The sequence below is a fragment of the Pyrus communis genome, chromosome 10 (genome assembly GCF_041283825.1).
Source record: "Pyrus communis isolate YQ-2024b chromosome 10, ASM4128382v1, whole genome shotgun sequence".
In the NCBI taxonomy this organism is placed as follows: domain Eukaryota; kingdom Viridiplantae; phylum Streptophyta; class Magnoliopsida; order Rosales; family Rosaceae; genus Pyrus; species Pyrus communis.
In genome coordinates, this window is record NC_142574.1 from 25,417,352 (window position 1) to 25,489,440 (window position 72,089).

Consider the following 72,089-nt stretch of genomic DNA (forward strand, 5'->3'; position numbering starts at 1 on the left):
CTTTCTCCTCTCTCTAATTGCCGCCGGCCCTCTCTCTCTAAACCCTAAGATCGTTCAATCAAATAGACCTACAACATAATATACCTTTTTTGTGGCAAAGCGAGAGACACTAATCGTACCAATACCTTTTACAGGGTCTGGAACAAAAAATTAGGGGTGCGCAAATTAACCGATCCAACCATACGTAAGTAGTAGGTTTACTTGATGAAATTTTGATGTTCCGAAAAACTTAATTTTGATGGTAGAATTGAAATATGTGAGAAGTGTAGACGTTTTTTTATTGATGTGTTGGAAAATGATTAAGCTGGCTGAACCAAATTTTCTTTTTACCTAATCTTTTGGCATTTTATTTTTCGGTTTTGCAGGTTCTTACTTTTGAAGTTTAATTTTAGAGGGGTTTGGTTCTATGTCCACCCATCTCTTTTTCTTGCATTTTCTTTTTCAAGAAGGATAAGGTCTATATCCCCTCTTTTTCTTATATTTTATTTTTCAAGAGGGGTAAGGTGCATGTTTCTGCTCTTTTCTTACTTTATGAGGGGTAAAGATTATTTGCCCTAACTAAGTATAACTTCTCTTCTTTTTTTTTTTCATATTAATAAAGTCACTCGTATCGCCAAGATTTTCAAAAAAAAAAAAAAAAAAAAAAAAAAAAAAAAAAAAACTTAACTTTCTTTTGGGCGAATTGGAGAGGTTTTGAGTCAAATATAATTCATGACTCCAAACTCTTGGTGCGTTTTTATTTTTTTTTTTATAAGTTCAATGGACAAAGATTAGACGAGATTAGCTCTTTGGCAATGGTTGCATGCGAGGCGCCTACCCTCGCTCATAGAGGTGAGGACCATTACACCCAAAAATCCCCCATTCTTACCTTATCCACCACTTTTATTACAAAATATTAGAAATTAAAAGAAAAAAATTACAAGTGGGTGATGCGAGATTTATACGCACACAAATTAAACCCTCTTTTTGTCAATTGTAGTATAAGTATAAGTAGGGATCGTTCTAGACCGGGGATTAGGAGGGATTGTTAATCACTTGGATTTGACTCAAAAATGTAAAAACAAAGTTAAAAACGTTCACAAAGACTCAAAGGACTCAAAACAAGTTCAAAAGACTCAAAACTGCCTAAAAACACTAACTAGGCAGTTTCTGACCTTAAACCCAATGTTGGACGAATTTAAGATTATGGCTTGATTCAAACGTAAAAACACAATATAAAACACTATACTAGACTCAAAGAATGCAAAACTAAACTTTAAAACACTAAAACAAACCAAAAGACTCAAAACAACACAAACACACTCAAATCTGCCTAAAAACCATTTTCTGGGCAGATTTGAGCACAAACACAAATTTGGACGAATTTGTGTAACAAAATGAATCAAAACTCTTATAAACACAAACTAAGACACTTTCTAACTAAATTAGACAATAAAGTAAAGGGGGATTTTAATTTGACGAAAATTGAAATAACGAAACAAGTTTAATAAACTAGACAGAATGTAAATATGAATGCGATGAAAATGAATGGATGAATGCTAGCTAGAAGGTTCTTCCCCACACATGTTACACTTGCATAATAAAATGATTTCCAATTGCATTTCAATAAACCATGAAACTCAACACCCCAAGTTAACCGTGGTGCACTAATTAACCTTCAAATCTTCCTAACGTTATTGAATTGGATGGGTTAGCGCATACAACAATTCAAAACATTCCCCACAAGCCCTCAACATGAATGCATAGAAGAGGTACAAGCAAGAATCATTACGCTCTATGAAAATTATAAGTGTTGATGAGGCATTCGTTACTATGGATTGCATGAAACTTATGCCAAGAATTCGTTTAACGCGATTATTTATAAGCAACCTCCACTACTTGTGAATATAAGTTCATAACTATTAGGTGAAACTTACTTATATTCTAGCGTCATATTCATGCATGAAAATTAAGCGTGCACTCTCAATAAACATACATAAATAAGTTATCAATCAAACGGTTAAACAAATTGAATCCACAACTTATGAAACGCAATTAGAAGTAATCAAATCAAAATGCAAGCATAAACATATATTTCGAATCACCCCCTAACCAAGGGGGGTTTAGTTCCTCATAACTTTGAAATCAAAGAAACACCTAAACATTCCAACAACTCAAACTTGAATTGTATGAACATTTAGGCACTCTTCTCTTCCATTCCTCATACGTACAAAACAAAGAGTATTGAAATTAAACATAGAAATCAAAGAAACACCTAAACATTCCAACAACTCAAACTTGAATTGTATGAACGTTTAGGCACTCTTATCTTCCTCTTCGTTGTAGCACAAGGTCTAAGGATAGTTTGATGGTGTGAATGGTTTGGGGAGTGGTGAAAATGGAAGGATGGTGTTTGGATTTGTAGGGAGACTCACGGCACAAAGGGGGAAGTGTTTGTGGTATGTACAATGGAATGGAAGTGTTTGTGACTGAAATGTGTGTATGAGAATGCATGAGAATGAATGCAATGGATGCTTATTTATAGGTGAAATGGGGGGAACATGACAGCTAGGAGGGAATGTGGCTGCATGTGCAAGGGGACAATCTGAAAATGCATGTGAAAGCATGTGTTGGCTGCAATGATGAAATGGATGGGAGTGCATGTGGCTTAATTAATTAAAGGGAGTGCATGTGCAATGTTTTAAAGGATGGAATGCATGTGAATATGATGGAAATCTGATGGGAATGGGAGATGCATGTGCTAATTTATGCATGTGATTAAAGGGTGGGAGTGCATGTGCTTTGACAGAAATGAAAGGGAATGCACGGTTTTGGTTGATTTCTGGTGGTTGTGAGGTGGAAAGCTAGGTGGAAATGCATGTGGATTAAAGCTTTGTATGAATGCATGTGGCTGAAATGGTAAAGGATGAGAGTGCATGTAAGCCACGGCAATGATGGTGTTTTTCTGTGGTGAATGGTAATGTAATTTGAAATGGGAGAGCATGTGGATAAAAGGGGGAATGATGATGAATGCATGTGAATTATTTATGAAGGGAATGCATGTGCAATGAAGTGGAATGACAGCTAGGTTGAATATATTTAAAGGGAGTGCATGTGGCTTGGTTGGAATGAATGAAATGCAATCTGAAATGGGAGATGGAATGGGATGCATGGCAATGATGGTGTTTGTGTGAATGATGGCAGATTGTGTGGATGAATGATTAGGGTCTTGTAAGGGTGGAAATGCATGTGGAGTGCATGGTTGTGTTGGTTGAATTAAAGAATGGGAATGCAATCTGAAATGCATGTGAATTATGTTGGAAAGAAGGGGAAGTCACGGCTATGGGAGAATATGAATGGTTTTAAATGTCCTAAAACTAAAGGGAACAAGGTTTCAACACTTTGGTCTTCAATTAGGTCTTCAATTTCGTCCAACACTTTGGCTCCAAGCATAAGCTATCCATCCTTAGCCCAAAAGTGCTCCAAAAATCTCCAAAATGCATCTTTTTGCTCATTTAGCCCTTTGGACCTACAAACACACGAAAATAGCTTAAAGTACTAAAATAACTAAAGAAACATAACGTAAATACACGAGAACAAGCCATTTAAGTCGCATGAATATGCTCCTATCAATGGGGTGACTAAGCCAAGACCCGCCATGACCAAATGATCAACAAAACTGATAATAAGGGCAAAATGAAATGTCACGAGTATGGGTTGAGGCAACAATCCGGAATCGTAGACCACCAGCGATAAGCATAACTATCCGCCCTAAATGAAGCTAAAGAATCAGCGACATGATTACCTTCTTATTAAAATATGTGTATGTATGAACCACATTTGACGAAGTCATCAAAGACAATTATTCCAAACACCAAAAGGAACTAAGGGACCGCATTAGAGCCTTGAAAAGACAATGAATAGCAAACATAGAATCCGTTTCAATTCATATATGCTTCTTAATTTCTTTTCCTTCTAATTCCACAACTAAGTTCTAGTATATTTAACCAGCACCATTAACGTATAAGCCATGCGCATGAGGTTTTATTATATCTGAACTACTAGAGGGGATCAACATGATGCATGTGAAATTAGAAGGCGCAAAAATGAGGGTGGAGAAGATGAGAACAATTTGTGTGACACAATTTCATCGTCATAACACAAGAATATATGAATTTTTTTTAATATATATCCTTGTATTATTGGTATGGGACGCCACGTGCGATGTACTCGTGTCATGCAAGTCTTTCTCAGAGGAGACAGAAAAATATGAGAGTAAGTGGCGAAGTTAATTACTAAATTAATTATACATAAGAATTGTATTTAGACCTGTAAACGGATTGGATTTGGACCGAATCAGCCTTCTTCCAAATTCGGGTTCATATATAATAAGATTAACAGTCAATACCGACTCGGATCACCTAATCTAACTTGTCGATCCAGATCTGATTAGCATCTGGTCAGATCTTTATCAGATTAAATTTAAGACCTAGAATAGATTAAAATATCATTAGTAACCTCATACTTTTATTATATTTTTCTATATTTAATTAAAAGCTTCACGTTGAATAATAAAAAGGGGTAAATTACATTTTATCACCTTAGTTTTGGGTCACATAACAAACTCATACCTCATCTTTTGAACATTACAATGTCATACATTAACTTACAAATTCGTTGAAATATTAGACGTTTCGCTTCCTTGTCCGTAAATTTGTCTATTAACTGCTGACGTGACAGGCACGTGCCCCTTTGCCTAACTGGATTGAGAAATTCATTAAATATTAATAAATTAAAAAAATTTGGTTTGAACAGAATTAAAACTAATGAAAAAAAAGGCTCTTTCTCGCTTTCTTACACTAAACAATTCTCTCCACATTCCCTCAACTCTCGCAAACCCAACCCCCTTGTATTCAAATAGCTAGTTGCATTTGAGGAGGAACAAAAAGAGAGAAGCTTCAGGTCGATGTGGTCTACAACCTGCTCCACTTGACATTCCAGATTATTAGCTGTGGAAATTCCTCATTGCCATAAGTTTCTTCTTCCTCATCGACAATGTTTGCAACTTTTGGGGATTCTGATGAGTGATTTTGATTGGTTGTTTGCTTGGCTGGGATTGGGGTCGGCGTGAGAATGGATGAAGGATGAAGAAGGTCAACGAAAATCTAGAACGGACAGAGGAAGCGTATGTGACTGGGTAGGGTTGAAAGGTGGAATGTTGTTACGACCCGTCCCTAATTTTCCATGTATTTTTGTCTTCGTTATTGTAAATTGACCAAAATGCCTCATAAAGATATGGGTTGTCTTTTGTTGACTTGGTGTTTTGTGGCACATATGATGTATTAATTAGTATGTTCTTGTAATCCTCATCACTTCGAGCAGATGAGCGCAAACGAGACTCAAATCGGACTCACAATGAAGAGATTTCACTCATTTTAAGTTTAAGTGCAAAATTATAAGTGTGCACCCACTGGCTATAAAGTCTATTGAATGGTAATTCAGTATTATTCATACAGCAATGAGTGTATCAATGGTCTTAATAAGGTTGGATAGACCTAAAGGTGTTGCTAGATAGGTGATTTAGGTATAAAGTTAGTATGCAAAGTAGCACATTCATCCAAACAACTAACTTTCCCACATTCGTACCTAATCACGTGTTTAATTGAATCCGGTTACCTGTATAAGAAACATGATTCAATTAACTCATATTCGATGACAATATCATAACATTATCCATAAACTAAAACAAACACTAAACTTGGACCCAAGAACATAGAAAACTGTTCACAGACTAAACTGAATTTTACTAAGGGGATCCGGCCAACAAGGCCATCCATGTCAAAATTTAGCTCTTCCAAATGTGTCAAGTGGAGCAAAGTTAGTTTCATATTGAGTACGACAATGATACTCCTCAACAACATTTGTAGAGACACAGATAAGTGATAATCAATGATCTCTTCCATTAAAACAAAAGTATATTCTGCAAGGTTGAGGTTTGGGAACACTATTATTCTTGAAGTTTTAAGTCTTAAGTGACATGGATCACGCTTCCTGGCTGTGATGTCACCCCTTGGCGGACCTTGATTCTACCATATGTTGTAAAACAAACCCTAGAGTGGGTGAAAGAGAGGGACAGACTTGGATTCAAAAGGTTTCAGTCGAACCATACAAGTCTGTTTGGTACATCCATACCGAAGCAATGCATGTTGTTCGGCAGGCTCCAACCAGAACTGGGTTAAACCATCGGGTAGACTCCAACCGAATTGGGTTTATACTGATCAGTACCTCCCATTCGAATTTCTGGGGTACCTTTCTCTCACATTTATAATAGTAATCAGATCCGAGAATTTGTAAACTTCTACTTTCTAAAATGTTGCTTTAGGAGCAAGTTAGAAACAAGGAAAGATGAGAAAAATATTCTCTAGTCAAAATTCAATCGGGTTTTATAAACTTCAAAATTGTATTCATTCATGGATGTAAAAGTTTTAATCACGGTTTGCTTTAGGCAAAGATCATCTTTCATGATTAAACGGCCCGTAGAGCGAGTCAAAAAGCCATGGAATCCTCTTCAGTGCGGTATTTCCGTTTTTAAGGCTTTGTGCATAAGTCTTCGAATAAAGATCATGGCGGAGGCTTATTTAGCTCTTCCATGCCATTGTTGGCTTCATTGGATTCTCATCTCCTTCATAGCCAAGTGAATCTTCACGTCTTGTACCCATATAGAGTGGTTTCTATCATAAATGTCCAAATCAAGGAAATCGAACTCGTGACGGTTCGCTAATCCACTGAATGGAGGGAACAAGATTGTGATTGGTGCTATGGGAAATAAAGCCTTTATAAGCATCAAAGTTAGAACATTCAAGTTCTAAGACATGGTATGCATGGAGAACTTCAGGTTTCCAATGCACTAAATTCTAAACTACAAGTTCGAGTATAGTATGAACTTCCGGTTCATAAAAGGAGATACTTGTAAGAACACATAATACAATATGCAACTAAAGTGTAGTTGATTTAAGTTGCTTCAGGAACTCAAGTGTGAGCAGCTTCAGGACTATGAAAAGATGTTAACGGTTAAAAGAAAAGAAGTAAAATATTAAATCATTAATGCCAAAAAGTGGACTTCAAGCCAATAATTTTGAATTTTGTCGAATTCATAGACTACTGGTCACTGTAATTATTTCAATAGATTGTGACCATTTGAATTCAATTGTAGAAGCAAAATAATGACATTCGGATCATATTTACTTTAGATGGCTTCAAGTCAAACAATTAGAAAACATGGCCTAATTGGACTTTAGTCGTAGGCAGTGGGCATCTCAACACGGTTAGGTGCGGCTAGAACCAATAAAGCCAAAAACTAGCATTGGGCCGAGTGAACAGTGACAGCCTAGAAAGAAATTGATGGCTCCTGTGCAATTTGCAAAGCTCAACAACTGGAAGCTGCGGGTTAGGCTCGTGTGAAGCTGCTGCAAGTAGCCCAACAACTTGTAAGAGCAAGATGTGCTGCAGTCGCATATCGAGAGGAAAACAAGCCCAACAAGCTTTTTGCTAGCTTCAGGCTTCAGCAAAGGTTTGGGCCAAGGGAAGGGGGAAAACCCAGCAAACTACTGGTTATTGTAAGGCGGGTCGATGGCAGTCAGGGCCCAAAATCCAAGCTGCAGGTTTGGCAAAAGGGTCCATGATTCTAGGATGGGCTCGGGGCTCAACAAGCAGCAGGCCCAATTGAGGCCGCATAACCCAAATGTCATGCGACGTCGTTTTGCGTGCGAGAGGATAAAGTGATCAACTCGGCTCGGCTGTGGCGGCAGTGCGGCTTCAGGTCAGCGGCTCATCCACTCTTTCCCAATTTTCTTTTTCTCGGTTTTAGGGTTTTCAAAAGGGAAGTGTTATTGGCACTCCAAAAATCTCATTTTACACTCCTTACAAGTATATTTTTCTTTCCAAATATAGAAAATTTGGAGTGTAGAATTAGATTTTTAGAGTGCCAATAACAATTCTCTTTCAAAACCCTAGTTAGATTTTTAGAGTGCCAATAACAATTCTCTTTCAAAACTCTAGTTCATGATTTCATTTTCTTGTTTTTCTCTAACCCACATAGTGAATTTATAAATTGCGCATGCATGGACATAATATATATATATATACATATATATATATATATAGAGAGAGAGAGAGGAAGGTATTTAAATAGGCTTCATGTATCATAAAGAATGTTTTCATGTATCATGGTCGTTGAAAATATCAAACTTGAATTTTAGGAGAACCTGATTGCCAGAAAACAAATTGAGCCTTTGAATTTGTAAAAGATCATTCTCGGAAAGCCAGAATTTCATCTCCAAAGCTTTGTATCACGTTCAACATAGAAAAATTAAAATTGAATCAATAGAAGTATAATAATTCAATAAAATAATATATTCAATTAAATAATAAGTTAATCATAAATAGAATGATCAAAACGTAATATTCCTCTGAAAGGTGAACAAACTCTCTTTAGCGTAGCGTTAAGAGTATGATGATAACGTGTTTAGGCCTATTTGACTGATGGATTATCGAGAGATTGGGAGAGGATGCGACAAGCATAGAGAGAATTGAGGGAATTGTGAAGTGCGTTTTCTTACCCATTGTGCCTTTATTTATAGTAGTAGGGAATGTTAATTCCTTACACTAATAAGATTACAACTCTAATAGGATACTATCTAACGATAAAATATGGTAGAATCTCATAAAGATTTCCTAGGATTTATTCAATTACATTCCTAAACTATGAGGACTACAACAGTTTTTAATTTTTGTGTAACTAATTATAGGGTATATTTGTTTTTATGGAGGTGATTAGAAAGTAAATTAAAATCGCATGGGATGTTAGTGTTATTTCTCAAAACGTTCGAGGATTTTATAAAACACGATAAACTTCATGATTGTTAATGTAATTAACCCGTCATATGTACTGTTGAAAAGTTTAATTCAAAATGAATTAAATTATATCATCATGCGTTTTTAATATGAAGAGATGCAACTGTTAATTCTTAGAGAAAAAACGCAAGTACTTTTTCAAATGGTCACTTCCACTTCTATATAAAGGTCTCTTCTTATTATATCATGAGCCAATGGTCCCATTTAGGGCTGGTTTGGTATTGCTGTGCTTTGAAAAAAAGCTGCTTCTGCTGTGCTGTGAGAATAAGCAGCTGTGAAATAAAGCAGCAGAGTGTTTGGTAAACTTTTTTGTAAAAGTGCTTTTGAAAAAAAAAAAGCAGTATTATAGTGTTTGGTAAACTTTTATGTAAAACAGATGTGAAAAAAAGCCAGTTTTTCAAAGTTGGGTTTTGCAGCTTCTTGAGAGATTAAGTGAGAGATTAAGTAAGTCTTTGAGAGAGTTGTACTCAATCAACTCAATCGTAATTGAAGACGTGGTCATCGTATCGTGTGAAACAAGCGTTGATCAATTATGAACACCATGATGAAACATAAATTATCTTAAGGAGAATGAACCACATACTTAACTCGACTTTATTTTTAAAATTAACTTCATGTGCATTTTATAATTGAGTATGTATAGAATTATTGATAGCATAAATTATATATTTTATGATTTTTGGTAATATACCATTGATACCAAATACATCATTATCGTTTTTAAAAATTCTAAAGTTTACCTTACCAATTGCTTTCAATACCTAGCTAAACTTCAATTTGTTTGACCATATGAATAACACTGCAAGCTTTCCAATTTCAATTTTAAAGATAAGAGACAAAGACTTCAACACAAAGTGTAAGAAAATTCAAAGTCTTCCCAGACAAAGACTTCGACATATATATTAGAATTAAGAAAGAAACGTTAAATGGAAATTGTTTGAGTCTAAAACTGCTTATTGACTTGATCGTTAGAGAGCCTTTTGCCAACACACACCCCTCCATCCCAGTCTTAGATTTGCGCACGATTATTCTCTGTTTTACAGATATGTAACGACCTGTTCCCAATTTTACGGTTTTTATTTTTATAATTTTAATAAGTGAATTTACGAAATTTGAGGCAAATGTGTTGACTTTTGTTGACTGCTGTGTCATGTCACGTAGACTCGTTTTTATGGTGTATCCTCGTAGTACTCGTCGCTATGGACGCGTGGGCGCAAGCGGAATGTAATTTGGAGTCACAACGAAGATTCTATGAACCTTTAAACGTCGAGAGCATTTTGGTAAATTACCATTTGAAACACAGCTCGTATTTTGTCTGACCATTGGATGAGTGCCACGTGGGGCCACCCCCACTTTTCTAGAACTCTCTCTTTCTTTTTCTTCTTCTTCCGTAGCTCTTCTTTCTAACTCTCTAACTCTCTCTCGGCTCTCCCTTTCTCCCGTGAAACAAACCACCATCATCACTAAAAAAATTGGCTTGTTGAACATCAAAACCACCATTATCTGCATGTTTTCACCACCATCAACCCAGTTTTGACTATGATTTTCACTATGATTTTCATTTTTGAATCACTTGATTTCGTTGAGGATTGACAAAGTTATGGATGTTGAAAAGTTGTCCAGAAATTCTGGCGAATTTCCCTGTTATCCCGCTAACAGCCGTCTTTCAGGCCATTTTCTGGCCATATCCGGCGACCATCTGGACTCTCTAGCTTCGTTTTGGTTATTATGGGTCAAATTTGGTTAATAAACAAGTGAGATATGGAGTTCCAAAAATTGCCCAGAAAATCTGCAAAATCTGCAGAATCTGGCGAAATTTCGTTAAGGTCTGCCACTTGAACATTATAGCAATCGACGATCCGACCGTTGGATCATTACTAAACTTTAATACGTTATAGTGCATAATATTTGAGGACCATAGAAACTTATGGATCGGGAATCCGAAGTATGGATCTTCCCGAATTGGAATTGTAAGTTTATAAAATAAAACGTTAATTGCCACTTGAATTTGCAATTGGCGGAGATCCAACCGTTGGATCGTAATGAAACTTTAGTATGTTGTTCTAGAACCATAATGTGGATCTTTGAAAGTTACGGATAAGAAATCTGAGATGCGAATCTTCCGGATTGAGTTACGTAGGGTTGTGGACCCTACCGTCGATCTTTGACCGACGGTTGACTTTTGGTCAATGGGTCTTAAATCATTCTAGAACGTCCTTGGGGATGTGTTTTATGTAAATTACGTGTTCTATCAGTAAGGATTCTGAGACATGGTTTGATATTTGTTCTAGGCATTGATTGTTCATGACGCCTCGATGTTTATACAAGGGAGTTATAGCGCGGAATCTAGGTGAGTGGGCTTTTGGTTTTCTATATATACGTATATATATGTTTTCCATTTTCCCAGAAATTGTTTTAAATGGATTTATGTTTTTAAATGCCATGTCAATTACATTACATGTTAGTATATGCATTAGTATACATATGCATAATATTTGTTGATGCTGCGGAGGCCTAGGTAAGTTTCAGGTGAGTATATCACGATGATAGTGATTACGGTGAGTATGGTCATGTTTAGATGCATTTAGTGCTCATTATCCTGCACCCTAGTGTTAGTGATCCGCCCGTGACCAGGGCGTAGCCTTCACATGATCGTTTACCTACCGCACTGCACGCTCAACTTGGATCCAAGTCAAGTGTCAGCCTGTCGTATAAACCACATTAGGTGGTTTCGACTCGTAGGTGACCTGTGATTCGTCGCACAGCCTTTACGTGATCGTAGCACTTGAGCGTACTTATTTACACCCAGCCTATCGTACAAACCACATTAGGTGGTTCCATCTCGTGTGCAGGAATTAGTAGATGAGCTATAGGCTCAGCCGTACAGGTCACGTTAGGTGACTCCGGCTGACATATTAGTTACATTGATTTATATCACCTAGTTTACTTATTTTATTGCTGAGATACTTGACATGGCATATACTTGGTTTTCACTACTCTCGAGCATGATTTCTACATAGGTATGTACTACTATTTTTTGGGAAATTATATGAGTTTTACGGTTAGGGGTTATTATTTTTTTGGAAAGAGCAATGGTTTTAAAAAAGCTGTGTTTTTGCCCACTCACGTTTTCTGTTTTTCGCCCCTCCAAGCTTTAGCTGCTGAAAGTTTGTATCGACGAGGATTCTTGGCGAGTCTCAGTATAAGTGGCTACGTCTGAGGGTTCAATCCTTACCTACTTTACTGTACTTTACTTATGCTCTGACGTCACATGTGAATGGGTTCATTCTCGCTCACCAACGCACTCTGGTATTTAGGCACTCTTAGGTTTAAATTTATTCACACTTTCCACATCACTACACTTTATAGCTTCGTCACCTTCCAAGTGTCGACCAGCACAACTCGATTCGGAGCCCTAGTGGACATTCTGGGTCGGGATGTGTCAATTTGGTATCTAAGCATAAGTTGGGCAATATTGCGTCCATCACACACGTGATGAAAGTATTTTAGGTTCTTGAACCTAAATATCGAATCTTGCCACCTTGTCGAATACAAAAAGTGTGTTAGTTTTTCCTAAGTTTTGGGCAATTTTGCTGACTTGTCGACATTTTTGAAGATTATTTTGGTGAATGCTTTTAGACTTAAAGCGAAGAACTTCCCCGCCAAGGAAAGATGTAGATTTAAGACTAGTTAATAGCCCAAAAGCAGGGTTAATGTATCGATAACGGTATATCACCAAGGATCTATAAATCAACTCCATTACTATTCTTTAGCCATCATTATTAAACCTTTTGAGATTGGAAATTAGAAATAGTTTTGGTTCATTGGCAGTGTCCATTAGAATACCCACCTATTAGAATTCCTACGAGGTCTACTCTCGTCAAAACTCTAGAAATGTCTTGAGTGACAATGTGGTGCTACAAGGGTATCACTCGATGGAAGAACATGTTAGGACAATCACTTTTGGTCCCTGATAACACTAATCTTCTCAAAAGCATTAGTGATCATTCCGGATCTTCAAGAGGAAGATCGAATTCTGTTTAAGTTCATCCTAAAGTAAATTGTTAGAAAAGTCTTTCTCTGGCCTTAGGACATTCCAACCAACGCTAGTTTCTGAGTTTCTTATGGTGTTGTACTCATCATTTCGATGAGTATAAGCATAGGTGTATGAGTTGTTACACCTACGGTTAGTAGAAATCCCCGAAGTAGAAAGTATTTTTTTCCTAGAATTAATGAACCATCTCACAGGACCAATTCCTTACCAATCGTACAAAACCAACTATCCGAGCGAGCTCTAGCCTGTAATCAGCCTATGGTGGGGCGACTGGTAGACTGATTAACAGTGTCTACTTGAGCCGAAGAAACTAAATTGTAGAAACTTAGAAGCATACCTTGTTTTAAGACAGTAATCTCACGGTTATGTTAACCATATTACCTATTTAGGCAATCGAAACTTTTTCAACTAGCCAACTCTTGTTCACTTCCACAGGCGGACAGTGGGATCGAAAAACGAAATGACATCTCATTGTTAGAATGTTTTGAGTGTCGAGAAAACGGTAAAGAACTTTTAGTTCGTGTCGTAGAGTTGGTTAGTAGTTTAGTTCATTTCAAGGATGTATACCTTTGGAGTCTTTTCTCAAAATTCTACTTGGGATGCCACCATATGCGAGAAGTAGAATACACCAGTGATTCACCTTGTTAACACCACATTTAATCTTCCTATTTCTTATCGAACCACTCCTATATTAGTTTTCCTTGGGACTTTTCGAACGAGTCCTACCTTACTATGAGAACTTAGTCACTACGGCTTACTAATTAGGGAATTACCAAATCAAACACTTTATCTCAGGAACTTCAAACCTATTCGCGAAGGCGAAAGATTGAACCCTAGATTTGTACCTAGACTTTAGCAACTTGATCGGGTGTTTGAACTGATGGTTTAGTCGACCAACCTTTGTAACCTAAGTTGCCTCCATGGTCTGACGAATTCACAGTGGTCTTATTGGTGATCTTCTTATCTACCTTGACAGTGAGACCAAATTCTTTAAGCTCTGTTAGTCAACTTTATACCAGATTCCTCGACTGTAAACTTTGATTAAATTGATACTCTTCTTGGGAGACGTGATCTCAGTGGACAAGATTCTTTTGTTTTCCCAAAAAGGTTGTAGCAGAAGAAAGTTGAAATTCTCACAAAGTACTGTGAATTTCGAGATATCTTTAGTCTTGTCGATTTTATCGATAATTGGTTAGAGATTTTTGTCTATAGTGTTTTTCCCCACTCACCACCGAGGAAGGTTAGTTTAGTTGTAATGTTAGTTATGAATAAAGCTCTGACAACTGAATTGTTGTCTCACCTCACCATCGCTTTACACTCTTCGATGACATTGATCATTTTGGAAATCCATGATGATGTATTCCTTGGATGTTTCGACTGCGTAAAGGCAGCATGATGGATTATCACTTATATTTCCAATGTGTAGCACTGTTTGGAATGAGCCATCTTATCCATGACTTAGAGTCAACACTTATCATCTTTGCTTAAAAATCGAATGACATTTCTCTGTGGAGAACATGTCCAAAATCTTTATCAACTTTAGATTTCTTAAGTACATATTTATTTGAAAAGAATCAGATTTCTGACTGCGATGGTGGAAGAATCTAGAAAACGTCTACTCTTACACTATTGTACATTATCCCATTTGTGCAAACTTAGTAACTGTTTACCATCGCAAAAGATATAATTATCCTTGAACATTTTCAGCCATTCCTATCCCATTTCAGCTGAAGTTCACAAGCATTGAATTGACATTATTTCTGAATTATCGAGAATTGTTCAAATGATTATAATCATTTCTTGTATTCGACCGGAGATGGGGAATCATCACTATAAGCTCCCTATATGAGCTATTTTGTACATGTAGAGAATATGAAAATCAATAATCATGATGCTAAACCAATGCTACGCTCATGTGGTGTTTCAATTGGTGGTAGCTTTACCCAAGTGGAAAGTCGTATTCTTCCAGTCCCAAAGCTTAAAGTTGGTATTGGTGATGATTTCTTTCCTTAAAATGGGCGCAAGGATTTCAACAACAAGACACTTGTGAAGCCAACTAAGATAAAAGTGGGATGTTGTTAACTTCTCTGCATGATGTGATCTAAAAGTCCTCATCCGTGATATGATCAAACGTGGAGATAGGAAAGGAATTAAAAATCAAGGCTCCACTTGATGTGTTTGAAGAGAATTCTCAGTCTAGGCGCGCCCTGCCTTTGGTTAGGGTAGAAAAGATGTTTGAGGATATACAGTTCAAACTTCATAGACAACCATAGTTTCTTCTTCGTTTGCTTCCAGAAGGTGATGGCATTATGAGAGAGTTGCTTCTAGACTTTTATACAAGTTCAGGCAAACAGAAACCTGACCAGATTATCATCTTAACGTATTTATATATCACCGTGTTACGCATTTTACTTCCAAGTCTTTGGAAGTCTTTTTGGAGGTTATGAGTTTGTTCAGTATCACATTTCCACCCTTAGATTAACGATTAGTCTGAATGAGCTACTCGGACCTTAGTGGACGTGTTGTGTTTTGTTCGTCTCACCATTACTTTGGTTGCAACATAACACTATCTTTATTTTAGTTGCTTGTAACTACGGTTACAATTTTGGTTTAGCTATGGTACCATTGGGGCCGACAAATAGAGATTTTATGCCCGGTACGTGATTAGTAGACACTTACACTTGTTAGAGTTAGGCGTAACTATGGTTACACCCCTGGTTATAAGCATGGCATCATTTGAGATATGGTATAAATAATTATGCGCAGTGTGTGATTTACAGAAGTGTATTGCGAACATGTGTTTGAATGATCGAGATTATGACATAGAAATATTATGATATTGACGATGTTGCCTGAGAAGGTAGTATGTGAGCATGATCGAGGCTTTGTTCAGGCAATGTGTGTGTATTTCCTAAAAGGGGCAAGATGGTAATATTGCACCCTCGGGAATCTCTTACTTGCTTGTCAGGACGACAGTGAGGTATTGGTATTGCGGGCTGCAAACTATAATATCAATAATTTATTGTTGGTTTCGTTAAGCAAGTGGGCAACTAGGTCCATTTACAAGAGCATAAGTGGAATCTTTCTATGTTCGGTCTTTCATTTCAATACAATTACTTTAACTTTACATTATTATTTATATATGCTTATTTGACGTGATGTTTTTACATATCTATTTTTTGCTTGATGTTTTCGTAAAGGATTTTATATTGAAGTATTGTACTGAAGGAGAAGGAAAGTATGAGCTTGGAGGCATGAAAAGGGAATAATTTCAATCCGATCGCGACGGAATGACATTCTCTTTTATGCAACCGCTCTAACTTGATACCTCCTTCACGTATTTATTTTTCTACCATCTTTTCAATACTTTGGTCTAGCAAATGGTTTTAAATTTCGGGGATTTTTTTAAGGTGGGTAGATTGTAACAACCCGTTCCCAATTTTACGGTTTTTTTTTTTTGTAATTTTAATAAGTGAGCTTACGCAAATGCGTTGACTTTTGTTGACTGCTGTGTCATGTCACGTAAGACTTGTTTTCTTGGCGTATCCTCGTAGTACTTGTCGCTACGAACGCGTAGGCGCAATTAGAATGTAATTTGGAGTTATAACGAAGATTCTACGAACCTTTAAACGTCGAGGACATTTTGGTAAATTGCCATTTGAAACACAAGTGGTATTTTGTCTGACCATTGGATGAGTGCCACGTGGGGCCACCCCCACTTTTCTGGAACTCTCTATTTCTTTTTCTTCTTCTTCCGTAGCTCCTCTCTAACTCTCTAACTCTCTCTCGGCTCTCCCTTTCTCCCGTGAAACAAACCACCATCATCACCAAAAATTTCGGCTTGTTTCACATCAAAACCACCATTATCTGCATGTCTTCACCACCATAAACCCAGTTTTGACCTTTGTTTCATTGAAAACGAATCCTAACCTCGAGTTCGAAGAACAAGGTTTTGGGCCGAGATTTATAGGCGTGATTCAGACCATTCCCAGCCATCTTTTGAACTCAAAACAGGTATAAATTGATTCCTCATGTTGTGTAGATGAATTTTCATGTTTGGATCTTGTGATTTGGTGGAGAAATGAGAAAGTTATAGCAATTTAAAGTTTGCCCAGTTTCCGGCGATCTCAGCCACTTTCGAGGAGTTTTACGGCCAAATAACGACGAGATAGACATATTGTAAGGTATTAATCTCTTCATCTCGTCGAGAGCTATGATTTCTGTTTTTGAATCACTTGATTTCGTTGAGTATTGACAGAGTTATGTACGTTGAAAGGTTGCCCAGAAATTCTGGCGAATTTCCCTGTTTTCCCGCGGACAGCCGTCTTTCAGGCCATTTTATGGAAATCTCCGGCGACCATTTGGACTCCAACCAGGTATAATCTTGTTCTACACTTCCCTAGCTTCATTTTGGTATATTATAGGTCTAATTTGGTTGAAAAATAAGTGAGATATGGAGTTCCAAAGATTGCCCAGAAAATCTGCAATATCTGCAGAATCTGGCGAAATTTCGTTAAGGTCTGCCACTTGAACATTATAGCAATCGATGATCTGACCGTTGGATCGTTACTAAAATTTAATACGTTATAGTACATAATATTTGAGGACCATAGAAACTTACGGATGGGGAATCCGAAGTACGGAGCTTCCCGAATTGGAATGGTAAGTTTATAAAATAAAACGTTAACCGCCACTTGAATTAGCAATTGGCGGAGATCCAGCCGTTGGATCGTAGTGAAACTTTAGTATGTTGTTCTAGAAGAATAATGTGGATCTTTGGAAGTTACAGATAAGAAATCTGAGATACGGATCTTCCGGATCGAGTTACGTAGGGTTGTGGACTCTAGTGTCGATCTTTGACCGATGGTTGACTTTTGGTCAATGGGTCTTAAAGCATTCTAGAACATCCTTGGGGATGTGTTTTATGTAAATTACATGTTCTATCAGTAAGGATTCTGAGACATGGTTTGATATTTGTTCCAGGCGCTGATCGTTCGTGACACCTCGATGTTTGTGCTAGGGAGTTATAGCGCGGACTCTAGGTGAGTGGGCTTTTGGTTTTCTAAATATACGTATATATATGTTTTCCATTTTCCTAGAAATTGTTTTAAATGGATTTATGTTTTTAAATGCCATGTCAATTACATTACATGTTAGTATACACATTAGTATACATATGCATAATATTTGTTGATGCTGCTAAGGCCCATGTAAGTTTCAGGTGAGTATATCACGATGATAGTGATTACGGTGAGTAAGGTTATGTTTACATGCATTTAGTGCTCATTATCCTGCACCTCGATGTTAGTGCTCCACCTGTGGCCAGGGCCTAACCTTCGCGTGATCGTTTACCTCCCGCACCACATGCTTAACTTGGATCCAAGTCAGGTGTCAGCCTGTCATACAGAACATATTAGGTGGTTCTAACTCGTAGGTGACATGCGATTCGTCGCACAGCCTTCACGTGATCGTAACACTTGAGCATATTTATTTACACCCAACCTGTCGTACAGACCACATTAGGTGGTTCCAACTCGTGTGCAGGAATTAGTAGATGAGTTATAGGCTCAGCCGTACAGGTCACGTTAGGTGACTCCGGCTGACATATTAGTTACATTGATTTATTTCACCTGGCTTACTTATTTTATTGCTGAGATACTTGATATGGCATATACTTGGTTTTCACTACTCTCGAGCATGATTTCTACATTGGTCTGTATTACTATTTTCTGGGAAATTATACGGGTGTTACGATGAGGGTTTATTATTTTTTTGGAAAGAGAAATGGTTTTAAAAAAGTTGTGTTTTTGCTCACTCACGTTTTCTGTTTTTCGCCCCTCTAGGTTTTAGCTGCTGAAAGTTCGTATCGACAAGGATTCTTGGCAAATCTCAGTAAGTGGCTACGTCTGAGGGTATAATCCTTACTTACTTTACTATACTTTACTTATACTCTGACGTCACGTGTGAATGGGTTCATTCCCGCTCACCAGTGCACTCTGGTATTTAGGCACTCATAGGTTTAAATTTATTCACACTTTCCACATCACTACACTTTATGGCTTCGTCACCTTCCAGGTGTCGGCCAACACAGCTCGGTTTGGAGCCCTAGTGGACATTCTGGGTCGGGGTGTATCAAGATAGCTTGAGTTTGTGTCTCCATCATCGTGGCGATGCACAAATTTAATTTCAACACTACTCAAAGTGCCATTATTAGGAATATGAACATATGCTCACATTGCAAACTTTCCGATTTCTATTTTAGAGCAGTTCAACCGTTGCTAAGGCCCCCCCCCCCCCCCCGCGGGCTATTCACTATTTAATCCACCCAGTAAACAGTAACTGCCCTTAATGAACAGTAACTGCCTTTTGTATATCAACCCCTACACTGAATAGCCCTGGTAATAGACAATAAAATATTAGTATTTTTTTTTTAAATAATACAAAATAATTTATTTGTAATTTCCGATAGGATTTTTAATCGGTCTTATTGTACCACTTTCTATTAAAAAAAATTTTTTTATTTTTTTAATTTTTTTCTTTTCACATAATGCACAGCACACCATTCCAAAACCTTTGTTTTTTTTACATGGTGCCCATGCACCATTCCAAAACCTTTTTTTTATTATTTTTTTCCTTCTTCTTTTCACATGGTGCCAACGCACCATTCCAAAAGCTTTGTTTTTTTCTTTCTTTCTTTTTCAAGCTCAGCAGCTCTCTCTCACTTGAGCTCCGGAAGCAGTGCCTCAGACTCTAACAACATCAATAGCCGATCCGAGCAAAAATTCACAGTTTTTCCTTAGTTAAGTAGGTAAATGATCGCCAACTCCTTAGTTAAAATCTCTCTCTCTCTCTCTCTCTCTCTCTCTCTCTCTCTCTCTCTCTCTCTCTCTCTCTCTCTCTCTCTCTTTTCCCCAAAAACAAATCCCAAATTGTGTGATCTGGGCGTGCGAGTGGAAGGAAGGGGATCGCGAGTGCGTGTAGGCAAAGGCAATGTGGGGTGTGGCGACAGGTGGGGCGACAGCTGCGGCGAAGGAAGGACTGGGGTGCGGCGACGAAGAAGGGGGATTGTGAGTGCGTGGAGTCGAAGCCTGCTAGGTTTTACATTTTTTTAATTTTTTTATTATTTTTTTAATTTTTTATTAATATTTATATTTTTATTAATTTTATATTGTGGCTGACATCGCCCTGACATCACATTTCCTTCGGGCGCTCGGGCCAACACGAATCACCGGGCCTCTCCCTTGGGCCTACTCGGGCTCGCACATTAGCACACGCTGGGTTTCATCACTCGAGCTACATGGCTCTGTTCCTGTGCCTGTCCCTCGGGCTAGAGCACACGGTGGACTTGCTCTTAAAGTGACAAAAACTTCAACACAAAGTGTAACAAAATTCAAAGTCTTGTCAGACAAAGACCATAAAAGTGTAAGAAAATTCAAAATCCTCAAACAAAGACCATGAAAGTGTAAAAAATCCAATTTCTATTTTAATACAACATTTGGATCAAAAGTCAATGATAACAAAAACAAATAGAGGATATGCAAATTAATAACGCATCTCACTATGAGTAAAGCTCTGATTTGCTTGAGAAAAAGTATACACAAACCATGGTGAGATTTTCAAAATGAAAATTATCTATTTTTTATTTAAGTGGTCATCTAGGCAAGTTTTGGAGTTCTTTCTTAATTTTCAAACTCTTAAGAATTAATCAGGGTAATGGTCAGCCGCCTAACGAATATTTTCAAAATGGTGATGTTAGGCATGCTATAAAAAGAGAGATACAGGCTTGAGGAATTTACATTAGGAAAGATCTTCAAGTAATACAAATATTAATAAGAAAGATCTTCCAGATCTGATAGGATTTCTACATAATTTTTACTTAGGATTTACACAATTACATTTTTAATTAAATTAGAATTTTGCAACAAACTGTACCAAATAAATAAAAAATCTATATTTCAGAAAGAAAAAACATACAATTAACAAAACTTAAAATTGTCGGAGTGTTTAGTACTACATTGATATAAAAACGAAAAAAATAAAGAAGAAAAGGCACTTTGTAGTTAGACGTACGCAAAGATGAGGAAAGCAACACGAAGAACATGAACACAAATACCCTTAATGTATTCATTTGTGGCTAAAATATGTTCGATCGATATCTATTTTTTTTCTCTTCGAGTTTTCAAGTATGACTGAAATTTGCATGTGGTCCAATATTCTAATAAATAGGGTGTTGGATTTCTACATATGCGTCTAAGTTTGGAACTTCTCCTTCTTAAAATTATTGTAGTAGTTTCGAACTCTCTCCATTCCTTTAATAATAATATTTACAAAAAAAAAAATGTGTTAGTAAAATTCCAGATGTAGAGTATTCTTCAGATCCTCATGGAGCATGGATGCATTAGTAATATTACTAGTCAGTTGGTTTTGGAAGATTCAAAGTAGGACAGACTCCTATTTTCTGGCCCGATCTAACTTTGTCTTCCATGCTGAATTATACATAGCAGGCAGGTCTACCCCGCCACAAGCTGGCCATGAATCATTGAGAAAGTGATCACTTGATTCCATAAACTCGCGACTTTGACATTTTTATCTTCATCACGACTAATAATAGTATAAAATATTGCCTGCGAAAGAAACAGAACACTACGTATGAGTCCCGTCTATGCATGTGTATCGTAGAAGTTTCTTAAACAATAGTTGATATAGGACTTTATGATTTGGTGATGTTATTTGAACACACAAAACTAACATGCATGTTGATAATTTTATAATACATCTATGATGCACATATTAGAATAAAGTTTAATTATAATAAAAGAGTACGTCAACAAAGGATATACTTACATGATGAAAAAAAATTCCAAACCCAAAACCTAAACTCTAAAACCTAATTAAGCCTTTACATGCGACGAAACTTTTTGAGGTTCGTCAGGCAAGATTTCACAACTTGCGTGCCATTTTTACCTTGACACCAAATGTTTGCCCGACAAAAGCTGACTTGCCCGACCGAATGACTTTGACGCGCACAACCTTTGACAAAACCCTAAACGTTGATCATTTTTGTTGACCAACTGAAATTTTGTTGGGTGAAAACACTCGGCCTAACCAATTTTTATTCATCAAGCAAATAATAATTTATGGTAGTGTGACAGACTCCTATTTTCTGGTCCAATATTCAGACTTTGCTTTTATTTTCTTCCATCCTTAATAGTATAATATATGAGGCATTCACATAGTGTCACGTTCGACATTGAAAACCTCGTACATAATAACTTCATTTTGCATAATTTCATCAACACGTGATTTTGACAGTTTTATTTTATTATCTCAAAATTATGTGGATGTTTTGTGGATGACTTAATGGGTCGCATTTATATATATAGTTTACTTACTTAGCTAGGGGAATGAAGGAGCCAAACTTTATACCTTTACTAATGAAAATGGTTCCCTTCCTTATATTGCTATTGTTATCATCAAAATTAGTCTTTGCCAATATTTCACAAGATCAAATACATAGTTACTCTCTCTCTCTCTCTCTCTCTCTCACATAGACATTAAACTATTGTTCATGGTTCCCTTCCTTGTACTGCTATTGTTATCATCAAAATTAGTCTTTGCCAATATTTCACAAGATCAAATACACAGTTACTCTCTCTCTCTCTCTCTCTCTCTCTCTCTCTCTCTCTCTCACATAAACATTAAACTATTGTTCTGGCTGTTTGATAACTATTTAATTTTTAACTTAAAAATAAAAAATAAAAAATAAGCTATAAGCTATTTTTGTGAGTATGTTTTCAATATAATGCTTTGATTTCGGTTTTCAATTTTCAACTTTTGTTAAACACTTACCAAGCAAATTTCTAAAACTAAAAAGTTGTAAATTGAATGGTTGTTGAATGAGCCTTAACATCTAGTCATCTATAATGATGAAAGTTTCTTCTTGTTAATTCAGAGGATGCAAGGAAGATGGTCTTCAGAAGGTCGCAACTGCAAATGGAGCTAATTCTGGCATAGAAATCACCCGTACAAGTACCAGATCCACCGTCTGGGTTAGGTTGTAACCTAGAACGAGCTGATTCTGCCACGGAAATCACCCGTACAAGTACCAAATCCACCGTCTGGGTTGGGTTGTAACCTATGTTCTAGGCAGCTGGCCACTGCCCCGATTAATGCCTAGGCGTTTCAGAATTAAGAAAGGGTACCTAAACTTGATGAGGCATCCGTCTAGACCACCTAATCCGCCCAAACCCGCCTAAGCACCTGCTTAGGTTGTGATTTACTTAAACAGAAAATAGATAACTTTTCATTTTGTATTTTATTTTTTTCAACAAAATTGTAAGAGACTTGCTAAATAATTAAATGAACACACACTATATGCTTGTTCCCCATGTTTTCATTATGTTCCAATACTTCATAATATATATGTCATTCTATTTTGTAGTTTATGATAAAATTATATATATTTTAAGTATAAACAGATACTTATTTACATGAAATATAATAGATTTACTTAAATCCGTCTAGGCGCCTGCCTAGACCCAGCCACCCGACTAGCGCCTAGCGTCTTTTAAAACCTTGGTTGTGATATATGTCGTATTGGCTAGAAGTGTCACATCAACAAGCTTGTCAGAACGATGATTAGTTTGTTAAGTAGTTGGGCAAATCTCTCCAAGAAGAATGATTAGTATCTTTGTTTGTAATAAAATTTTCTACATGTTTATAATAAAACACTTTTAAATAAGTGTTTATTAAAAAAAAAAAGTGTTTTTTTTATAGAGTTTGGGATTGCTGTATTTTTTTTTTTTAATAAATTGCTTTTGATGTGCTTTAAGAAGAATTAGCTGCAAAATAAAGCAGTTGAGCGTTTGATAAACATCTTTAAAAGTGTTTTGAATATGAAAAACAATGTAAAAGTGGCGTCTGATAGGAGCATATTCATGCGATTTAAATGGCTTGTTCTCGTGCATTTACGTTATGTTTCTTTAGTTATTTTAGTCCTTTATGCTTCTTTTGTGTGTTTTCAGGTTCTAAGGGCAAAGTATGCAAAATGATGCCTTTTGGAGCCTTTTGGAGCAAATTAGAGATTGGAATGGATATCATATGCTTGGAGCCAAGAGGATGGACGAAATTGAAGACTTGAAGTAGGAAAGTTAAATCCTAAAAGACCTCATGTTTGAGCATCATTGAAGACTCCTACGCATTTTAGAACACAAAAACAACATTCCTTGCAACCTTAGGACAATGTCGTGTGTTTCCTTGTGTCTCCCTTCCTTGCCATGCAAGGAAGGGCTTTGTTTCCTGTTTTAAACCATTTAAACACATTCATTCATCGAACCATCTCAGCCACATGCACTTATTCCTCCATCATTGCACCACAATCCCAACCATGCCATGCATAACACACCAACAACAACATTGCCGTGCATCCCATTCCATCTCCCACTCTTTAATCACATGCATTCCTATTCTTTAAATCAGCCACATGCATTCATATTCTCCTTTGCCGTGCACATCATCATAAACAATCAGCCATTCCACATGCATTTCCACCCACATGCACTTTAATCATTCAATCACACATCACCTATTCACCCTTTGCCGTGCACTCCCATCCCATTTCAGATTGCATTCCATTCATTCCAGCCAAGCCACATGCACTCCCTTTAATTAATTCAACCTAGCTGTCAAAACACATGCACATGCACCCATAATCATTCACACAAAGCAGCCACATGCATTCCCCTTTGCATTTCCAGATTTCCACCAACCTCCTAGCTGTCATTCCACTTTAATCCACATGCATTTCCTTCATAAATCAGCCACATGCACACTCAATCACTCAACCCATCCTTGCTGTGCATTACTCCTTGCATTTCCAGCCATTCCACATGCTATTTCAGCCACATGCACTCATAATCATTCAACCAACTTTGCACATGCATTCATCATCATAACCTAGCTGTCATATTCCCTCTTTTTCACCTATAAATAAGCATCCATTGCAGCCACAAAATATGGACTCATCCATTGCAGAAATTCAACCATCACACCAATCCTTGGCCGTGAGTTTTCCTACTAATCCAAACACCATCACTTCCTTCACCATTCCACAAAACCTATCATTCTACATCATCCATAATCCCCAAAACTCACCTTAGACCTTGTGCTACAACAAAGAGGAAGAGAAGCGGGCCTAAACGTTCATACAATTCAAGTTTTAGTTGTTGGAATGTTTAGGTGTTTCTTTTCCTTTGAATTCAATGTTTAAATCCAATTCTCTTTGTTTTGTAATCATGAGGAACTAAACCCCCCTTGGCTAGGGGGGGATTCGAAATATATGTTTATGCTTGCATTTTGATTTGATTACTTCTAATTGTGTTTCATAAGTTGTGGATTCAATTTGTTTAACTGTTTGATTGATAACTTATTTATGCATGTTTATTGAGAGTGCACGCTTAATTTTCATGCATGAATATGACGCTAGAATATAAGTGAGTTTCACCTAATAGTTACGAACTTATATTCACAAGTAGTGGAGGTTGCTTATAAACAATCGCGTTAAACGAATTCTTGGCATAAGTTTCATGTGTATTCCATAGTAACGAATGTCTCGTCAACACTTATAATTTTCATAGAGCATAATGATTCTTGCTTGTGTCTCTATCATGCGTATTCCATAGTTAGGGACTTTGATTAGGAATAATTTGGTTGTACTGCGTATTCCATTCAATCCAATGAATCTAGGGAAATCTGAAAGTTAATTTAAGCGGATCTAATTAACTTGGAGCATTGAGAATTCATGGTTTATTGAAATGCAATTGGAAATCATTTTATTATGCAAGTATAACATGTGTGGAGATGAACCCCTTGGCTATCATCCATCCATTCTATTCTATCACAAATTCATATTTACATTCTGTCTAGTTTATTAATTTGTTTCGTTATTTCAATTTTCGTCAAATCTAAACCCCCCTTTACTTTCTTGTCAAATTAGTTAGAAATCAATTTAGTTTGTGTTTTTAAGAGTCTTGAGTCAAGTTACAACTTAATTTCGTCCAAATTCACCAAAGTGCTCAAAACTGCCCAGAAAGTGTTTTTAAGGCAGTTTTGAGTGTTTTGGGTGATGTTTGAAAGTTTAGTTTTGCATTCTTTGAGTCTAGTATAGTGTTTTATATTGTGTTTTTACGTTTTTGAGTCAAATCCAAGTGATTAACAATCCCTCCTAATCCCCAGTCCAGAACGATCCCTACTTACATACTTACTACAATTGTCAAAAAGAGGGTTAATTTGTGCGCGTATAATTCTCGCATCAGCGTCTAGAAGGATAAATAATGTCATTGTCTAAAGTTAATGAGCTTATCATGTGAATTAAAATATTCTAAAGACTCAACTCTATTAAAGCAGTTTTTAAAAACAACCTATAGGCTGCGGTCAAGAAATCATTGGTTTTAAACAAGTAGTATATTTTATTTTTACCAAACATTTTTTTACTACTTAACTTTAAAATGAAGTAATTTTTGATGAAAAAAAAAAACAACATCAAATTGGGCCAAAGTCTCCAGCGAATCCTTGATACTGGTTGAAAAGTTGAGAAACCAAAGAAATTTTTACAAATAAATGAATGGGCGAAAAAGGTAAATCCAAAAATAAGAGTTGTTACCTAGCTACTATAATCTTTGTGGAAAAAATAGAAATCTGCAAAAAAAGTTGTTCTTATTAACAATGTTAGGCATGTTGTAGCTAAATTTTGCGAGGCTTTTTACATGCAAGTGTTTAGTAACTTAACACTTTAAAGAACAACACTTTAAACTCAACTTTGTTGTAGCATAAATTTAGAGGGAGAGAGATCCGCAGAGATAAAAGATAGGTAAGGGCATGAGGAATATTAGAAAATACGAGAAATTATTAGGAGAAATACCACCAGACTAGGTGAAAGTCATGCGGTAGATAAGTGGCTTGTTAATAGGAGAAATTATTAGGTAGTACTGTAGTACCACGTAGCCGTGATACTTTCATTCAAATTTCACCATTTGTTATTATTTTGGGTAAATTACAGTTTGCCTCCTCAGTTTTAGGTGTAATTGGAACCTCATACAATATCTTTAAAAAATTTCAATCTCATACGTTTACACTTTTTTTTTTTTTTTTTTATATTTCAATATCATACACTTTGTCCTCCTTGGTTAAAACCTTGGATTAGAAGATGGCTTCGGGATAGTTCATCCACTTTGATGCCGATTGTAGTCATTGTCGACTTTGGCATGATGTTTATGGTCGATCCACCATCCACAAGCATGCGGTTGATTTTGTGCTCTCTTACGTACCTAGAGACGAAGAGAGGACGGTTGTGAGGCTTTGATCTAAGCATCAAGTCTTCGTCGATGAAGTTGATTGCATCATGGGTGGCACAACATGTGGCTGACGTTTCAAGCCTTCATCCTTGCTTTCTTTCACTTCGTGGTCATCGGCGCTCGCCAAGACTGCTATTAGTGCTTTTCACATCTCTTTGGGCAGTCGTAGTGCTTCTTCAATGCTAAAGTATGTTGGCAGGTCTTCTTTGGGCGTGAGGGTCTTCTCTTCCTCGACAGCTTTTAAGGGCTCATCTATCTCTACTTCAACCATGTGACAGACAATGGTAGTGCACTTTTAGAAAAAGTCCTTCGAGAAGTACTTGTGCAAAGAGATGGGAATGCATGGCTTTTGCTCCATAGGTTCCTCTACATACGTTGGCTTAGTAGCTCTTACGTTTCTTTTGGGCTTCCTATTGTTGCGGTGGCGGTGCTTTCTCCCTTGCTCCACCGTGTGGCTTGTGGTCTTGGCTTCCTTGTCTTTTTATCGGTCATCAATATCCACCCTTCTTCATCATCGGTGGGTGCATTTTAGTCGCTTGCCCTCAGCGATGGTTGTACAGAAGGTTCTGTGTGGCTTGAGCAAGGACAGGAGTGGTCATGTGTCACTTGGAGAGGCACGACATCGAAGGGTCTAAACATAATCATAGTAGTATGTGTTGTGGCCATGTCTTCAAGGTCGAGTTCAATTTTCCCTTGTTATGCTAGCTTCATGATGAGTTCCTATTTTCAAGGACTAAATTCATTAATTTTCAATTTTAGGAACCATCTTGATGGTGTGGATCAATTTCAGGGACCATTTGTGATAAAAACCCGTAAATCTTGTGGGCCCATTTATGTGTCACATCAGCACTTAACGCAATTTTAAACAAAATTGTGACGGAAAGACCATATTGATTTGCGACACCTATTTTCAGGGACTACATTGATTGATTTTCAATTTTAGGGACCATTTGTGATAAAAATCCTAAATGTTTTATTCTCTTAAAAATGAGATTCAAAATATTATAACATTAAAAAAAATGAAAATATCAAAATAATTTAAATTTTTAAACACTTTAAAAAAATTATAATAATTAATTTACAATTGCGAAAAAAGTGAAAAAATATGCAAAAGCTCATATCGCATCCTCTAAGCTTTGAGAATTCAAAGTATGACATTGATAGGCTTCTATTTTTTGGTCCAATTTGCAGACTTTAGTTTTATTTTCTTCCATGCTTAATTCCATATTGGACATTTCGATAAAAAGAAGAAATTTCCATCAATTCATCAATATGTGATTTTGACAATTTTGTTATCTCGAAATTATGTGGTGCAAGTGCAAAGTCATTTGGACATAAATTTGAGTGGGGTGTTCATAGATGACTTAATGGCCATGCATGAACCTTGAATCAACGTTTGAAATTTCTTCAATAAGATTCATATTTGTGTAAAAATATCCGTAAAATTAGAGAAAGACATCGAAATGAGAGTGAAGTCCAACCTTGATCCCATATCGGAGAAACTCTTGAATTTTAGCTAAAATACTCGGATTTCATCGATATTTTTCACATATCAGGTAAACATTAGAAAAATTCTTGTATTTCCTCTAAATCAGTGTTTGACATTCCTTAAAGCTTCATTTCAAACTTTCATAATTTCCATAAAAACAACCGATATCAATATAACCATCGATATTTTGATATTTTCACATCAAGGCTGTCTCTGAGATTTTGGAAGCCCTGTACGAAATTTATGAAAGGGCCCCTCCTTAAGATAGTTTTAAAAAAGGTAGGACAATGTATTGATGATAGAAAATAATCACTTAAATCAAAATAAAGTTTAGCACTCACTGATTGTAAGTTTAAAAATGTCATTAATAATAAGTAAAAAGAGCAGCAAATATAACATTCACTAGATAATCAAAAGCAGTTCAATCTTAAACAACCAAACAAGGAAAAAAAAACTTAAAAATTTCCAACTTCAAAGTTTCACTTGAATATATAACATTATTATATACTAAAATTGAAAAAAGAATACCATTTTTAAGGTGTTAGAAAGGGAAAAAAAAATACGCTTATAAGGAATGCACAATAAAATTTTTAAGTGCTAACAAAAATAATTTTTAAGTATAGAACGTTATTACATAATAAAAGCAATTTTTAAATATAGAACATCATTACATATAAATATTAGATTAGATGACAAAAGTTTTGAGGGCCCCTTCAAATTTGGGGCATGTGCGACTTGCACCTTTCATTCCCCCTCAGCACCCCTTCTACTTTACATATTGCCTTGAACTAACAATAACATGCAATAATCGGTTCCATGTCAAATAAGTATTAATAAAAAGTGGTTTTTGAACTTTAATCCTTCAAGAAGATTAAAATTTAATAAAAACCTGGTGTTAGATTGAATATTGATTTTAGTCCTTTAATGTGTACTTAATTCAAATTCATATTATATTTTTATTTTTATATTTAGTAGCAATAATTTATTTAATGTTATTACATTAAATTTTAGATTTATTATTATACACATTTTAATTCATTAATTTTATTTAACTTTCTCTAATTAGTGTACCTAAACGCTTGTATCATAATATATTTTATAGAAAACTAGATTTTAATTCCTAAATAAGATGAAATTTAGAAAAATGTCTTAAATAAGATTAAAATTTGATTTTAGTCCCTAGATTCTATTTAATGCCACATATGTATTCAATGTCTCCTTTTTCTTTTTTTTTAATAATTTATGAATTTAAATTTTATGAAAATATTATAAATTTTAATTCTCATTATGGTAAGCATCTTATATAAGAAAATATTTTTGTAGAAATCTTTCGGTACACTTATGTTTTCGCATAATTTCTTATCTGCCACTAATTCATTACAATATATTTTAGGTATGAACATTTCGATACACTGGATTAATATAATATGTTCAGGTACAGACATTTCGGTACACTAGTTTAGTATAATATATTTAGATACCGACATTTCGGTACACTAGTTTAAAATCATATAGTTAGGTATGGAATTTTTGGTACACTTATGTTTTTACATATTTTCTTATGTGTCACTACTTCACTATAATATATTTAGGTACGAACATTTCGGTATACTAATTTATTAAAAATGGGGTTTTTGAACTTTAATCCTTGAAGAAGATTAAAATTTAATAAAAACCTGGTGTTAAATTGAATATTGATTTTAGTCCGTTAATGTGTACTTAATTCAAATTCATATTATATTTATGTTTTTATATTTAATAGATAACTTATTTAATGTTATTACATCAAATTTTAAATTTATTATTATACACATTTTAATTCATTAATTTTATTTAACTTTCTTTAATTAGTGTACCTAAACATCTGTATCATAATATATTTTACAAAATTAGTGTACCGAAATTCCGTACCTAAATATATTGTAATGAATTAGTGACACATAAGAAAATATGTAAAAACATAAGTGTACCAAAAACTCCGTACCTAGCTATATGATACTAAACTAGTGTACCGAAATGTCGGTACCTAAATATATTATACTAAACTAATGTACCAAAATGTCCATACCTAAACATATTATACTAATCCAATGTATCTAAATGTTCGTACCTAAAATATATTGTAATGAATTAGTGGCAGATAAGAAAATATGCAGAAACATAAGTGTCACATCCCGGCCTGGGGCGGATCACTTCCCGGGCACGCTCCACCACCGTAGCACAATATTGTCTGCTTTGGACTTACCATTCCCTCACGGTTTTGTTTTTGGGAACTCACGAGCAACTTCCCAGTGGGTCACCCACCATGGAATTGCTCTAGCCCCCTTCTCGCTTAACTTCGGAGTTCCTACGGAACCCGAAGCCAGTGAGCTCCCAAAAAACCTCGTGCTAGGTAGAGATGGGAATATACATATAAGGATCACTCCCTAGGCGATGTGGGATGTCACATAAGTGTACCGAAAAATTTCTACAAAAGTATTTTCTTATATAAGATGCTTATCATAATGAGAATTAAACTTTATAATAATTTCATAAAATTTAAATTCATAAAATTATAAATAAAAAAAGAGACATTGAATACATATGGTGGCATTAAATAAAGTCTAGGGACTAAAATCAAATTTTAATCTTGTATAAGACATTTTTCTAAATTTCATCTTATTTAAGAATTAAAATCTATTTTTCTATAATAAAAATTGGCTAGATAAAATGGGTTTAGATATGTGGTGTAAGTTCTTTTGTGATAAAAGTCACATAGTTCCTTTCGTGATAAAAGTCACATACTATCTGTGTTTTAAAAAAAAATTAAATAGTTTTAATTGAATGAAAAATAAAATAAAAAGGGTAAAAAGTTGGCAGTGCGAGAGAGAAAGTAAAAGAGTAAAACTATGGTAACATTTGGATAAGGAAAGAAAAACCAACAATTTTTTTCTCCCATTTATATTTCTGCTCAGGATTTTATTTGTGATATTTTTATTGAATTGTAAATAAAGAACCAAATTATTCTTTTCACTATTTTTTAGTTGACAAAAAATTTTTTGTTAATAAGTAGTCTAGATTATAAAATAATGCAGTTTCAATTGTTTACCACATATTTCTATTTTTTTTTATTCTCTTTTTTTTTTGTTTTTTTTTTTTAAATAGATTTATACCTTTACATGACCAAAAAGAAAAGAGGGAAGCAAAGAAAGCTTGAGTCTAAAACTGCTTGCCGACTTGATCGTCAAAGAGCTTTTTGCCAGCACACACCCCTCCAATCCAATCTTAGGTTTGCTCACGATTATTCTCAATTTTGCAAATAGCTTGAGTTTGTGCCTCCACTATTGTGGTGGTGCACAAATTTAGTTCCAACACTACTCACAAAGCCTTTATTAGGAATATGAATATAAGTTCACACTGCAAACTTTCCGATTTCTATTTTAAAGAGACAAAGACTTCAACACAGTGTAACAAAATTTAGACTTATGAGACAAAGACCATAAAAGTGTAACAATATTCAAAGTCTTCACACACAAAGACCATATAAGTGTAAAAAAATTCAAAATCTTCACGGACAAAGACCATACAAGTGTAACAAAATACAAAGACCATGAAAGTGTAAAAAATCCAATTTCTATTTTAATATGGCATTTGGATCAAAAGTCGAAGATAACAAAAACAAATAGAGGATATGCAGAGTAATAATGCATCTCACTATAAGTTAAGGCCTAAGTTGCTTAAAAAAAGATATACACAAAAACCATGATGAAATTTTCAGCTTATTGTGACAAAGTATGCTTTCTAGCTTGCCTCATCTTGTCTCTTCAGCTAAATTCAGCACAAAAAATTGCTTTTGCTTCTGCCAATTCCACTGAAGCAAAAGCACTTCTCAAATGGAAAGCTAGGTTTCAAAGCCAAACCCAAAACAACTTGACCTCGTGGATGAATGCAAATGAAGCCCCATGCAACACTTGGACTGGTGTTTCATGCAACTCAGCTAGAAGTGTCAACAGATTAGACCTCATCAATTCTGGTATACAAGGTACTCTACTTGAATTTCCATTCATATCCTTGCCTAATCTTGCATATGTTGACCTCAGCTACAATAAACTTTTTGATCAAATCCCACCTGAGATCAGTTCCCTCACCAAACTCATCTATTTTGATGTATCCTACAATCAAATGTCTGGAAAAATCCCACCTAAAATCGGTCTTTTAACAAACCTTCAAGTCCTTCACCGGCTTAAACAATTTAGATTTCTCTATGAGCTAGCTCTAGACTTAAACAATTTAGAGGGTTCAATTCCAGCTTCTGTGGGTAATTTGAGCCAATTGACTTCTTTGTTTCTCTTTGGAAACCAACTTTCGGGTTCTATTCCTCCCGAAATAGGAAACCTTTCGAAATTGGGTGCTTTACATGTATGACAACTATTTATCAGGCCCAATCCCTCGGAGTTTCGGAAACTTGAAAAATCTAACCCGGATGTCCTTGCACAACAATACCCTTTCTGGTTCGATCCCAACTTCTTTGAGCAATTTGACAAACCTTGTTTCTCTCTCTCTCTACGGTAATAATCTTTCCGGCACTATTCCTGAAGTTGGAAACTTGAAATTTCTTGTGAGTCTAGACCTGACCAACAATCGGCTCAACGGAACCGTTCCCTCTTCATTCAGCAACTTGAGCAGCCTAGAAAACCTATATCTCCGTCGCAACCAGCTATCTAGATCAATCACCCAAGAGATGGAGAATCTAATGAAATTGACCATACTTGTCTTGGCTACTAACCGATTTTCTGGTTATTTGCCTCGAGATATTTGTAGAGGTGGACTCCTACAAAGGTTAACTGCACAAGAGAACGAATTTACAGGTCCAATCCCGAAAAGCTTGAAAGGTTGCAAGAGCTTAGTTAGAATCAATCTCCAACGGAACCAATTTACAAGCAATAATATATCTGAAGACTTTGGTGTCTATCCGAATCTTCAGTTTGTAGACCTAAGCTACAACAACTTATCTGGCGAAATCTCAGGCATTTGGGGACAGTGTCCAAATTTAACAACTCTACGGATTGCGGGCAACAACCTTACTGGGAGCATACCATCTGAGATTGTCAATGCAACTAAAATTCAAGAACTCGATTTTTCTTCGAATCATCTAGTTAGGGTGGTTCCCAAGGATTTGGGGAGATTGACTTCTATGGTGAATCTAAAGTTGAATGGCAATCAACTTTTTGGTTCTGTACCCTCAGAATTTGGAGCATTCACTCAACTCGAATATCTTGACTTGTCCACCAACAAGTTGAATGGCTCAATTCCAAGCATTTTTAGCGAATTGGTCCATTTAAACTACTTGGATTTGAGCAACAAAAAATTCAATCAAGAAATTCCATCTCAGTTGGGCAAGTTATTTCACCTGTCACAGTTAGATTTGAGTCACAACTCACTTGACGGCAAGATACCATTAGAAATTATCAATATGCAGAGCTTGGAGCAGCTGAATCTTTCCCACAATAATTTTTCCGGTCTCATTCTAGCAACGTTTGATGGAATGCAAGGCTTGTTGTACATAGACGTATCCTACAATCACTTGCAAGGTCCCATCCCTAACAACCAAGCATTTCAAGATGCTCACAGCTTTGAAGGGAACAAAGGATAGTGTGGAAATGTTGAAGGTCTAGAATCCTGCAATAAGCACGTCTCAAAAAGAAAAAACAACAAAAAACTCGTGTTTGCAATCGTTTTCCCTTTCTTGGGAGCAGTTTTACTTGCTTTCCTTGCAATTTTCTTCATCAAATCAAGAAGAAAGAAAGAGCGGGAAACAAAAAAGAGAGATATCCATGATGAAGTTTTTTCAATCTCTCTTTTTGATGGGAAAAAAATGTATTGGGAGATCATAAGAGCAACCAATGCTTTTGACTCCATATTTTGCATTGGGAAGGGAGGATCTGGAAGTGTCTACAAGGCAAAGCTACCATCAGGCAGCATGGTTGCAGTGAAGAAACTCCATCAAAAACTTGACGGCGTGGAGACATCGCAGGAGTTCCACAATGAAATAAGTGCACTAATCAATATACGACATCGAAACATTGTGAAATTTTGTGGCTTTTGCTCAAATTCATAGCACTCCTTTTTGGTCTATGAATATCTAGAAAAGGGTAGTCTGGCTTCAATTTTGAGCAAAGAAGACGAGGCAAAAGAATTGGATTGGAGTAGGAGGGTGACAATTGTAAAATGTGTATCTCACGCACTATCTTACCTGCATCATGATTGTGTACCACCAATTGTACACAGAGACATATCAAGCAGCCAGATTACGACTACGAGCCTTGTGTTTCAGACTTCGGCACTACTAAGCTTTTGAATCCAGACTCATCGAATTGGAGCTGCCTTGCAGGCACATACAGATATATAGCACCAGGTAAAGTAAAACAGTTAAAATATATAATATTGAATCTGGTGATATAAAGTTAAACATATGCTAATGGCTTGATTTCCCTTAATTTTTATCCAGAATTGGCTTACACAAGGAAGGTAACTGAGAAATGTGACGTTTATAGCTTCGGAGTCCTGGCACTGGAGGTCATCATGGGAAAGCGACTAGGCAATTTAATTTCGTCCATTTCGTCTCCATCCGATTGTGAAAACAAATTGCTGAAGGATGTATTGGACCAACGGCTTTCACCTCCTACATCTGAAGTTGAAGATGAACTGACAACCATTGCAAGGGTAGCAATTGCATGCAGGCACTCGCGACCGCAGTCGAGGCCAACAATGCACATGGTTTCTCAATCCTTATCATTTCAAACTGCAACTTCCACTAGAAGACCAAACATCACGCTTGAACAACTCATTAAGATTTAAATTGCGTTTGACATTGTTTGAGTTGGCACGGAAGTCAGATCTTCTTGTTTAAATATATCATATATGTAATCTATTATATTTGCAGGTAAATTGAGAATAAGAGAGGAGTGCTAGCTGGATTCGCTGAACAGCGAGTCCAACATATATTACTGCTTAAATGGTTAGACCAAAATATCCTATTTAGTATTTACTATAAATTGGTGCACGCACGTTGCTGCAGGATTAAACATTGTATGAAAGATTATGTTGAAAGATATAAAAAAAATTATTATTGAAAAAGTTATTTTTACATAAAAAATATTTGTTCGATACAATCTACATTTACATTAATAAAAGATGACAAAAGTTGTTGTCTAGAACACCAAAAATTTCTCATTGCCAAGAAAACAGCCTAGGCAAGGGAAAAAAAATTAATTATTAAGATACCTGCAATGAATTTTGACATGAACAGATTTATATTGTATAAAAATGTAAGGATACAGTTACTTCGTGGTTTTTTTTTTTTTTTTTGTGGAAAGGAATCTGGTTTTCTATCAATAATCCTACTAAATAATTGAGCAACAACTAATCTCATTCGTGACATAAACCTAAAGACTAAATAGTAGCATAATTAGCATTCCTATTTTTAAAATCTCATTCGTTACATAAACCTAAAGACTAATTAGTAGCATAATTAGCATTCCTATTTTTAAAACCAAATTCTGCGTAGGCAAACCATTAAAGTCAAGTTTGCTTGAAAAATCAGTAGGATACACTGTTTCAAGATTTTTATTTGAAGAATACAAAAAATCATAACATAAAAGCTACCTCTCAACCCATGCCAAAAAATTCCCAACCTAGATTATTCACAATTTTCACAGCAACGCTCTGATCAAAGCTTCTAAGGAACATAGCTAATAAGATGTCATAACTATCAAACTCATGGATGTAATAACTATAAAAATCATAGACGCAATAACTATCAAACTCATAGAAATATAAACACACATTCCATTACATTTCCAGTAAACTAAATACTCAAAAGTTCTTTTCGACATTGCATTGTAATCCCTTTGTAAACCAGAAAAGCAATAAACATATTTCCAAAAAAATACGTTAGACACACAAATAGATAATCAGGTAAAAATACTATCCATTGGTTTAACATATGTTTTCCACACCGCTGAGACTATGAATTATGGCTATTGTCCATTTCATGCAAAATCAAAGAAATAAGATCTGTTATTATAGAAAATCAATTATGTGGCAGACAATTAAAGACTGATTCAACCGAAGGCTGTTCCAGGTTGCTCGAGGATGACCTCCTAGTACTTACACTTCTAAGTGAGAGTTGACTTGGTTTCACAATTCCGACTCGTGCGTATTTTGGTATACCATTTTGCACAGCCCTAAGATCCTGTATTACAATTTGAATTTTGCTTACGCTTGCACGCACTACAATAGTAGTACAGTGATTAAAACCAAGACTCTGACTTATCACTTGCAGCCACATTTCCAATTGCCGCATCTCTTAGTTTTATTAATTTTTCTTTTATAATCAAACATAAATCACAGATATTTCAAAAACCAAAGAGAGAAAAGGAGAAATTAGAAAATCTTACTGAAAACCCCTACCAAACTAATGAATGCGATTCAAGAAACAAACCCCTGTTCGAGTGTGACCAATCAAATCCCGCCCTTGCATTGTTGTTTCCACACAGCACTCTGTACACAAAATCCCCAAAAAAATTAATACATAGTCCACACACAAATCAACCAACAAATAAAAATAATCATTTTTTCAATGACTTTCTCAAATGGGGAACAAACTGCTAATACCCTTCATGGCCAAAGCACAAAGAATAATTCATATATGTTTTCCAATTTTCAAATCACAAAGTGGAATATAAATCTTAAAACTTCTAAGGCAAAAGCAGATGCACTGTTTTTCGAAAGACTCCAAAAAAAAAAGAAAAAGAAAAGAAGGCAAGTACAAGCATAAATCTTGTGAAATAATTATGAATATTCTATAAATAATCATATGCAAATCATTACCCGATTAATCAAGAAAAATATCACAACATAAATCCATAGCCAAAAATTGAAAGACATATCATATTATCAGTTCAAGATTAAGAAAACACAAAATTCATAACAAAGCAAGCCAATAAACAAAACCCACGAAGAAAATCTCAAAATTCCAAAACCTCAAAAGGATTATGAAAACATAGCTCACCCAGAACTAAGAGCCCAGTGGAAGCTCCGTTTACACAAAAGCTATAACCAAAACCACAAACTTAAATTTGTCAGACCCAAAAAATTTCTACATACACAAATGTAAAATTTGGATTTTTACATTGTTGCTTTCGTTTTTAACAATGTTTCGGTTGCAAGTATATGGACGGTGGTCAAAATCTTGACTCTTAAATAATGAATTGCAATATCATACCTTAACTTATGAATTGCAACGTTAGCCATCTGTTAAATTTTCTATTAACTTGACTCTTAAATAATGACATGACAGGAGCAGGACTCACTCCTTAACCAATTAGAATAAAAAATTAGATAAATTACCTTAGCTATTGATCGAACAATAATATCATATCTTAATTTACGAATTTATTACGACCTATGTCAACTTTTCTGTTAATTTATCTATTAAATGCTAACATCACAGCTACAGAACGTACTCCTTATTGATATGGAGGCAAAATTTTAGGCAAGTGGACAAAAAAATAATAAAAAATTTGTATTATTTATAAATGTTTGAAACTAATTATAAATTCAGAATTAGGATATAAAAAAATAATACTAAAGAAATGGAAAAATGTATAAGAAAAGATGAAAACTGATAAAAACCAGAAAACAAAGAGGATAAAAGAGAGTAAAAGAAAGAAGCAGTAGGGCTAGGTCTCATGCAGCCGCCCACACCCAGCCAATAAATTTGGACGTTTCCCTCCTCATTACCCGGCTCGCTCACTGGCAGAAGTCCACCTTCCTTCCCAAACTCCGAAGCAAGCAAAACAACTCACGCAAAAACCCTGAACCCACCGCCTCCCTCCCAACCATTTTTCTCTCTCTAGGCGGCGCCCCCACCCTCAGCGCCCACTACAGCCACCGTAATGTCGGCCTCAATCTTCGAAGACGGCTTCTCTTCCGATCGGCTCTTCAACCAGGGCTACTCCTACACATACGATGACGTCATCTTCCTCCCTCACTACATCGACTTACCCGCCGACTCCGTCCATCTAGCCTCCAACCTCAGCCGCCGCGTCCCTCTCTCGATTCCCTGCGTCTCGTCCCCGATGGATACTGTCACTGAGTCCCACATGGCCATTTCGATGGCCGCACTCGGCGGCGTAGGCATCATCCACTCCAACTTGACGTCGTCCGAGCAAGCCCACATGGTCCGGTCCGTCAAGTCCCGCCGGGTCCCGCTTCTTCCGAACCCCGTCTTCAAATCCCCAAGCGATCGAATCCAATCTGACGACGTTTTCGACGCTTCGAATCCCTATGTCCTGGTTACTGGGAGTGGCAGCCCCAATTCGAAGCTTTTGGGGTACGTGGCGGTCAAGGATTGGGTGAAATTGGGGGACAAGGAGGTGAAGATTTCCGATTACATGGTGAACTGTACGGACTTCACGGTGCCGTGGAGTTACGATTTGGGGGGCGATTGGGGAGTACATGGAGGAGAAAAAGCTAGATGTGGTTGCGACTGTGAGGGACAATGAAGTTGTGGATGTGGTGGCGAAGGAGGAGGTGGAGAGGATCAAAGGGTACCCCAAGTTGGGGGTTGAGACGGTGGGCCTGGACGGGAAGTGGCGGGTCGGGGCGGCGATCGGCACAAGGGAGTCGGATAAGTAGAGATTGGAGGAGTTGGTGAAGGCAGGGTTGGATGTAGTGGTGTTGGATAGCTCTCAGGGGAACTCCATTTATCAGATTGAGATGATAAAGTATGTGAAGAAAATGTACTAGAGTTTGGATGTAGTTGGCGGGAATGTGGTGACGGTGAGTCAGGCGCAGAATTTGATTCAGGCTGGTGTTGACGGGTTGAGGGTTGGAATGGGGTCTGGCTTAATTTGTACCACTCAAGAGGTTTCGCTGTCGGTCGCGGGCAGGTATAAAGATGCCTTCTTTTTGTTAGTTGTTGCTTTTGTGATTGATGCTTTAGTTTGTGTTCTCATTGTTGGCGGCTAATTTAAGGATTTGTAGAACCTGGAGGTGTTGAAAGTTATGGTATTTGTAGTGCTCGGTTTAATTTCTTGAATTCTTTGTGGATGAAAAATATTTGATTAAGGATTTGTTAATCAATGACATTGTGCCTAACAATCATTGTTTTGATGGGTGTTTTACTATTTAGTTATTAGTCCGAATGTAGAAAACAAAGGTTCGACTTTAGCTTCTGGCAGTGACAACCCTTTGATGGACTAAAACAGTGTAGTTTGTGGCATGAAAAGTATATAATCACATTTTGGAGCTTTTTGAAGACTTTGTTTGACGTTTTGTTCTACAGGTTGCTGAATGCTATACCATTTTATGACCAAAGTTGTCTTGGTTTTGGTGATATGTTTCAGGCAACTGCTGTTTACAAGGTTGCGTCTCTTCCTTCACAAAGTGGTGTGCCTGTGATTGCTGACGGTGGAATTTCCAATTCTGGACACATTGTCAAGGCTTTGGTCCTTGGGGCTTCTACTGTCATGATGGGAAGCTTCTTAGCTGGAAGCACTGAGGCTCCCGGGGTTTTTGTGTATCAGATATGTCTGGGACTTACTCATGTTTTTATTGCTGGAACAGGTATACTGCTCATACCATCAGATATTAAATCTACTTGAACATTTCTTCTCGTTTGTATGAGTGTTTACTACATATGTCTTTTCTAGTTCTTTGACAACTTTTTGAGCGGTTTTAGGAGTTTATTAGGCAGATTTATGAATACTGAATTGCAGATGTGATTGGTAAAGAAACTTACCAATAAGATATGTGTTTCTAAGTTTGTTATACATCCTGAGTTATTTCTCATCCTTTCTGGATTGCATCAATACCATTCGACAGATCAGTCATTGATGTGTCATGGTTTGCCATCAAAATTTAATGCTTATACATCATTAGGAGTGCCATTGGTATGTTTGAAGCCCACATACAGTAAGGGGTTAACCCAAGTGGTGAGAGTAAGTGGCAAAATGGGTTAGGATTAGGCTAAATAAGGGTCCAGTTCCCTGAAATTGTGATCGGGTTTTTCATGGATGCATGGCAAAGCTAACTTATGCGGAACTGTTTTGGACATAGGATTTCATTTCTGTGTCTTTCCCTTTTTCTATTTTCTTATGGTAATTAGCTTATTAACCAATTTGAACAGAGGGTCTTTGCTAATCTAACCTACGACCCAAATGATGTATCTTGCTTTATTTCTGAACTAAAAGCAAAAGTTGTCTATATAAATTGTACAAGATTTTCAGTATACTTGTCATTTATAAGCAACATGCTGTTTGTTATTTCTTTGTCATTGTTAATTAGATTTCTGTTTGCTTAACCTCTATTAAAGAAACTGTTTGATATAAGTGATTTCATGTTTTTTATTAGAATGGTTGCCGAGTCAAAAAATATTGAGGCATGGGATCTCTTGAAGCAATGACATATGGGAGTGATCAGAGGTACTTGGGTGATAGCTAAGCTGAAAATTGCACGGGGGTAGTTGGGGCGGTTGCAGACAAAGGTTCTGCTTTGAAGTTCATACCATACACAATGGAAGCTTTGAAACAAGGTTTCCAAGATCTTGGGGCTTCTTCATTGCAGTCCGCTCATGACCTCTTAAAATCAAGCGTTTTAAGGCTACAGGTAAGTAGACCATTTTGCAGACGTCGTTGTATACTCATAACATCGTTATTAAGGATGTCATTTTAGTTTTTATGCTTTAAATGAGAATTGATATTGTGGCCAATGTTTCTTTCAATAACTTACTTCTTACTCTTTCGTAGTCTGTTCCATACCATGTTGTATTCTTGTTCAACAATCTTAGGTTAAACTACCGAAAGGAGTGGGGAAGCAACCTATTAATCTAGAGTGTTGCCATTCTGTGTCACTCATATTCAGACACTTACTTACTTACAGAAAAGAAACCTGTAACAAACCCCGCTTACTTGTTAGATAGTTTTCCATCCCCATATTACCTCAAGTAAAAGCGCACTCCAAGATTACCTTGTTATTGCTCAAGGAATCTGAGATGTAATGATGGTCGTATCAAGAACTAATATGGTTTCTCAATCAGTTGACAATGTATTTTACTATGCAGGTAAGAACAGGAGCAGCACAGTAGAAGGTGACGTTCATGGTCTGGTTTCTTACGAGAAGAAATCGTTTTGATGGTTATATCTTTTCAGCTTTTCTCATTCCTGCTGGTGACTGCTGTCTTGGGGAATTGCGAACTCTTCCGTGTTCCGTATTGCATCTGATATCGCCAGTTTAGATTTTAGCATGAGTAACAAGGGCGAGCCTGTCAAACTGCTACTGGGTCTTTCTGAGCAGCGAAAGTTTTGGTCTCAAACGGTTCTCTGGCATTTTGTTGGTTGCTATGAGAGCTTCCATCTGCCTGGGGTTGTGTTTGTTACTAGTTTTCATTGGGAATTATTATTAAATAATGCGGTTTCAATTGTTTACCACATAGTTTTGGTTTTTTTTTTTTTTTTTTTTTTTTTTTTTTTTTTTTTAATATAAGTTTGTAGGCACATGACCAAAAAGAAAAGGGAGAGAGAAGGAAAGATAGCCGCTGAATCTTTTGATGTTACAACCAGGGTTGGAATAAAATACCAAACCTATCGAAACCGAACTGAACCGAATGGACAATACCAAAAATTTGGTACTGAAGCTGAACTGAAATCGAAAAATTCGGTAAGAGATTTGGCTTGAAATATGGATTAGTTCAATAAGACCAGACCGAACCTATATATATTGTTTTAATTTGTAATATTAATTTTTTATAGTCATCGGATTTATCTCAACCGGTCACTCAAAACCAACCTTTTTCTCTCGACCACATCGCACTCAGATCACTCTCTCTCGACTCTTCCTCCCAACTTTGAACCTCGGCTCCCCGAGCTCTCCTCCTCCCCTAACTCCGGCCACCCACGCCACATCACAATGACCTCCACAACTATCTCTCCCTTTTGAAAATCCTCTCTTTGTCTCTTGGTTTTTTTTCTCTCTAGACTCTCCTCTTTAGTTCGTCTTCTCTTCTTCCTTACCCCAGTAACCCAATTTTTGTCTCTCTCGACTCAGCCCACTTGAGCCCAAACCACCTGATCTCAACTCTGGCCCCACACACCCTGTCTCTCGACCTCTCTTTGTGTTTCACCTCCGCCGACTCTCTCTCTTTCTCTCGGTCGATCTCAACTCCAACACATCACACCCACAACACCACTTGTCTCTCTCTCGACTCGTCTTCGACTCTCTCTCTCTCTCGATCAAGTCTCGCTCAATGTAAGAAATTTTCCCTTTAATTCGTCGTATTTAAATTAGGATTTCGATTTGGGATTTTGAAATGGGGATTAGAGTTCCTTTTTGGGTTTCGAATTTTGATTTGAGATTAGAAGATTGTTGAGATCAGACCTTTAGTGTAATGGTTGAGGGGATTATTGAGATTAGGGATTGTTGAGGTCTGTACTGTAATGGTGTACTAATGCAATTGCAGCAATTTGTTTCCTTTCTATAGAAATTTTTGAATTGATGTGATCGTAGTAAGATACAAAAATTTTCATTAAATTGATGTAATTCTAATAATCACAATGACTTTTGCTCAGGAAATGTAGAGTAATAGAGCACATGAGCATAGGCCCATAGCTTAACATTTGGGGTTGAAAAAGTTTGGGCAAAATTGGGTTTTGTTGGTCTTGAAATTAGAAGCCCAAAAAAATTGACCTGAAGGCCCATTCTCGAGTCCGAACCGAAAAGCCGAAACTATTTCGATATTACCGAATTTCGAGAAAACCGAAATATTGGTTTGGTTTTGGTTTTTTGCCCTCTTTTTCTGAACAATTTTAGTTCAGTTTTTGAATAGACCATTTATGTTCGCTATCCTAAACCAAACCACCCCTAAATACAAGTGTATATTTGCACTGCTGTTTTCTCTTTGTTGATTTGATTTATTAAATATATAAAAGACTATAAAAAAAGGAGTACGTGGAAGATAAAAGTTAATGAGGAAATCACCTCTTAATCATTAGTCTACCACGCTTGCAAGTGTATTCTCTATAAGTGACAAATGCGCAACTTAGAATTAGCACTTGATGTTAATCTTTGAACTTTCTTAGTTAGGAGAAGTCTTTTCGAGGATCAGATATTTAAGCGGTACTCCATGTGTTATAAAATAAGGACACAAAAAAATATATCATTTGCCTCACTTGTATTATGGCATGCAGAGTATTGCTTAAATATCCTATACTTAAATAATGATAATGCTAGAAAGACCAAATTTTAAAACCCAATTTGCAAATCAAATGATGTCACTAATAGAAAATAAGCACGTTAATCAACACTTAAGTAAAAATCGCCGTGATATTCTGATTCACTGGTAAGTGAAAGGTTTTAGATTTGATTCTCGCCAAAAACAAATTTGAATCACATTATTGCTAGTTCCTTGTGAAACTTAGTCCACTTCTCACCCCTTTAGTATTAGTCCACTTCCCACCTCCTTAGTATAGATAATATCATTTGTAAAAAAACATTTAAGTAATAATCCAATTAACAACCAAATACTGTCCATCACAAAATTATGTGGTGCAAGTGCAAGTCGTTTGGACATAAATTTGAGTGGGACGTTTATGGATAAAACCTAAGTTTTTGGTCCAAATTATTTCCATAGGATGTATTTATGAGGTGGGAAAAATAGGAATTTGGGTTTGTGTGTATATTTGGATCTTGCATCCACGCCGAATGGATAAGAAATGCAAGTGGGCTGAGGGGGACAACAAGTTGTAACAGCGCATGAAGGGGGTGTGGTAGGTCCGCTGCTCAGAAGAAACAGAATAGAAAGATTCGGTGCGGGTGGGCTCATAGCAAGCCCAGTTTCTACGGCTGAGATGCGTTAGCCGTTGTCATTCATTGATTGTCACACCTCCTGGATTATGATCCAATGATGCGCACCTAGCTGCATCTTTTTTTAATCCAATGACTCAATTCAATTTAATCAATTTTAAAGGTAATAAAAAAGATCTAACGGCTCGAATTTAAATCCAGCAGTCAAAATCATATTACTAATTAATCCAAATTAGATCCAACACCTCTCCAAAACTCTATAAATACCAGTTCATTTTTCACCTATTCATAAAAAAACTCAAAATTATAAACAATTTTTTACATCAAAATGTTCATATAAAAAAGAAAAAGATTATACAAAAATTAATTCCTAAATTGCTAGCAAAAAATAAATTTGAAAGAAATATAAAAATTTAACAAATTATAAAGTGGAGCATGGAAAACTCATAAAATGACGGGATAAAACCCTTGACATGGCCAATTCTAGGTCAATAACTAAGGCGTTCCATCTATCTTGAATGCTAGTGTTCCATTACTAAGGCGTTCCACCCTATTCTACTAACCCTCGCATCCCTTTTGGACAGCTACTCGGACATCTTCGATCCTTATGTATAAACCGAACATTCCGAAAAATGGTTTTTCACACAAATAATAGGCATTTTGAGTTTGTGGTCATTCCTTTTCGACTTTGTAATTCACCTTCAATGTTCCAGGCACTAATGAACTCCATCTTCAAGCCATTTTTACGTAAGTTTGTATTGGTTTTTTTCGATGATGTACGCATTAGCTTGGATTAACATACTCACCTGAATCATTTATCCACGAATTGCAGTGTCAAAAACAAAAAAATACTGAAGCAAAAGAAAGGATCTCAAATCTAAGAGACATACATACCTTGGATGTTATGAGTTTCATATGCAATGTTAAGGCCGACCTTGATTCTTTCTGGAAAAAAAAAATGCAAAAAACGATCTGCAAGAGAATAACAAAGAAATTTCAAAATCAACGGGACTCAACACAACAATCTCAAGCATAAGTCTTCACCGCGTTCAGATCTCATCTTATTGAAGTGTTTCAATGTGCTGTCCGAAAATGAAATTGCAGGTGCAAGCCCCTTGGTTTTTGGCACCACTGAAACATAGACAAATCTCAGTACCACTGGATTATGAACCAAATGTAAAAATCGGTGGGAAAGAAAATGAACCTGTTTTATCGCAGGACTCAACTCAACAATCTCAAACTGCTGCTCCTCCGCTTCACAGACGCGAAGAAGCCCTCCAAAGAGACCCAAATCCCAGACTCAGAGAGAGACAAATATTTGGAAATTTTTTATACAACTCTCTCACAAAAAGACAACAACGTTTTGGGATGACGATTCTCACAAAAAGAGAACATCGTTCGACAGCGAGAGAGCACAAAGCAAAACGAAAACGAAAACGAAATTTTTGAACTTGTCAAATTAAAAAGCTACGGTTCAACAATCTGAACTTCACTTATACCGAACATTTTGGAATAATACTTACCTTCTAATGCAGGGAAGGGAGAGAATAATCCATACAAAGTCCTACTTATTTCCAACTCCAACGCTAACCCTTCTGCATCACCGTTGTAAAAAAAACGTATTATAGTTTGATCAAATACTGCTATGCAGTAGTGTAGCTATACGAAACAGAGATTTTTATCACTTCTAATTTGCAAAACTTTTGCTTACATTCAGTTCGAAAAAGCTTTATTATATCATACATAGAATTTTGCAGAAGTTGTCAAATAATTACCATCTAAACATTGAGAATAACCCACATCCACATCGCACAAAATTTTATAGAAAAAAGGACAAAGAGATGAGTGACCAAACCAATATGATGCAATCAAATCCCCTTGTAGGCTGCTGAGAGATAAATAAATGGCGTTGCCAGAAAGATTAAATGCATTCTTCAAACTATATAGTGGTTGTTTGGGTGGAAGACGGTCTGAATGGACTAATTTTCAATCAAACGGATTTATAAATGAAAGAACAGAGTTCAAATAACGAAATGCAACATGGTAAAATTCAAGATCACGATTCAGAGGATTTGAACTATATTGTGTTGAAAACTCACCAAAGAGCGACGGTTCCAGGGTGGTAATGGTTAGGGTTCTTGACTCCTCTAGCTGTGGGTGCAGATTTTATTGTAGCCTATACAAAATTAAAACAATTAGCAACTTAGATCCAATAATCTGATTGTTTCTAGGGAAAATTCGCTTGCAATTATTAAATCTAATTTTATAGACATTAGAAACCCAAACGAAACGCACCTTGGTGGCAAGTACGTTCCCTTTCTGCAATTATTTTCCTGGAAAAAAAAAATCACATGCATATTTGTACACATAAAAGGTTGCAATGAAAAATACGAACAAATTATCTGCTGACGAAACAGAAAAAAATTAAATACTTCACTTAAAAGGAAAGTTAACTCCAGCGACAGAATGAAAATCTATATGTTCAACATGAAATATAGTTCAATGAATTAGAGACTTAAGACCTATTAAAGTTGCTATTCTTCGAAACACAGCAGCATAATCATTCAAGTTGACGCATATTTCAATCAAACTGATGTATATTTCAATCAAGCCTCATTAAAAATAGAAAATACAGCAGCACAAAGCATAACAAAAGCTTGGAAATGGAAATGGAACCTGCAATTAGGTTTCTTTGAGAAGAAAAAAATGGTAGAACAGAACCCAGAATCACAAAGACAGAGACAGAGTGGAGTGAGTCGGAGGATACAGCAAGACCGGACCTTTCTACCAGGGAAAACGAGACTGCCGATGAACTAAACCACCTAAAAATATCTATGACAACTTTAAAGAAGGAAAAAAAAATATCTATGACAATTTGAAGAAAGCAGATGGTAAATCAAACAGTAAACAATGAATTAAAAACAATAAACTCATCCATACCTCTAGCTCCCATCTCTCTCCAATCTGTCAGTCCCTCAAAGTCACCCAGACCTCCCTCAGTCACCCTTTCCTGATCGGCCAACCCCACAAACTGCACACAACCATGCCTTCCCCCTTATTCTCTCTTTCTCTCTCTCTCTCTCTAAAATCAAAGGAAACCCCATAAGTCATGGCAGAGGACCTAGATAAATCTCTCTGTCACTGAGTCGAAAGCCCTAGCACCCATCTCCCTCCAATATGTCAGTCTCCCCGAGTCAAAATTGGCGGCCCTCACTCTCTCTCCATTCTGTCAGCTCTCATCTCTCGCTAATCCGTATGTGACTCCTCTCTGTGGTTGATCGTGCGCCCAAACCCCATTCCCATCCACCCAATACAATTCCAACCAAGCAAATAAAACCCCATCCGGAGCCCAAACCCACAAAGCCCATTTTTTAAAAGAATGGCATGCTCGTAAAAAAAATGAAATTCAGACCCAAACACTATTCATTTCTACAGTGCCAATTCCAATGCTTTCTTTAGACTAAAGTAGTAATTTAGGGTAAATTACACTTTACTACCTCAGGTTTGAGGTCAATTTCAATTCCTTACAATATTTTTAAAACATTTCACTTTCATACCTCAAGTACTATTTTATTTCAATATAATACATCTGTTAAATTTTCTATCCATTGGTCCGTTAAGAGCTGATGTGGCTGCTATGCCACATGGCTGCCAAATTTGTGCCATGTGGCAAAAAAAATATTTTTTATACATTAAACAATAATAAATTAAAGAATAGTTTATTAAAAAAAAACAAAAACAAAAACGCAGAAACCCATCCCTTCCCCGCAACCCCCCACTGCTCTCCTCCACTCTGTTCACCTCCCCCAACCGATCCATGCTGTCGACTTCCCTCTCTTCAAACCTTGCGCCCCCAAATCCCTAAAACCCTCAAAAAACCCTATTCCTGCAACAACTGTCGCACCCTCCGCCCCTAACCTCCAAATCGAAATATCCATAAAACCTAACCCCAACTCCGCCGCCACATTCAACCCGAAATCCTAGCAAGCCGAGACGTGCAGGGCATCGGATCCCACAGAAGAACTCACACCCGACGCCCAGAAGAACTCAGACCAAAATCAAGATATTGGCCGGCCACAACATCGAGCCAACGCCGTGGCACTTCTTCTTGCCAAAAACCTTCACATAGCCTGCTGCTATAAAAACAACGAAGTCCCTAAATGACCTCGTCCTCCGTCGTCCCACTCGAAAGCCCCAAAATGCCCCGAGTTCTTCTGTTAGATCCACCACGATCTAGAGCCTTGGGCCCGAACCTGGATTTCCGTCGCCCATTTACAGACCACCAAGCAATACGCGGCGTATCACGTGGTGATTGTTGACGGGAGGTTGTATGTGGATTTGTACTGGGCTTGCGTGCAGAGCCACGCTATGTTCATCATTTGGGATTTTCTACAGCACATTGACAAGTATCCAAAAAAACTCACACCTAAATCCCGACGCCCGAGACCCAGAAGAACTCACACCCATATCCCATAAAAGAAGTCACGCCTGACCCCACCGTTTGCGTTGCTCTGTCAGAGGTGCGCATGTGCGCTAGATTAACCAAGGCGACGAAAGATGGGTTTTTGGAGATCATTCGAGCTGATGCGACGAGGCTAGTAAGGTTGAGGCACCCCGGGGTGGTGCATATGGTGCAGGCTCTGGATGAGAGCAAGAATGCCATGGCAATGGTGACTGCCATATCTGTCCATAGCGTGCAGGCGTTCGCGACGGAGGCGGAATTGCCGGTTTTGGAGCACCAGGTGAGGGGTGCGCACGATAAAGGGTAGGGTGGGGGGTTGCGGGGAAAGGGAAATGATAGGTTTCTGGGGGCTTTTGTTTTTTGTTTTTTTTTTTTTTTCTTAAATTAATATATTTAGAAGATTTAGAGTTTTTAAAAAAATTAAAAAATTGTTTTTTTTTTTTGCACATATTTCGCAGCCACGTGGTGTCCACGTCAGCACTTAACGGATCAATGGATGGAAAATGTAACAAATGTATTATTTTGAAATAAAATAGTACTTAAGGTATGAAAGTGAAATGTTTTGAAAATGTTGTAAGGAATTGAAAGAGACTCCAAACTTGATGTATGAAAGTGTAATTTACCCTATAATTTACAGCTGAAATTTTTTTTTGACAAAATTGAGTTCAAATTGGGTTTTTTTGGGCTTAAAATCAAAAGCCCAAAACATTTGGTCTGAAGGCCCATTACCGAAATCAAAATATTAGTTCGGTTTTGCTTTTCCAACCTCTTTCACAAACAATTTTGGTTCGGTTTTGGGACCGACCATTTCTATTCGCTATCAGTTTCAACCACCCCTAATTACAACAAGGATTGTTTTTCCACTGTTGTTTTCTCTTTATTAATCTTTGATTTATTAAATATAGAAAAGAGGAGCATATGGGTGATAAAAAGTTAATGCAGAAATCACACCTAAATAATTGATCTACCTTGCTTGCAAGTGTATTATCTATACATGAGAGAGGCACAACTCAGAATTAATACATAATATTAATCTTTGAACTTTCAAAGTAATGAGAAATTTTTTCGAGTATCCGATATTCAAGCAAGTACTTTACATGTTATAAAATAAGTGAAGGGACATAAAAAATATATTATTTTCTCTTCTCGTATTATGACATGCAGAATATTGCTTGAATACCCATACATACACAAAACTTTCTTGAGTAGGACATTCCTCACATCCTCACAAATAATGTGAGGAGCGTGCATTAGTAATGAGTTAGTCGGGGGTTTGGAAGATTCAAAGTATGGTATTGACATGCTTCTATTTTCCGGTCCAATCTGCAAACTTTAGTTTTATTTTCTTCCATGCTTAGTTCCATATTGGACATTTCGACATTGAAAACTTCGACCATAATAACAAGAAGAAATTTCCATAAATTCATCAATACGTGACTTTAACAGTTATGTTTGAAATTATGTGCTGCAAGTGCAAGTCGTTTGGACTTTGGACATAAATTTGAGTGGGGGTGTCTATGGATGACTTAATGGGCATGCAAGAACCTTGAATCAAAGTTTGAATTTCTTCAATACGATTCATATTTTTATGAAAATATCCGTAAAATTAGAGAAAGATATGGAAATGAGAGTGAATATATCGGAGAAACTCTTGAATTTCAGCTATAATCGACAGATTTTATCGATATTTCTCGCATAATGGTTAAATATCAAAGAAACTCTTATATTTCCTTTAAACCAATGTTTGACATTCCTTAAAGCTTTGTTTCAAATTTTCATCATTTCCATCGAAAACAACCGATATCAATATCGTTCTCAATATATATATCGATATTTCCACAAATTTGCATATTAATATCTTTACCTATTTCCTTAACTAAAAGTAACATGCAATAATTGGTTCCATGTCAAATTAGTATTAATAAAAATTGGCCAGATAAAATGTATTTAGATATCTGGTGTTGGTTCCAATATATATATTCATGATAAAAGTCGCATACTATCTGTGTTTAAAAAAAAATGGAATTAAATAGTTTTAATTGAATGAAAAATAAAATAAAAAGGGTAAAAAGTAGGAAATGGGAGAGAAAAGTGGAAGAGTAAAACTATGGTCACATATGAGTAAGGGAAGAAAAACAACAAATTTTTTCTTTGCAAATTTATATTTCAGCTCATGATTTTATTTGTGATATTTGTATTGAATTGTAAATAAAGAACCAAATTGTTTTTTTCACTCTTTTTTAGTTGACAAAGAAAATTTTGTTAATAGGTAGTCTAGATTATGAAATAATGCAGTTTCAATCGTTTACCACATTTTTTTTGTTCTCTTTTTATAATATGGATTTGTACCTTTACATGACCAAAAAGAAAAGAGAGAAGCAAAGACAGCCGCTAAATATTTGATGTCACAAGAAGGAGATTGATTTATTAAATATATAAAAGACTAAAAAATGGAGGAGTATGGAAGAGAAAAAGTGAATGCGAAAATCACCTCTTAATAATTAATCCACCAAGCTTGTGAGTGTATACTATATAAGAGAGAAATTAATTCACCAAGCTTGTAAGTGTATACTCTATAAGAGAAAGATGACGACTCGAAATTAGTACATGATATTAATCTTTGAACTTTGTAAGTAGGAAGAATTTTTTTTTTTCAAGTATCCAGCATTCAAGCGGAGTGTTATAAAATAAATAAAGGGGGACGAAAATTATATCATTTTCTTTACTTGAATTCCAATGAGTTGGGGTTTGGAAGATTCAAAGTATGACATTAACCGGCTCCTATTTTCTGGTCCAATCATACTTCTATTTTCTTCCATGCTTAATTACATGATATAGCAGACATTGACATAGTGATCACTTTGGAGGACTTTGAAAACCTCATACATAATAACAAGAAGAAATTTCGTTTTGCATAATTTCATCAACATTTGATTTTGATTTATTATCTTGAAATTATGTGCAGGTCATTTGGACATAAATTTGAGTGGGTCATTTATGGAGGACTTAATGGGCATGCAAAAACCTCAACCTAGCATGCAATACTAACTCGTAAATAACTAACCATTTATATCACTACACGTATTAATTATGATCAAAAAAATAAAATTAAATATATCTGGATCGGTTCGGTTAACCACATCCTAAGAATTTTGAGAAAAAATTGCCAAATTGATTAAGGTCGGTATGATTCTGTTTAACCATAAAAAATTTAAAAAAAAAAAAACAAAAAAAAAAGTGAAAACCAATCCAAACCAAGCCGCCGTGCGGTTTGGACAGTTCACTCGATTTTATTTTTAAATGGCCAGCCCTAGATAGAACCATTCAAATTAGAACTTTACATACGTTTGGTTCTTCAAAGAAGAGAGAAGGAAGGGTACAGAGAGAGAATAATATTATAAATGAAATATTATTTATTTTTAATTAAAAATAACAGCGGGACCTGCAATTAGCATTAACTTTTAAAGCATTATTACGTGGAGGGAAAGTCGTTTTAAACTCGCTTTTTTAGGGATGGGGATCCTTTTTATGGAGATCCTAAGGATCTTCATCTTTTAATTCATTTGTCGTACTTGAAGGGGGAGTGGCGACCGCGCTGGTCAAATTAGGAATTTGAGTTTGGGTGCGTATTTGGATCTTGCATTCACAACCAATGGATAAGAAATGCAAGTGGGACGAGGGGGACAAGAAGTTGCAGCAGCACGTAAAGGGGGAGTGACAACCCCGCTGGTCAGAAGAAACTGAATAGAAAGATTAAGTGCGGGCGGACTCACAGGAAGCCCAGCTTCTACGGCTGAGTTGCGGGAGCCATTGTCATTCATTAGATGTCACATCTCTTGGATTATGATCCAGTGATGCTCGTCCAGCTACATTCTTTTTAAATCCAACCGCTAAATCTAATTTAATAATTTTTAATGATAATAAAAAAAAATCTAACGGCTTAAATTTAAATTTAACAGTTAAAATAATATTATTAATTAATCCAAATCAGATTCAACATCAAAACTACTCCAAAAAAAAAAAAAAAAAAAAACAAACAAAGGTTATACAAAAAACTAATTCCAAAATTGCTAGCAAAACAAAAAAAAAAAAAAAAAAAAAAAAATCAAAGAAATACAAAAGTTTAACAAATTAGAAAGTTGAGCATAAAAAACTCACAAAATGGTAATGGACAAAACCCCTGACCAAGTCAAGGTCTAGGTCAATAACAACTTGTACAAAAAAAAAAAAAAAAAAATTGTAAAACACGTTGAGACATTGCATTATAATATATAAAGTAGTTATGGGAACGAAGGAACCAAACTTGTATGATTGTATCTCGAGCTGATACAATATGGTTCACAAGGCCAACGTTGTTTGCATGATTTCCATCATTCTATTGATATTGTTCTCCTCCAAACTAGTCTTTGCCAATGTTTCTGAAAATCCAAAGCACAGTTACTCTCTCTCTCTCTCTCTCTCTCAGTGATGTATACATTAAATCATTATTTAACATATATATGTTCGGTAACTAATGATGCAGTTCCTGATCTTGCCATTGCAGATGATGCAGAGAAGATCATCAATAGGTCGCGTCTGCAAATGGAGATTATTCAGGAAATGAAAATAGACGTAATAGTTCCAAAACGTCCGTCAACAAGTTAAAAAAAACGCTAGGCGTTAGTCGGGCGGCGGGCTGGGATCTAACGCCTAGGCGGTTAGGCGGTGCCTAGGCAAATTTAAGTAAATTTATTATATTTCATGTAAATAAGTGTCTATTTATACTTAAAATATATATAAACTACAAAATAGAATAACATATATATTATGAAGTATTGAAACATAATGATATGCAACAAGTCTCTTACAATTTATTGAAAAAATAATATGCAAAATGAAATTTATATATTTTCTATCTATGTGAGTTGCAACCTAGGTTGGTCCAAACAGGCTAGGCGGGCACCTCAACAGGTCTATGTGCCTTTTATATTTTTCTATATTTAATTAAAAGCTTCATGTTGAATAAGAAAAAAAAAGGTCAATTACATTTTATCACCTCAATTTTGGGTCACATAACAAACTCATACCTCACCTTTTGAATATTGCAATGTCATAGATTAACTTACAAATTCGTTAAAATATCAGACATTTCGCTTTCTTGTCCGTAAATTTGTCTATTAACTGCTAACCTGATAGGCACCAGCCCCTTCGCCTAACTGGATTGAGAAATTAATTAAATTTTAATAAATTTAAAAAAAAATTTGGTTTGAACAAAATTAAAACTAATGAAAAAAAAAAACGCTCTTTCTCGCTTTCTCCCACTAAACAATTCTCTCCACATTCCCTCAACTCCCGCAAACCCAACCCCTTTGTATTCAAATACCTAGTTGTATTTGAGGAGGAACAGAAAGAGAGAATCTTCAGGTTAACGCGGTTTACGACCTAGTTTTCTTCGCATTTTCCGACCAATTTTCCGGCCAATTTTGAATTTTTTTTTCTAGAAATTCCAGATTATTAGCTGTGGAAATTCCTCATTGACAATGTTTGCAACTTTTGGGGATTCTGAAGAGTGATTTTATTGGTTGTTTGCTTGGTTGGGATCGGGGTTGGGGTGGGAATGGGTGAAGGATGAAGGAGGTCGACGAAATTCTAGAATGGACAGAGGAAGCGTATGTGATTGGGTAGGGTTAAAAGATGGAATGTTGTTACGACCCATTCCAAATTTTCCATGTAATTTTGTCCTTGTTATTGTAGATTGACCAAAATGACCCATAAAGATGTGGGTTGTCTTTTGTTGACCTGGTGTTTGTGGCACATGTGACGTATTAATTAGTATGTTCTGGTAATCCTCGTCACTTCGAGCGGATGAGCGCAAACGAGACTCAAATCGAACTCGTAACGAAGAAATTTCACTCATTTTAAGTTTAAGTGCAAAATGATAATTGTACATCCGCTTGGCTATAAGGTCTCTTGAATGGTAATTCAATATTATGCATATAGCAAGGAGTGTACCAATGATCTTAATCAGGTTGGATAGACTTGAAGTTGTTGCTAGATGGGTGATTTAGGTATAAAGTTAGTGTGCAAAGTAGCACATTCATCTAGGCGACTAACTTTTACACATTCGTACCTCATAACATGTTTAATTGAATTTGGTCACATGTATAAGAACCATGATTCAATTAACTCATATTCGATGACAATATCATAACATTATCCATAAACTAAAACAAACACTAAACTTGGACCCAAGAACATAGAAAACTATTCACAGACTAAACCGAAATTTAATAAGGGGATCCGGCCAACAAGGTTATCCATGTCAAAATTCAAATATTCCAAATGTGTCAGGTGGAGCAAAATTAGTCTCATATTGACTACGACAATGATACTCCTCAACAACATTGGTGGAGGCACAGATAAGTGCATAACCAATTATCTCTTCTATTGAAACAAAAGTATATTTTGCAGGGCTGAGGTTTGGGAACATTATCCCTTATTCTTGAAGTTTTAAGTCTTAAGTGACAGGGATCACGCTTCCTGGTTGTGATGTCACCCCTTGGTGGGCCCTGATTCTACCATATGTTGTAAAAACAAACACTAAAGTGGATGAAAGAGAGGGACAAACTTGGGTTCGAAAGGTTTCAGCCGAACCATGCAAGTATGTTTAGTACATCCCTATCGATGCAAGGCATGCCGTTCGGCATGCTCCAACTGAAACTGGGTTAGACCATCGGGTAGACTTCATTCGAATTGAGTTTATACTGATCAATACCTCCCATTTGAATCACTGAGGTACCTTTCTCTCACATTTATAGTAGTAATCAGATCCAAGAATTTGTAAACTTCTACTTTCTAAAATGTTGCTTTAAAAGCAAGTTAGAAACAGGGAAAGATGAGAAAAATATTCTCTAGTCAAAATTCAATCGGGTTTTATAAACTTCAGAATCGTATTCATTCATGGATGTAAAGGTTTTAATCACGATTTTCTTTAGGCAAATATCATTTTTCATGATTAAACGGTCCGTAAAGCGAGTCAAAGAGCCATGGAATCCTCTTCAGAGAGGTACTTCCGTTTGTAAGGCTTCGAGCACAAGTCTTTGAATAAAGATCATGGCGGAGGCTTATTTAGCCCTTCATGCCATTGTTGGCTTCATTGGATTCTCATCTTCTTGATAGCCCAGTGAATCTTCACGTCTTGTACCCATATAGAGTAGTTTCTATCAAAAACGTCCAAATCAAGGAAATTGAACTCGTGACAGTTCATCAATCCACTGAATAGAGGGAACAAGATTGTGATTGGTGTTATGGGAAATAAAACCTCTATAAGCATCAAAGTTAGAACATTCAGGTTCGAAGACATGATATGCATGGAGAACTTCGGGTTTTTCATGTGTGTATTGTTTTATGAAAACTTCGGGTTTTCAATGCACTAAATTCTAAACTACAGGTTCAAGTTTAGTATGAACTTCCGGTTCATAAAAAGAGATACTTGTAAGAACACATAATACAATATACAGCTAAAGTGTAGTTGATTTAGGTTTCTTCAGGAACTTAATTGTGAGTAGCTTTAGGACTACGAAAAGATGTTAATGGTTAAAAGAAAGAAGTAAATATTAAATCGTTAATGACAAAAATTAGACTTCAGGCCAATCATTTTGGATTTTTGTCTAATTCATGGATTGTTGGTCACTGTAATTAATTCAACAGATTGAGACCATTTGAGTTCAATTGTAGAAGCAAAATAATAACATTCAGGTCATATTTACTTTAGAAAGCTTCAAGTCAAATGGTTAGAAAATATAGCCTAATTGGACTTTAGTCGCGGGCAGTGGCTATCTCAACATGGTTATGTACAATTTGAAGCAATGAAGCAAAAAATTAGCATTGGGTCGAGTGAACAGTGACAGCCTAGCAAGAAATTGCAGGCTGCGGGTTAGGCTCGTGTGAAGCTACTGCAAGCAGTCTAACAACTTGTAAAAGCAAGATGCAAGCTTGATGCAGTCATAGACCGAGAGGAAAACAAGCCCAACAAGCTTTTTTTCTAGCTTCAGGCTTCAACAAAAGGTTTGGGCCAATGGAAAGGGGAAAACCTAGCAAACTACTGGTTATTGTGAGGCGGGTCGATGGCAGTCAAGGCCTAAAATCCTTTTGCATGCAAAAAGATAAAGTGATCAACTCGGCTCGGCTATGGCGGCAGCGCGGCTTCAGGCCAGCGGCTCAGACACTCTTTCCCAATTTTTTTCCCCTTGATTTTAGGGTTTTCAAAACCCTAGTTTATGCTTTTATTTTCTTGTTTTTTTCTGACGCACAAATTTCACATAGCGAGTTTATAAATTGCGTATGCCTATATAATACATATATATATATATATGAGGGTAAATATAAATGTTCATGTATCATGGTCGTTGAAAATATCAAACTTGGATTTTAGGATAACCTAATTGGCAGAAAACAAATTGAGCCTTTGAATTTGTAGAAGATCATTCTCGAAAAACTAGAATTTCGTCTCCAAAGTTTTGTATCACGTTGAACACAGAAAAATTAAATTGAATCAATATAAGTATAATAATTTAATAAAATAATAAGTTAATCATAAAAAGAATGATCAAAATGTAATATTCCCCTGAAAGATGAACAAACTCACTTTAGCACAATGTTAAGAGCATGCTGATAACACGTTCAGGCCTATTTGACTGATGGATTATAGAGAGATTGAGAGAGGGTGCGGCAAGCTTAGAGAGAATTGAGGGCGTTCTGAGGTGCATTTTCTTACCCATTGTGTCTTTATTTATAGTAGTAGGGAAGGTTAATTCCTTACACTAATAGGATTACAAGTCTAATTGTGAAATCTTGTTCCTGGATTTCATTGTTATAATCTACGTATTTGTATTATTGAGATTTTATATTATTTTTCAAGAATTTATATTAATTTATTTGAATTTAGATTTTAATTAAACTAGTTACGAAGTTTGAAGTTTGGAAAGTAATTATTTAATATCAATAGACTTTTCGAGGTCACAATTTATATTTTCAAATAGAGCTTGATCACATGAACGCGTAGACGTAAACCGTTTGTGAAACAGAGTTATAACAAAAGAGTTATTAACGTATAAAGTTAGGGACATTTTGTAATTTTGGCCCTCATTTACAAGACTCCAGAAAATGTGGAGTCTGAGATGTGTCATGTGTGTGGCTGGGATGAAAGGAAAAGAAGATAATTGAGAAAGATGGATGAATGTGATGAAAAGGAAAGAAGAGAAATGAGAGAGAGCATAGGGGGAAGGGATGAATCAGAAAAGAGAGTAAGGACGGGAAATGAGGGGGGAGAGAATGAGGGAATCGGATTTTCCCCCTTGACTTGGTTCATGACCCAACTTCAGACCGATTTCTGCACGGTTTTCGTCACGATTTCAGCCATTTTTTCGGTGAATCACGACCATCCACCACTACCATTCATCATCCCGACCTCCTTTCTTCCTTTCCTATCCAAACCCGACTGGGTTTGACCCCAAATTCGTAAAGAACCGTACCAACAGATGCGACGGACACCCCGACGACAATCCGCAGTTTCGACAACCCTCACCATCGATAACCACCATTAAACTACTCCTCTTGAGGCAGGGAATAAAGCCCAAACAACTTTGGAGGTGGTGGAGCGCCGGAGATGACATATCGAAGCCACCCATTTCTAGGTTTTTTGCAGGTTCGTGGCGATTTGAGGCTTTTCCTGTCCAAATTAGCCTTGGTCATAGGTATGAAACTTGCTCCACTTATTGGGATCTACATGCCTGTAAAATTTGGTAATTTTTGGAAATAGTTAAATTTTCCTGCGAGTCGGGGTGACCGACTGCCACCTGTGGCGGCACGTGGCTAGTGGGCCGACGATGCCTTTATAAGTTAAATTGGATGCCATGATTTCAGATTTGATACCCACTTGATGAAATTTGATTGTTTGAACCTATTTTCATTATAATACGCCACTTGATAATAATATGAATCGACGATCTGACTGTTGGATCGTCACCGAACTTTAATACATTATATCACATAATATTTAAGAATAATAGGAACTTACGGATCGGGGATCTGACGAATAGATCTTCCCGAATTGAATTTCTCAGTTTGTAAAATCAAATGTTGGCCGCCACTTGAATTTATAATTGGCGGAGATCTGACCGTCGGATCGCGATGAAATTTTAGTATGTTATTCTAGAAGCATAATGTGGACTTTAGAAAGTTACGGATCCAAAATCCAATGTGTGGATCTTCCAGATCGAATTACGTGGGGTTGTGGACCCTACCGTTGACTGAGAGTTGACTTTTAGTCAACATGTCTCAAAACATTCTAAATACTAAATTTAGTACTACGGGATACTAAGTGAAGTCTAGTGGGCCTACATTGGTTAGAGAGTGACTTGAATATATGTGATATGGTTATTACCTTGATTTCTTATATTAATATCATTTGTGAATGTGACTTGGTTTTATAAATGTGATCTTTATTGAAATGGGATTTTTATATATTTAGCCATAGACCTATGTTTATTAAACATGATTTGGCATGTGTACTGATGATAATTGTGATATGTGATTTGACATGCATATTTGAATGTGGTTTGATTTGCACAATTGATATGATGCGATGAAATGTGAGGGCTAGTAGTAGACCGTAACCCATTGTCGTGGGGTTTGTTGCTTCGAAACTCATTTCCATATCCCGTTTCATTGTTTCATTTCTTGTTCGTTGGCCCATTCTAAATTAATACTTGTGCTTTGTTTAATTTTGTTGAGCCTTTGTAAATTGAGCACTTGATTCATGTTTTGTTTCTTTGAGATGTTGATATGTTCCTTGGCCCTCTGCTCAGTTCCGTTGAGTGATATGGTTCCCTAATTCGTCTGGATTCCGTTGAGAAGTCCGGAATCCCTTCTACTTCACGGTTTCGTTGAGTGGTCCAGAATCGTATCTTAGTTTGAATTTCGTTAAGTGGTCCGAAATGCCTCTTGGTGTTTTGGTTCTGTTGAGTGGTTTGGAACCCGATGTTGTTGGATTTCGTTGAGTGGTTTGAAATCCCATTTTTCAGAGATGTAGGCTTCGGCCGAACCGTGTCACTTTAGCCTTGCATTTCAGTGTTTTGTATTTGTTATTGATGATGTGATTATGAAATGATGTTGGTTGTGATTGTTGGCATTATGATTAGACTTGTTGATCAGTATGATTAGAGAATATGATTGTGCTTTGTCGTTTGTTCTTTGAAATATTGCATGATATGCATTGTGGTATACTGTTGAGACATAACGATTTATGTGATGAATGTTTGAGTGTAGTGATACGGTGAACTACGAATGACTTGATCCCTATTTAGGGTATGTAGGCAGTCTAACAACAAGGTTAGATGTAGCCATAAAGTATATGAAAAATTACTATGCGATTCGATTCTCGAGTTGTGCTTTGTACATATCCTGGAGACGAGGTATGTTAAATATACGGGTATTGGTGACATCATGTGTCGATCCTAAACGTATGCTGGGGTCGGGATGTGACACTAATATGATACTATCTAATGATAAGATATGGTAGAATCTCATAAGGATTTCCTAGGATTTACACAATTACATTCCTAAACTATTAGGACTGCAACAGTTTTTAATTTTTGTGTAACTAATTATGGGGTATATTTGTCTTTATGAAGGTGATTAGAAAGTAAATTAAAATCTCATGGGATGTTAGTGTTATTTCTCAAACATGAGAGGATTTTGTAAAAACACGATAAACTTCAGGGTTGTTAATGTAATTAACCCGTCATATGTACTGTTGAAAAGTTTAATTCAAAATGAATTAAATTATATGATCATTGCGTTTTTTATATGAAGAGATACAACTATTAATTCTTAAAGAAAAAACGCAAGTACTTTTTCAAATGGTCACTTCCGCATCTATATAAAGGTCTCTTTTTATTATATCATGAGCCAATGATCCCATTTAATCCAGTCATACAGTCCCATGTGAGTTATTTCATTTAGAGATTAAGTGAGTCTTTGAGAGAGTTCTACTCAATCAACTCAATCGTAATTGAAGACGTGGTTATTGTATCGTGTGAAACAAGCGCTGATCAACCATGAATATCATGATGAAACATAAATTATCTTAAGGAGAATGAACCAAATTCTTAACTCGACTTTCTTTTTAAAATTAACTTCATGTGCATTTTATAAATGAGTATGTATTGAATTCTTGCATTTGATAACATAAATTATATATTTTATGATTTTTGGTATGACTAAATATACCATTGATACCAAATACATCATTATCATTTTGGAAAATTCTAAAGTATACCTTACCAATTGCTTTCAATACCTAGCTAAACTTCGATTTGTTTGACAATATGAATAATACTGCTCAAAATAATACTGCAAACTTTCCAATTTCAATTTTAAAGATAAGAGACAAAGATTTCAACACAAAGTGTAAGAAAATTCAAAGTCTTGCCAGACAAAGACTTCAACACAAAGTGCAAGACAATTCAACAAAGACTTCAACACAAAGTGTAAGAAAATTCAAAGTCTTCCCAGACAAAGACTTCAACAGAAGGTGCAAGAAAATTCAAAGTCTTCTCCCAGACAAAGACTTCAACACAAAGTGTAAATAAAATTCAAAGTCTTCCTAGACAAAGATTTCAACACAAAGTGTAAAAAAATTCAAAGTCTTCCCAGACAAAGACTTCAACACAAGGTGTAAGAAAATTCAAAGTCTTCCCAGACAAAGACTTAACATATATATTAGAATCAAGAAAGAAACGTGAAATGGACCAACATGATCCTCTCCGAATCCTTTTCGTAAGTATTATGGAGATTCGTAAATTGTGTATGTTTATCGTATATTGTGCAATCAGTTTTTGTCAAGGATTATTTGTATACAAAAATATTTAAAATAATTTATGGCCACACGATGTACGATGAACGGATATGATTCACGAATTCTCAGAATACTCATAAAAAGGATCCGGCGAGGATCCGAATTCTGAAATGGAAATCCCACGTTCATGTGTTGACCATTTTTGTTTTGGAAACTCTTTTCTTATTTTCACTTGTATCATACGGTTTCTAGATTGTTGTCCTCCTTGACTACTGACTCAGGCCCTTTCTTTCTAATTACATTTTAATTTGCGTGGTGGTAGCTTTTATCTTAAAATTTGACATAATTTTAAATAAAATAAAAAACCTCAAAAATTCAGTAGAAGTTCAAGGTTTCTCCCATTTTCTTCAAGTTTTTGTGATGTTTTCCTCTATGAAATGAAAGTCTATAGTTTTTTCTCAAAAAATAAAAAATAAAAAGTAACAAAAACTTAAAATTTAAAGATATCATAAGCTTGTAATTTTTAATAAACCATTTGGATGAAAAGTCAAAGATAAGAAAAACAAATAGAGGATATTCAATTTAGTGATGCATCTCACTATAAGTAAAGCCCTGAATGGCTTAAAAAAAGGCGTGCAAAAACAACCATGACTAGAGTTTTCACTTATTGTGATAAACTACGCTTTCTAGCCTGCCTTATCTTGTATTTTCAGCTAGCTTCGTCACAAAAAAGTGCTTTTGCTTCTGCCAATTCCACTGAAGTAGAAGCACTTCTCAAATGGAAAGCTAGCTTTCAAAACCAAACCCAAAACAACCTGACCTCATGGATTAGTGCAAATGAAGCCCCATGCAATACTTGGATTGGTGTTTCATGCAACTCAGCTGGAAGCGTCAACAGATTAAATCTCACCAATTCTGGTATACAAGGTACTCTACTTGAATTTCCATTCATATCCTTGTCTAATCTCTCATACGTTGATCTAAGCCTCAATAAAATTTTTGATCAAATCCCACCTCAGATCGGTTCCCTCACCAAACTCATCTATTTTGATGTATCTTACAATCAAATGTCTGGAAAAATCCCACCCGAAATTGGTCTTCTAACAAATCTTCAAGTCCTTCACCTCAATGCAAATAAGTTCAATGGCACAATTCCTCAAGAAATAGGCCAACTTAAATTTGTCTATGAGCTAGCTCTAAACTTAAACAATTTAGAGGGTTCAATTCCAACTTCTGTGGGTAATTTGAGCCAATTGACTTCTTTGTTTCTCTTCGGAAACCAACTTTCTGGTTCTATTCCTCCCGAAATAGGAAACCTTTCGAACTTGGTTAAACTTTACCTGTTTGACACCTATGTATCAGGTCCAATCCCTTTGAGTTTCGGAAACTTGAAAAATCTAACCATCATGATGTTGTACAACAATACCCTTTCTGGTTCTATCCCAACTTCTTTTGGCAATTTGACAAACCTTGTTTATCTCTCTGTCTATGGTAATAAACTTTCCGGCACTATTCCCGAAGAGATTGGAAACTTGAAATTTGTTGAGGATGTACACCTGGCTGCTAACCGATTTTCTGGTTATTTGCCTCGTGATATTTGTAGTGGTGGATTGCTACAAAGGTTTACTGCAGAAAACAACGAATTTACAGGTCCAATCCCGAAAAGCTTGAAAGGTTGCAAGAGCTTAGTCAGAGTCCGTCTTCAAGGGAACCAACTCAAAAGCAACATATCCGAAGACTTTGGTGTCTATCCGAATCTTCAGTTTGTAGACCTAAGCAACAACAACTTATATGGGGAAATCTCAAACATCTGGGGACAGTGTCCAAACTTAACAACCCTACGTTTTGCGGGGAACAAACTTACTGGTAGCATACCATCTGGGATTGCCAATGCAACTAAAATTCAAGAACTCGATTTTTCTTCGAATCATCTGGTTGGGGTGGTTCCCAAGGATTTGGGGAGATTGACTACTCTGGTGAATCTAAAGTTGAATGGCAATCAACTTTTGGGTTCTATACCCTCAGAATTTGGAGCATTCACTCAACTCGAATATCTTGACTTGTCTATCAACAAGTTGAATGGTTCAATTCCAAGCATTTTTGGCGAATTGGTCAGTTTAAACTACTTGAATTTCAGCAACAACAATTTCAGTCAAGAAATTCCATTTCAGTTGGGGAAGTTATTTCACCTGTCACAGTTAGATTTAAGTCATAACTCACTTGACGGAAAGATACCATCAGAAATTAGCAATATGCAGAGCTTGGAGGGGCTGAATCTTTCCCACAATAATCTTTCTGGTCTCATTCCAGCAACGTTTGATGGAATGCGTGGCTTGTCGTACATGGACGTATCCTACAATCACTTGCAAGGTCCCATCCCCAACAACAAAGCATTTCAAGATGCTCACAGCTTTGAAGGGAATGAAGGATTGTGTGGAAATGTTGTAGGTCTAGAATCCTGCAATAAACATGTCTCAAAAAGAAAAAGCAAAAGAAAACTCATGTTTGCAATCATTTTCCCCATCTTGGGAGCAGTTTTACTTGCTCTCCTTGTAATTGTCTTCATCAAAACAAGAAGAAAAAAAGAGCCAGGAACAGAAAAGAGTGATATCCATGATGAATTTTTTTCAATCTCTCTTTTTGATGGAAAAAAATTGTATTGGGAGATCATAAGAGCAACCAATGGTTTTGACTCCATATTTTGCATTGGGAAGGGAGGATCTGGAAGTGTCTACAAGGCAAAGCTACCATCAGGCAACATAGTTGCAGTGAAGAAACTCCATCAAAAACTTGACGGCGAGGAGACATCGCAGAAGGAGTTCCACAATGAAATAAGTGCACTAATCAATATACGACATCGAAACATTGTGAAACTTTGTGGTTTTTGTTCGAATTCGCAGCACTCCTTTCTGGTCTATGAATACCTAGAAAAGGGTAGCCTGGCTTCAATCTTGAGCAAAGAAGACGAAGCAAAAGAATTGGATTGGAGTAGGAGGGTGAGAATTGTCAAAGGCGTAGCTCATGCACTATCTTACCTGCATCATGATTGCGTGCCGCCAATTGTACACCGAGACCTATCAAGCAACAACATTTTGCTGGATTACGACTACGAGCCTTGTGTTTCAGACTTCGGCACTGCTAAGCTTTTGAATCCAGACTCATCGAATTGGAGCTCCCTTGCAGGCACATATGGATATGTAGCACCAGGTAAAGTTAAAATATATAATGTTGAATTTGATAATATAAATTTAAACATATACTAATGGCTTGCTCTCCGTTAATTTTTATGTAGAGTTAGCCTACACAATAAAGGTAACCGAGAAATGTGACGTTTATAGCTTCGGAGTGCTGGCACTGGAAGTGATCACGGGAAAAAGACTAGGTGATTTAATCTCGTCCTTTTCGTCTCCATCTGCATGTGAAAACAAATTGTTGAAGGACGTATTGGACCAACGGCTTCCACCTCCTACACTTGAAGTTGAAGATGAACTGACAACCATTGCAAGGGTAGCAATCACATGCAAGGATTCGCGACCGCAATCGAGGCCAACAATGCACATGGTTTCTCAGTCGTTATCATTCCAAATTGCAGCTTCCACTGGAGGACCAAACATCACACTTGAACAACTCATTAAGATTTAAATTGCGTTTGATATTGTTTGAGTTGGCACGAAATTCAGATCATCTTGTTTAAATCTATCATATATGTACTCTGTTATATTTGTAGTTAAATTAAGAATAAGAGAGGAGTGCTAGCTGGACTTGCTCAACAGCAAGTCCCACATGTGTTACCACTTAAATGGTTAGACCAAAATATCCTATTTAGTATGTACTCTATAATATTTGTGGTCGAACTATTCTCTGCGCCTTTTTATTTCCAACTTTTGTTAGATTGTTAATTTCTTATATTTGATTATGATCACTAGAATTTGGTTGGTTCGTTAAGAAGGTTAACTGGAGGTGATGGTTCCTTTGTTTCCAGTAATAATGAGGTCCCGTGTTCAAACTAGTCTCTACGCCTTTTTCTTTCCAATTTTTTTCTAATTTTTGTTTGATTGTTAATTTCTTTTACCTTGATTATAACTACTAAAATTTAATTAATTCATCAAGATGGTTAACTAACGGCACATGTTTTTTATATTCATTCCAATTCAACTTTGACCTTCAACAAAATAATGTATGTATGTCTTTACCAATTTAATTTGGCAAGCACTAAGATTATTCAAAAAATGAGATCACTTTTAGGCGGTTGCAAAAATTGGAACTTCTCTACCAAATCTACAAGGCTTTTGCTCAAAAAATTACATTGTCAAAGTCCCGTGCCTAGACACTTTAGACGTCAAGTATTGCTCGATTGAATTTAGGATTTCTCCCGATAGATTACTCCTAAGTGATTCAGAACATGAACACCACAACTAACAGAGGCAGATGAAGATGATGAAGATGCAAAAGAAAAATAAGATGCAGAAAAGAAGAGAACGAAGCAAATACTCATCTATTAGGTGGCTTGTTTAAGTTTCGCTGCTATGTGTTTTGTCTGCTTGGATTGTTGGTTTGCTTTTTCTTTTTGTGTGGAGAAAGAGAGAGAAAAAGTTACACATAAAAAGGGTAGTCTGGTCTATGAATACCTAGAAAAAGAGTAGTCTGGCTTCAATCTTGAGCAAAGAAGACGAAGCAAAAGAATTGGATTGGAGTAGGAGGGTGAGAATTGTAAAAGGCGTAGCTCAAGCACTGTCTTACCTGCATAATGTGTGCCGCCAATTGTACACCAAGACTTATCAAGCAGCAACATTTTGCTGGATTACGACTACGAGCCTTGTGTTTCAAACTTCAGCACTGCTAAGCTTTTAAATCCAGACTCATCGAATTGGAGCTCCCTTGCAGGCACATATGGATATGTAGCACCAAGTGAAGTAAAACTGTTAAAATATATAATGTTGAATTTGATAATATAAAGTTAAACAAATACTAATGCCTTGTTGTCCCTTAATTTTTATGCAAAGTTGGCCAACACAATGAAGGTAACTGAGAAATGTGACGTGTATAACTTCGGAGTGTTGGCACTAGAAGTGATCATGGGAAAAAGACTAGGTGATTTAATCTTGTCATTTTCTTCTCCATCCGATTGTGAAAACAAATTGTTGAAGGTTGTATTGGACCAATGATTTCCACCTCCTCCCCGTGAAGTTGAAGAAGAACTAACAACCATTGCAAGGGTAGCAATTGCATGCAGGCATTCGCAACCACAATCGAGGCCAACAATGCACATGGTTTCTCAGTCATTATCATTTCATGTTGTAGCTTCCATTGGAGGACCAGACATCACACTTCAACAAATCATTAGGATTTAAATTGCGTTTGACATTGTTTGAGTTGGCACAAAAATCAGATCATCTTGTTTAAATATATCATATATGTACTAGGTTATATTTGTAAGTAAATTGAGAACAAGAGAGGAATGCTAGTTGGACTCGCTCAACAATGATCCCACATATAGTACCACTCAAATGGTTAACCCAAAATATCCTATTTAGTATTTACTAGAAATTGGTGCATGCATGTTGCTGCATGATTAAAAATTATATGAAAGATATAAAAAACCTATCATTTGATACTATTTATATTGAAAAAGTTATGAAGATTTTTACATACAAAAGATTATACAGTCTACATATAGAAGATCATATATTTTTTCTATCTACATGCAAAAAAAATTAGATGGAGATATACAAAAGATAACGAAATGTTGGGGTTATTTACATAACAAAAATATCAAGGAATATTGTTTTATTTACATTAATAAAATATGACAAAAATTGTTCACTGGAACACCAAAAATCTCTCAGCAGTACTCTCATTGCCAAGAAAACAGCCTGGGCAAGGGGAAACAAATTAATTATTAAAATACTTGCAATGAATTTTGACATCAACAGATTTATATTGTATAAAAAATAAGCATAAAGTATGGTTACTTCGTGTCTTATTGGTGGAAAGGAATCTGGGACTTTGGTTTGGAGGGTCTGTTGCCTGTAGGGTTCTTGTAGAGGATCAATGACGGGCAAGGTGGTCAAGTCATGGGCTCCGCAGGCAGCAGTGTTGAAGAAGGAATTGGCGGGTGGGTTTGTGACACATTGTGGCTGGATCTCAGTGCTCGAAGCAGTGGTTTCCGGGATACCATTGATTGCATGACCACTGTATGCGGAGCAGGATCTGAACAGAAATGTTCTGGTGAAGGACATGGTAATGGTGATAAGGGTGAAGAGAGATAGAGGAGGATGGGTTTGTGAGCGGAGAAGAATTGGAGAGGAAAGTGAGGGAGTTGATGGAGTTGGAAAGAGGGAGAGCGCTTAGAGAAAGGAGCAAGAAAACTGGAGAGATGGCAATGGCTGCTTTAGGAGAGACTGGTTCGTCGACTAGAAACTTGGTTAACTTTGTTAATAGCATTGGATAAGCAATTTTGGAATCTGCATTTGGATTAAATCTCAGAATAAAGATGCAAACTTAGAAGACAGCTATTTGTAGATCTACTACACAAAAGTTACAGTTCGCTGAGAAGGATAGGTTCTTCCATTACTGCATTTACCGTCTTCATCATATCATGTGCTGTGAATCCATCATGCTTAGCGTAAAACAGGTGCAGCACTTTGCTCATGTTCCAAAACAAATCTTTGCAAGCTCTCGGAACTACGCTACCCTTCTCGAGCAAAACTAATCTTAGCAATTCTCTCCTCTTGCTGACTATTACATTCTTCATCTCGTTAATGGCCTCTTCCTCGGTAACACCGTTGCCATGAATCATGGCCAAGGACACAGCATTTAGCTTCCCTTCTGCAGATTCCCTCTGCAACGCAGCCAAGAGTTAAGAGTTAACAATTTTAGATGGGATATTATTACTTTTATAGAAGGAGAATGGGGGGACGTTGTCTACCTTAAACCCTTGGATATCATTGAGAAGGCGCCCAGCAGTGCTCATGAGTCGATACAGATGATCAAATTCGGAACTTCCTACAGCCTCCTCTGAAAGCTTAGGCCCAACCAAATAGAGAGCTGGAAGGACAATCGGTCCCAAGGCAAATGATACATATGCATTTTCCATATACTCCTCCATTGTTGGAACTGACTTATTTCTCAACCATTCGGCTTCCTTGAACATAGACTTGATCAAATCCAACCACTGGAAAATCAAACATAGCTCATTTCATGCCTTTACTCTCTTTTCGTGAAGTCAATGAATAGATAACTCAAATAACGGTCTTATCATCGACCAGACAGTCACGATAAAGTACCATCAGAATCAATGTTATGGGAGTGTTCGGGTTATTGTAAGACACTTCGTGAAAGTGAAGTACTTGAAACATTTTAAGTCGTTCAGGAGACAGCTAGTGCTTTAAGAAAAACATTTTATCATATTAATCAAAACAACAATGACAAGGACAAATTAAAGTATTTCAACTTACAATCTCTATCACATGACTTGTCACACTGCGTCCTTGCCGCGTGAATGCCCTGGCTCCAATCTCGTTGATTGTGTTCTTGAGTGCTGAAAATATAATTTCAACATTCTCGGAACAACAATCAACACGCACATTCACATCCCACCTGAAGCCCAAATGCATGAAAATTTAAGACCTTCATGCCAGAAACAACTAACAAGGACTAGGAGCACAAGCAGGAATTGTTGCCCAATAATGGATCCAACAGAAACAAGAAACAAATGGGAAAAGGAAACATACTTCTCAACCAATTGTATGAGGTTTATCAGTTCCTCTTCGGAACCTCCAATGTCAAAGAAATCATCGACCACAGTCGTAAGGACTCCATTTTTGGCCCATGATATGCGTGCATCTGATAGTTCAGGAGGAAAAAGGGTTGCAGCAGCAGAGAAGTAACAGTATGCCTGCTTCTGTCTAGCAAAGTTTAGCTTGTCTAATCTGTACTCCTCAACCCACCTGCTTAGGTAAAATCACAATCAAATAAATTAGAACATTCTGCACTTCCTTAGACAACTGCACTCTCCTTCACTAAAATTATATCAAGATCAGGTGGAAACACTAGTAACAAGAAGCTCAGCTTGGGAGAGAGAGTACTGTACATACCTAGTAAGATGGTTGAGTTCTTCACGGTGTATAGATTGGCAATTATTGAAGTCATCCACAGCCAGCTTTAGGAAATCTTCATTTCCAATATTCAAACAACTAACATAAGACGAGCGCAAGGAATAATAAGTTATATGCACTGATCCTTCAGAATAATTCAGAACAAATTAATTTCTTCTTAAAAGGAAGGGAAAAGGAAGAAGATGAGCTGTCGAAGAAAATACTAGAAGTTTACCGATAATAAGATTTTAAAATCCTTGTACTGTCTGTGTTGTAATATTTTATAGCTGTCCTGGTTGACAATCGGCCCAGAATTGCATAGCGAGGAAGTTTAAGAGCATCATCCACCTGAAAACAATCAAAAGTTGCTTTAATTTATGAACTATCTTGGGATTATAGGAGATCAAAGACGTCAAATGAATAAGATAGGCTTAGCATAGAAAGCTACCTCTAGGCCGATATGCTTATTTAGTTTATGACCCCGAATTAAAGTATTGGATAACTCCTGCTTCAGAAAATGACTCGTCCAGTGATGTTGTTTCTCTAGAACTGATTCATCTGGATGTATGATGGTTTCTGAAGCTCTAAACAACTCTAAGGCATCATCGATGTCCTTCATATACCCTCCAAGGGAATTGAACAAACGATCTTCTGAATATTGAGTTAATGGATCTAAAAGACAGCATACATCAGTTACATATTTTTTCGCCAAAACATAGTCATGAAAGCCAAGGTACCCAAAATTGAAAATACCTGCAGAAACATCATATCCATTAACACGTAAGAGTCGAAACGCCATTGCGCAGGTGGCAGCATCTGATAATATATCTTCATCACCCTGCAGCCAGCCTCTGTTTGTTGGCTAATGTCATGCTTCCCCATGGATGAAAACTAATAAAATCTTGAAACTGGGGCATACATATATGGGAAAAATTACCTGTATGTTTCATCCAGTACACTTCTAATTTCCTCCCTGAAATGTCGATCAATACCCAAATTTTCAAGACTGGCAGCCATAGAAAGACGGGCATATTTATCTAGAGGATAGACCGTTGGAACTGAAAAAGGTAGGTTGAAAGCATTGGAAGCTTTATCCTGATGTAGTAAATAAATACATCTAGGAAATTAATGGAAAATGCTGAGTATGAAACCTGCATTCCCAAACTTCTCTAAGAGTGAGCGTAGGTACTTAAGGCAATCAGCATTCTTAAGGTGAGTAAAAGCAGAGGCGGTGGTTGATGGTGAATTAAACAAGGACCCATTCTTCCTTTGATACTTCATGACCAGGTCCCAATCCTGCGACTTTCCAAATCCTTCGGAAATATATGCTAAGAATGTTCTCCACCCCTCGGAGTTGCTTGCATAGCCTCTAAATAATAACATTTTGGAACAGAGATCGTCAATCAGAATAGTTTAGGATGCAAAACAAAAGTATAACCACACCGATACATTTCTATTAGCTACGAACTGATATATCACGTACATCCATTCCTTTCCTATCAAAAGAAAAGAAAAATGTTTATTTCCCCTGTGATGAAGGAACAATTCCTGAGGTTCTAATATACAAAGCCACATCCAAAAAGGTGAGCCCCATGGGATTCAATAGCTTAGTGAGAGCATGTAATAATAAATAAATTACTACAAGATGGAATCGAACTTAAAACAAGAAAATAAAATAAAATGAAAATATACCTTTCCAGCTCAAAGTCTCTTCTGTGAAATAAGGCGTCTAGGGTTGGAGCACCCAAGGGAAGGTTCATCTTCAAATTCATTGCAGACTCAATCATCGCAGGAAACAATATATTAAATCCAACAGGAGATTGTTGTTCTTCATCAGTAGCTGAAGCTACATTTGATTCGATGAAATGTAGCCCTAAAAGAACACAAGGATGTTAAGGTGTTCATTTATAGAACATTAATGGAGGAAACTTAGCAAGAACCAAGAATAACGGTTATACCCTTGTTAATTTGTTCTTCACCAACATTCCACTGCTTCAGTGCAAGGATGCATGCTAAGGTAGATAAGAGAGCATCTTTCGTGAACAAGGGTTGCAAATTAGGAGG

General features: G+C 36.4%; 2 protein-coding genes, 1 long non-coding RNA gene and 2 pseudogenes across 8 annotated transcripts in view; 3 read left to right on the plus strand and 2 right to left on the minus strand.

Annotated features, from left to right (window-relative positions):
• The first annotated feature begins 32,498 nt into the window (after positions 1-32,498).
• Positions 32,499-35,795, plus strand: LOC137729867 (uncharacterized; annotated as a pseudogene).
• Positions 35,796-38,577: 2,782 nt separating this feature from the next.
• Positions 38,578-42,218, plus strand: LOC137747905 (inosine-5'-monophosphate dehydrogenase 2-like; annotated as a pseudogene). Its single transcript, XR_015951919.1, has 4 exons — positions 38,578-39,720; positions 40,177-40,396; positions 41,183-41,437; positions 41,892-42,218. The product of XR_015951919.1 is annotated as an inosine-5'-monophosphate dehydrogenase 2-like (transcript).
• Positions 42,219-44,881: 2,663 nt separating this feature from the next.
• Positions 44,882-47,954, minus strand: LOC148693777 (uncharacterized). Of its 5 annotated transcripts, none has more exons than XR_015951924.1 (7): positions 47,570-47,954; positions 47,306-47,470; positions 46,925-46,962; positions 46,729-46,805; positions 45,834-46,224; positions 45,524-45,760; positions 44,882-45,435 (listed from the first exon to the last, which is right to left on the minus strand). It is a non-coding gene; the product is annotated as an uncharacterized LOC148693777 (long non-coding RNA). The 5 variants fall into 5 exon arrangements; XR_015951922.1 differs by having other exon boundaries at positions 47,306-47,461; positions 47,570-47,953; XR_015951921.1 differs by having other exon boundaries at positions 47,306-47,451; positions 47,570-47,951.
• A 14,618-nt stretch (positions 47,955-62,572) lies between these two features.
• LOC148693778 (uncharacterized) lies at positions 62,573-65,699 on the plus strand. Its single transcript, XM_088677257.1, has 2 exons — positions 62,573-65,136; positions 65,222-65,699. The coding sequence occupies exons 1-2, from the start codon at positions 62,577-62,579 to the stop codon at positions 65,569-65,571; spliced, it is 2,910 nt and encodes a 969-aa protein (XP_088533383.1). The 5' UTR covers positions 62,573-62,576; the 3' UTR covers positions 65,572-65,699.
• A 2,685-nt stretch (positions 65,700-68,384) lies between these two features.
• Positions 68,385-72,089, minus strand: part of LOC137729425 (ent-kaurene synthase-like 1) — a 4,902-nt gene continuing 1,197 nt past the window's right edge. Inside the window, exons 3-14 of the mRNA XM_068468372.2 lie at positions 71,984-72,089; positions 71,718-71,898; positions 71,177-71,394; positions 70,963-71,083; positions 70,779-70,876; positions 70,474-70,697; positions 70,261-70,373; positions 70,026-70,124; positions 69,663-69,878; positions 69,387-69,528; positions 68,858-69,103; positions 68,385-68,770 (exon numbers count right to left, since the gene is read on the minus strand). The exon at positions 71,984-72,089 is cut by the window's right edge and continues 180 nt beyond it. Of these exons, the coding sequence (XP_068324473.2) occupies positions 68,468-68,770; positions 68,858-69,103; positions 69,387-69,528; positions 69,663-69,878; positions 70,026-70,124; positions 70,261-70,373; positions 70,474-70,697; positions 70,779-70,876; positions 70,963-71,083; positions 71,177-71,394; positions 71,718-71,898; positions 71,984-72,089 (2,067 nt within the window). The 3' untranslated portion in view covers positions 68,385-68,467. The remainder of the gene's footprint in view (positions 68,771-68,857; positions 69,104-69,386; positions 69,529-69,662; positions 69,879-70,025; positions 70,125-70,260; positions 70,374-70,473; positions 70,698-70,778; positions 70,877-70,962; positions 71,084-71,176; positions 71,395-71,717; positions 71,899-71,983) is intronic.

Excerpts from the sequence above, each read along its gene's own strand:
- LOC148693778 (XM_088677257.1), top strand. The coding sequence starts at position 62,577 with ATGACTAGAGTTTTCACTTATTGTGATAAACTACGCTTTCTAGCCTGC. Across the intron at positions 65,137-65,221 it reads ATATGGATATGTAGCACCAG|AGTTAGCCTACACAATAAAG; the intron begins GTAAAGTTAAAA and ends ATTTTTATGTAG.